At 43.5% G+C, this 72089-nt stretch overlaps 1 protein-coding gene across 1 annotated transcript; it reads right to left on the reverse strand.

The window, feature by feature from the left end:
- Nucleotides 1-857: 857 nt before the first annotated feature.
- Nucleotides 858-28093, reverse strand: LOC120913763. Its single transcript, XM_040323955.1, has 3 exons — nucleotides 27820-28093; nucleotides 3327-3631; nucleotides 858-967 (listed from the first exon to the last, which is right to left on the reverse strand). The coding sequence occupies exons 1-3, from the start codon at nucleotides 28068-28070 to the stop codon at nucleotides 873-875; spliced, it is 651 nt and encodes a 216-aa protein (XP_040179889.1). The 5' UTR covers nucleotides 28071-28093; the 3' UTR covers nucleotides 858-872.
- Nucleotides 28094-72089: the final 43996 nt, after the last annotated feature.

The following is a 72089-nucleotide window of genomic DNA, read 5'->3' on the forward strand; positions in this document are numbered from 1 at the left end:
CAACGTTTTTTTCATGCCGAAAAATGATCGTGTGTACGCGGCATTAGAAATCCCTGCAGCTTAATCTTCAAAATGTACCTCGTCAGGAGGTACAATTAGGAGCATTCTATTGGTCGGCGCTGTCACATGGGTGACACCGACCAATCAGAACCCGTGTAGCGCGTCCTTTCACTGCAGGCGAAGAGGAGAGAAGGACGCGGGTATTTCAAATCCCCAAACCGGTACAGCGGCGTTACGATCTGTGCGGGAGATCACCAGACAGGTTAGTAGGATAGGATGTGATGGGGAAGGGGCCCAGTGTATGTTCACCTTACAGATATTCTGTAAAGGTGAACTTACACTTTAAGCAGTGTATACAAGCTCAGTTTTTTTTTTCGTTCAACAGATCTTCATATTCACACAAGGATTTCCCCCATCGTGCTATTGTATTCTGACAGCAGGGGCTCCCACCAATCAGCATACACAGATCAGCGCTGCAACCATTGGCTGCATGTACTGATAGAATGCTGGTTTTACAGCATGACTGTTCGATAAAAGCCAGTCATTAGAGTGGCTTTTCTTAAACAGACAATAGTACACACAAGCTAAAAGTTGGCTGGTTCCTGCTGAACCAGCCGACTTTTGGTTTGTGTGTACGTAATTTTACTGGGCATATCACCAGGTAAAAGTAGCGGATAGAAAGCCTTAAAAAAAAAAAAACTGATGCAGCCACCACATGCAAGAACTATTAAGCAGCAATATAATAAATGTTTGCTTTTTGGTTTATTACCACTTTAAAAGTCTAGTTTTAATCAAATCTTTAAATTTTGCAATAATAATTTTCTCCTATAGCAACAACACAAATGCGCACAGATGTTCAAACAGTGAAAGTTTTACTCACCCGGGCTGAGCTGAGGTCTTGAAGAATTTTCAGATTGAAGTTTACTTTTTACAAGTATTGTTATCCATTTCTTAATTAAGTCGTTCTCTACAAAAGTCCACAAGGACATACAGTTAGATGTTTGGATATGTGATCTTATTTATGAGGCAATAAAACTGTCAGACCCATGTCTTATTATGTAAAATCTCACTTACTACTTATGTACCTTATTGACTCAGAAACAATACATAACTCCTAGGAGAGTTTGGCCTTCTAATTACAATAATCCACCAACACAGCTGCAGCCACCACAGCCTTAAGAAAATATCTTTAGAGTTGGCCATGTCTTAACCCCCACTTAGGCTTGAGTGGGCCATATGTTGAGAATGAAGATATGTACAGCAGGTAAAATAACAGAGGAGGCTCCAGCTCTGCAACTGAGGTCTGTGGCGGGTAAGGTTTATATTCAAGGTAACTTGTACTTTAAAGGGTTACTAAACCCTTGGTTTTTTTTTTTTTTTTTAAATAACAAACATGTCATACTTACCTCCACTGTGCAGTTCGTTTTGCACAGAGTGGCCCCGATTTGGGAAACCACCTAGGAGAAGCGATCTCCTTAGGGGTACCCGCGTGGGTGCGCTTACGAGTCCAGCTTTTGCGTCCATAGACAAAGAAAGCCAGACTTGGCCGTGCCCCACGGCGCCAGCGTCATTGGATTTGGTTGACAGCAGCGAGAGCCAATGGCTGTGCTGCTATCAATCTATCCAATCAAGAGCAGAGTCCCTGGCCAGAGAGGGTGTGTGCATCTCGGGAACGCATGGGTTTAGGTGAGGAAAACGGGGGGCTGCTCAGTGACAGAAGCTTTTTCATCTTAATGCATTAAGGTGAAAAAACATGAGGGTTTACACCCCCTTTAAGCTATAAAGTCATGCATTCTCACCGATTTGAATTCCAAAAGTAGTTTATCTGTCTTGCCTAAATTTAAACTATTCAGCAGGATTATGAATTTGGAAACCACATAGCTTAACAGCTTGTTTTGTATGTTTATGTTTGTAGATTTGCACTATCACTTATTGGCTTTTTGAGTGGGGAGTACATGGGGCAATTGGTTCAAGGGTGGTTAGGCCTGTTAGTATGTGTCCCATTCGGGTTTCTGTCCTGTGTTCTCCCTTTCCCTATCTGTGTGTTTTGGAAACACTGGCCCGGATTCAGATACATTGGAGTATCTATCGGCGGGGCGAAACGTATCTCAGATACGTTACGCCGCCATAAATTAGGGCGCAAGTTCCGTATTCAGAAAGAACTCGCGCCGTAAGTTACGGCGGCGTAAAATATGTGGCCCGGTGTAAGCCCGCCTAATTCAAATGTGGATGATGTGGGCGTGTTTTATTTAAATTCACTGTGATCCCACGTACTTGACGTATTTTACATCAAGCATGCGCCGTTCGTGAAAGAATCCCAGTGCGCATGCTCGAAATTACGCCGCAAATCGTCAATGCTTTAGACGTGAACGTAACTTACGTACAGCCCTATTCGCGAACGACTTATGCAAAAGACGTAAAATTTTCAAAATTCGAAGCGGGAACGACGTCCATACTTAACATAGGATACCCCTCATATAGCAGGGGTAACTTTACGCTGGAAAAAGCCTACCGTAAACGACGTAAAAAAATGCGCCGGGCGGACGTACGTTTCTGAATCGGCATATCTACCTAATTTGCATATTCGACGCGGAAATCTACGGAAGCGCCACCTAGCGCCCAGTGTAAATATGCAGCCTAAGATACGATGGTATAAAAGCCTTACGCCGGCCGTATCTTAGTAAAATTGTGGCGTATCTTGCTTTCTGAATACAGAAAGAAGATACGCCGGCGCTTCGTAGCACTTACGCCGGCCAACGTAAAGGCTATCTGAATCCGGGCCATAGTGTTTTTTTGGTCAGAACATGTAGGGGGCTATAAATGAGATGATTTATTTTGCTTTATTTTTGTTTAAAAGTTTGTCTATTTCATTTAGCACAGCTATGTCCAGGAAACACGTTGAGTGATACAACTATGTAAAGAATAACATGGTCTATAATGATCCACTGCTATGTTAACTTATGATCAAGATCTTTTCATATACGTTTATGTACATTTTATACAATGTAAAAGATGTAAGGTGGTTTAACTGAAACATGTTGTGTCCCAAAAGTCCCAGTAGAAACTATTTATATATTTCGATATAGTGCTTTTATGAGTCAGGGAGTCAGAAAGCATTGCATTTGGTGGGTTGGCATTACAGCCAGATTAGTATTTTGAGAAGAATGTAAGCAAAAAAAAAATCCATATTGCTCTAAGTACAGGTTTCCTTTAAGTAACTACTTTTAACTACTCAAACTGCCATTAATTGATTCATATAATACCAAGGAAGCAAGGTTGGATTTGTTAATTCTCCAGATTTAGAGCAGCTTAAAGCTTTAAAGTACCTGTATTATTCCTGTCTGGGACCTCCTCATCTGCTTCTGATATGATGCTGGTGGTTTCAGAAAACAAAATGTCATGAGATTTCACGTGTGAATATGATTCAAATGTATCGCTCTCATAGTTCGGAACAGGGTCATTGGTAAGAGATTCAAATGAATCACTTTCATAATTCCAACTAGATTCATCCGAAGTGGATTCAAATAAATCACTTGAGTAGTTTGCAGAGCTACTCCCAGACCTGCTCCGTGCCAGTGTTTCTTCATAATAAGGACTCTCCTGGCCACCAGGAGGCTGATCCATTATTTCTCTGCAAAAAAAGAAAACAAACAAGATATTACTCCAAGCAAAAACATGTTTCCTTCCACCACACACAGGTAGAGATGGGAAGGCCTGGAAAAAAAAATTAATAATTTTGGAGGAAGAAATTTAAATATTTCGTTTTTTTACAATGATAAGTTATATATTAATGACATGGTATTCAAACTATATAACATGAAGACCCTAATGAAAGATTTGAGATTTTTTGTAAAGTCTTCAATTATTGCAAGTTCTCTCAGCTGAAGACAAGCAAATCCTGGAATACAATTCAAGTAACACTGTACTTTTCAATGCAGTTATCAAACAAGAAAATTGTAAATTTCTGCCACTAGGGGGTACTGCGGGGGAAAGGCTCTAGTTTAATTTGCTTGTGGGCTCCATCTTGTACCTTTTACAGATTGTTTTGGAAACAGTAGATGACAGTTTCTGTTCTCTTAAACCTTAATTGATAGGTGAGAGGGTAAATTTGTCTGACAAATTTGTTTATCTTTAAATAATTCCTGAACAAAAATGAGAGTATAGCCTCAGATAAGAAATGAGTAATCATATTAATAATGTACCATCATCCAAGTTAATATGGAAAAGAGGAAGGGTAGGGGCGAAAGAATAGTTGCTGAAGCTAGACTCGAGGACATGCCCACCCAAATGTTTGTGGACTATCTCGGTACTGATAAGGAACAATAAAATTTGTTAAATTAAAAAGATTTATTACGGATAAACAATACAAAACAATAATACATATCAAAGATTTGGCGAAGTCTTGACTAGTTTTGCGGGTGTACCGCTTCTTCATGAGAGCCAATCTATAAAATACATACAGGAAGGTGGGAAGGGGGAGGGGGGAAAGGTGGAAGGGAAGATGGGGACGAGGGGAGGGGGAAAAGGGGGGAGAACTCGACCATAGGGATATAATTAGCGATGAAAACCTACCACAGCAGTGAAATCTGTGGATGGTTTGGGGGCTAAGACAAAATAAGAAATACCAATACTCTTGTCTATCTATTATCTATTTTTTGGCTGAACTGTATTTTATATGTTTTTATACTGTTATGTATTTTATAGATTGGCTCTCCTGAAGAAGCGGTACACCTGCGAAACTAGTCGAGACTTCGCCAAATCTTTGATCTGTATGATTGTTTTGTATTGTTTATCCGTAATAAATCTTTTTAATTTAACAACTTTTATTGTTCCTTATCAGTACCAAGATAGTCCACAAACATTTAGGTGGGCATGTCCTCAAGTCTAGCTTCAGCAACTATTCTTTTGCCCCTACCCTTCCTCTTTTCCTTTAAATAATTCCTACTAATGTTCCCCATCATCACAGCATAATGTTTCCCTATAGACTGGTCAGTAAATTGGTTTTCTTTTCCACCTCTCAGTAAAATGGTGAGACCAACATCTAGAGTTTGGAAACATTTCTACGGTGCAATTTCTACTGAGAGTGAACCTGCAATTTGCAAGTATTGTGAGAAGAAATATTATTTTCCAAATGCTACGAGGATGACAAAACACATTCTGGCATGCTAGAGGTGCCCTAAAGACATTAAAAATACTTTATGGAATGAAATAATGAGGACCATAATGAAAGTGCAAGTAGCGTTTCCCTCCAGAGTTCTCATTCCAGAAACACTTTTTCTTCTGCTTCTGGATCATTACAAAGTGTTTCTTTACCAGCAGCATCTTCAAGTAAGGAAGTAATGCAAACTATTGCACCCCAAAAATACACAATCCCTTCATTTATAGAGAAAATGACATCTGAAAATCAGGAGAAAATTGATCAAGCTCTTTCATGAGCAAAATGCATGAATTCATGAAAATGCATATATGCAGGAGGCGTCTAAATTATAATGAGGGAAATGGGGGTGGTAACTTGTTCTCATGCATAGGTGAAATGTTCTCAACATATACAGTCCTTGTTATTTTTTTTATTACAAATAGAATAACATTTTAAAAAGCAAGTTTAGTTTAATTAATAAATAAGCTGTACTTTTATTTCAAGAATAATACTGTTATATACACTGCATTTATCTTAGACGCTCACCATCCAATCTGACAGAGCTATTTTGCAAAGAAGAATGGGCAAAAATGTCACTCTCTAAATGTGCAAAGCTGGTAGAGACACCCCAAAAAGACTTGCAGCTGTAATTGCAGGGAGAGGTGGTTCTATAAAGTATTGACTCAGGGGGGCTGAATACAAATGCACGTCACACTTTTCACATATTTATTTGTAAAACATTTTGAAAACCATTTATCATTTTCCTTCCACTTCACAATTATGTGCCACTTTGTGTTGGTCTATCGCAAAAATGCCGATAAAATATATTTTACGTTTTTGGTTGTAACATGACAAAATATGGAAAAGTTCAAGGGGTATTAATACTTTTTCAAGGCACTGTATATTTGAATTCTTCACTTTTATAGGAACACATTGTAAAGTGGCACAAGTGATATTCTGTCATACACTTTAGAACACTTTGGAAAGTATCACAAATGCTTGATTTGAACTGGCCTCAAACCAGTTGAAAAATGTTGGTTTAATTAGAAGCTGGCTGTTGAAGGGCACAAAATATAAATGTATGGAAGAAAATTCAGATAGATTAATGAGACCAAGAACATCCTACCCCCTGCATGGGTCTGATCGGTAACTACAGGTAGTGTTTGGTTGAGGTTTTTACTAATAAAGTAGGCCCACTTGTTATAAACTATATGTAAACCCTTATATTATGATTGACCTTGATTGTTAAAATCATATTTTCAATAAAGATATAATAATTTAAAAGATGAAGTGTGTTGCTTGCTAAAACATTTATTATAATGAAGATCAGATCACATATTAGAAGCTATTTGTACCAAATACACAATATGAAAGGGACTTAGGAATTTTCTGTATTTCGGATAATGTTAAAGCAGACATGTTATTTTTAGATGCATTGTTTCAATCCCTACCCTGCTGCTTTTATAATCACCCTACCAAAAAACAAAATGTGATAATGTGAGAGATCTCACCATCCAGGAATAGATAATAATTCTGAAGTCTATATTAAAAACGATTATAAAACAAAACTACTGTGGATTTTACAGGTTTGCTTTTTAATATATGGATTTGGAAAGCAGACAACAGCCCTAAGGAGGACTGCATTTCCTACACACTTGGTCTCTGCTGATATGTTTGATTGGCCTCTGTTCTCAGTATAAAATAAAAAAATCTAATTACAAGAATGATAGAATACTTCAGCTGTGCTATGTATCTTCATTGTGGCATTGACGGGATATAAATTAAAACCTCTGAAATGATTCCCTAAGTGCTTTATATCCTTATTTCACTTGTACAGTACAATATATAGAGTAAATCTCTGCAGGATATTAGGCAGTAAAAAGATGACTGAATGTTTGCAAGTCATTTTATGTATGATGGGCTTTCTTTTTTTTTTTTTACTGTAAATCAGCTGCAGGAATTCTGCAGATTTTCTTCTTTCACATCTGTGCACTCATGAATGTTGGTATCAATTCAGCTGGAGGGTCAAAGGTCATAAAGTCCCCAGGACCTTAAAGAAGTACATGCTAGAGTACCAATTCAAATCCCAAAACAGCATACCAAGTTAACTTTATAGATGTACCTGATTTATCTTTACATTTTTCCTATTCTGCTGCATAATTTTCAAAATAGGAGGTGCATTGATGATTGTTGTGTGCCAAACCACGCCTTTTCCTTTCATTTACCATATTTTCCAGTGTATAAGGAGACCGGGCGTATGAAGACCCCCTAATTCTACTGTATTTCTACAGTTTACTCACTGTATAGGATGCCCACCCTTCTGAGACTTTATATTGCCTATTTTTCCTTCTTCTTAATGGAAGTTGGAGCCATGCCACGCTGAGACAATTACGGCAAGCGATGTATTCTATTAATGACCACAAAGCCTGTTTGAATTGGCAGAGACTGTAACATCATCAGCCTGCGCCTCTCTGACTCTCAAAGCCAATCGGAGCAGGCTACTGTATGTAACCTGCTCGGATTGGCAGAGGTTGTTACTCCAATCGGAGCAGGCTCTGTATTCATTAATAGAATACATCGCTCGCCGGGATTGGCTCAGCGGTGTATACTGTATGTAGCTGAAGCTACATACAGTATTACTGCACATCCGGTGGGCTGACATACAGCCGGCTGGATTTGATACCCGGCTATAAGACAACCCCCGCTTTATTGCCGGGAGTTCTCTTTTGGTCGTCTTATACGCTGGAAAATACGATACATCAATAAACATGTGCATTTAATGGTTCTTGTTGAGGTTATGAGTTAGAGTTAAACTACAACTTTCAGTAGAATCTGAGGGCTGCAATTGCTGACACTGTTTTGACAATGCTAGTGACTTGCCATTCTCTACCTTCAGTTCTGAGTTACTGACTCTAAACAAGCAATTGCTGCTCATGAGTGCTAGTAATATGTGTCTGAATCCGTTAAACATTTTTTACCATAATGCATTCCTTGCATTGGAGTAAAACATGTTTAGGCATCAGCATCCCCCTCACCCCCCTCTTTTACTTACCTGAGCCCTCATTCGATCTAGCACTGTGCACATCTGCAGCTCTTCTCTCCTCTCACGTCCGGGTCTCGCTGGGTTTGCTGGGGCACCAGGAGCCATTGGCTTCCTCCCGGTGCGGTCAATCAAAGCCAGTGATGAGGAAGCGGGGGGCGCTCAGTTTCCTACTGTCTGTGTCAATGGACGCAGCAGTGGGGCTCGGGAGCAAGCATGCACGACTACCCCCATGGGAAGTCGGCTTCCCATGGGGGCACTGGACTTGAGCGCCGGCAGGGGGACCGAGAAGAGGATGTTTGTGGCCATCCTGTGCAATTCCATTGCACAGAGCAGGTAATATAGACATGTTTGTTGTTGTTTTTTTATTAACTTTGCAATCGCTTTAAATCTATATGTATTCTGGGACACTTACAGAGAAATTTCATAACATCAACATCGACTGTAGAGTGCTTTTGTCATTTAGAGCAGTGGTTTTCAACCCTGTCCTCGGGCTATCTAACAGGCCAGTTTTTATGTATTACCTTGGGGAGATGAAGACTAGGATACTGCAATCACCGAGCAACAAATGATATCACCTGTGATGTATTTCAATTATCTTGCAAACCTGGCCTGTTAGTGGGTCCTGAGGACAGAGTTGATGACCACTGATTTAGAGGTTTGTACTCTCTCTGACTTTACTATGGAATTCTTGGTAGAGAAACCTGTATGCTCTGAGTTTGGTATGCAAGAAATTGGCTCCATCCCAGTAAATAATATTCTGAACTCTGTGGCCATGATTCCAATTGCCTCACAATTTTTCTTTCATCTTATCCATTTGTTTTATCAGAGATTGAGGTTGGAAGAAGGATTTTTCATACTCTTCTATTGTTTATGATGCTCAGGAGGAACCTCCTGTTATTTGAGAGTTGTTCATCTAGATTAAGAAAGATTTATAATATAACTTGACTCAGTTCACAGTGCTTTGCCACAGTTTCAAGTCTGAAGGAGCCAGAGCTTACCCTATTCCTAGGAAAGTGGTGGACGCTCTCGCCAATGAGAGCAGTGGCGAGAGATTTATTTGAATCCACTTCAGATGAACTAGCTGTCATAGTGTGGATTGGAGAGGTGCCTTCATAACATGCTACACAGTGAACTTATTCTTTAATATTTAGGTCACATATAGCCATGCAGAAGAATGTCAATAATAGCAGCTCACATTTTCCCCCTATGACCAATGTAGCAAAATGGAACACTGAAATGTATGGGCATTACAGTTTACATTCTTCATGAAAGTTAATGGGGGTGTTGGTGCACTTTATATCAAACATCTTAGCATTAGGTGGGAGTTGATTTAGACGGGAGTGTGAAGATGTACCGGTATATGCTTCCACATGAGCAGGAGCACTTTTTTTGTACCCTTGAATGTGTCTTTAAAAGAATGAATGAAGGAGGGCAAAGAGCAGAATATTTTCCATACTCAGGGATTAGCGCTGTCTGGAAAATGTGTGATTTACCATAATTTATTACAAGTATTTATAGTGCTAACAATTTATAAATCACTTTACATAATATATGTTCACATCAGTCCCTTCCCTCAAGAACAATATAAGGTCCTTGTCTCACATGCATAGCTACACATACTGTAAAAGCCAATTTAGACAGGATCCAATTAAGCTACCAGCATGTCTTTGAATAAACTGCTCGGAAAGCTTTGCATTTCAAAGGCTTTAATGTGTTCTAATAAAAGTCATGCTCTGCCAAAAAAACTGTGCTAAAAGTCATAAGACAAATGGATTCGCATTATTCAACCAATTTACAGACCAAACAGCAAAGGTGAATAATAATAGAACCCAGTATAATGTTTGTCAGCAATGCCATCTGTTTGGAACTATTAGCACGGGCGCTTTACTGTCATTTTAGTGGCGCTTTTCGGCCGCTAGTAGGGTGCTTTAACCCCTGCTAGTAGCCGAAAAAGGGTTAAAAGCACCGGCAAAGCGGCGCTTCGGTGGCCCTGCCTATTAGTTTCAACGGGCAGGGGCGCTTTAGGAGCAATGTATGTACTGCTCCTAAAGTGCCTCAAAGAAGCTGCTTGCAGGACTTTTTTTTACGTCCTGCCAACGTACCGCTCCAGTGTGAAAGCCCTCGGACTTTCACATTGGAGTGACAAGGGGTCTAAAGGATACATTTAACTTTGGAAACATGTTACATGTTCCACCCATTTTTAGGGTGGCACATGTAATATGTTCCCACTGCAGCAGCCGCCGCCGCCCACTGCCCTCTCTCCCTGTGACAGCAGAATGAGGGGGGAGAAGTTCCCCATACTAGCTGTCACTTTTTGAAAACAGGGTGGCCGTGCAGGGCTCCACCGACATGGCCACGTCATTCATTCACACAGTTTTGTGAATGAGTGAACTACAAGTACTGACATCCTTTGCAGATGTCGGCTTGTAGTTCTACCAATGAACTACCATGGTGCTGTTGAGCGCTGTGGTAGTTCATTGAGTCTTCCTATCAGCGTAAAACTGCATGGCCGTACAATGTAAGGGCAAACAGCTTACACTCACAGTCTGCTGGAGTCCTGCATGGTAGCAGCGATCTGCTGATCACTGGTGCAATGCATACCAGGCTCTTAAAAAAATAAATTGTAAATGTACATTATTTACCTGCAAAATTATTGGCTTTTTTTATTTATTTTTAAAAAGTGAACTTATCTTTTAATCTTGTACATATACAGTTAAATCCACATATATTTGGACACAGGCGCAATATATTTTTTTCAGGTATTTACTAAAACATATTCAAGCTATAATTATATAATGGATATGGGCTGTAAGTGCACACCCTCGGGTTTAATTTAAGGGGATGTACATCCAAATCAGATGGGGACCAAAAGTAATTGGACAATTAAATAAACAGCTGTTTCATGGCCAGGTGTGGGCTACTCCTTCGTTATTTCTTCATCAATTAATCAGGTAAAAAGTCTGGAGTTTGCATTTGGAATCTATTGCTGTGAACCTATATCATGCATTTAAAGGAGCTGTCCATGCAAGTGAAACAGGCCATTGTAAGGCTTCAAAAATTAAACAAATCCATCAGAGAGATAGCAGCAACATTAGGAGTGTCCAAATCAACACTTTGGTACATTCTGAGGAAAGAATAATGCACTAGTGAGCTCAGCAACATAAAAAGGCAACATAAAAATGCCTGGACGTCCACAGAAGGCAACAGTGGTGGATGATCGCAGGATCCTGTCTATGGTAAAGAAAAACCCATTCACAATATCCAGACAAGTGAAGGACACACTCCAGGAGGTGGGCGTATCATTGTCAAAGTCTACAATCAAGAGATTTCACGAGTGCAAATACAGAGGGTTTCAACACAAGGTGCAAACCATTCATAAGCCTGAAGAATAGAAAAGCTAGACTTTGCCAAAAAACTTCTAAAAAAGCCAAACCAGTTCTGGAAAAGCATTCTTTGAACGGATGAAACTACGATTAATCTGTACCAGAATGACAGGAAGTAAAAAGTGTGGATAAGGCTTGGAACAGCTCATGATCCAAAGCACACATCATCTGTATAACATGGTGAAGGCAGTGTGATGGCATGGGCATGCATGGCTTTCAGTGGCACTGGGTCATTGGTGTTTATTGATGTGACAGAAGAAGCTGGATGAATTCTGCAATGTTTAGAAATATACTGTCAGCCCAGATTCAGCCAAATTAAGTAAAGTTGAATGGACGGCGCTTCACAGTACAGATGAGCAATGATCCAAAACACACTGCAAAAGCAACCCAGGAGCTTTTGAAGGAAAATAAGTGGAATATTCTGCAATGGCCGAGTCAATCACCTGATCTTGACCCAATTAAGCATGTATTTTACTTGCTGAAGGCAAAACTAAAGGCAAAAAGGCCCACAAACAAAGAACAACTGAAGACAGCTGCAGTTAGGGCCTGGCAAAGCATCAGAAAGGAGGAAACCCAGTCTTTGGTAATGTCGCGTTTCACACTGGGGTTCAGTGCTTAGTCATAGTCTTTAGCTAGGACTAAGCACTGAACCCCAGTGTGAAATGCATCAGCCACATACCCCACTGCTTGCTGTGCTTTGTAGTGCTGTTTTCCCTTTTTTTACCATTAAAGGCTACCTTTTAAAGGTTTTTTTGGTGTGCGGCCGTCCATATTTTCTTTCCGAGTTTTGCTTCGTGCATTGCCGGCACCCACGGTTTCTGAGAGGACACTGATTGCTTAGTGCACAAACCTGGAGCGGCAGTTTCTCCCTTCTCAGTCATTGCCAGTAAAGGATTCTCAACAAAATATAAAAAATTAACATTTTATTTACGATTATATTAATTTGTCCAATTTCATTTGAGCCCCTGAAAATGGGGGGGGGGGGGCTGTGTATAAAAAAAGGTTTCAATTCCTAAAATCTGTACTTGATATTTATGTTCAACCCCTTGAATTAAAGCTGAAAGTCTGCACTTCAAATTCATTTGGATTGTTTTGTTTTAATTTTATACTGGTGGCATACAGAGCCAAAAGTATGAAAATTGTGCCTGCGTCCAAATAGATACCGACTTAACTGTAGCTCTGCAGGTGAAAGTCTATTGCCTTGTACACACAAGGGCAGCACAGTGGTGCAGTGAGTAGCACTTTCGCCTAGCAGCAAAAGGTTCGCTGGTTCGAATCCCGACCACGACACCATCTGCCTGGAGTTTGCATGTTCTCCCTGTGTCTGCGTGGGTTTCCTCCGGGTACTCCGGTTTCCTCCCACACTCCAAAGACATGCTGGTAGGTAAATTGGATCTCGTCCAAATTGGCCCAGTATATATGTATATATGTGTATATGACTGTGTGTCCTTAGCGTGTCATGATCCTACGGGGTAAAAATGACCGCACCAGCCAAGCAGATACTGGCTGGAAAAAGCGCCCAGAGGCGATTCAGTTCGCATGCGTTGCGCTATACAAGTCATTCATTCATTCATTCACACGCGATCGGTCAATCCGATGAGAACGGTCTGATGGATTTTTCCATCAGTTAACCGATGAAGCTGACTGATGGTCAGTCGTGCCTACAAACTATCAGTTAAAAAAACGATCGTGTCAGAACGCAGTGACGTAAAACACAACGACGTGATGAAAAAAACGAAGTTCAATGCGTCGAGCATGCGTCGACTTGATTCTGAGCATGCGTGGATTTTTAACCGATGGACGTGCCTACAAACGATCATTTTTTTTCTATCGGTTAGGTATCCATCGGTTAATTTGAAAACAAGTTTCACATTTTTTAACCGATGGATAAATAACCGATGGATAAATAACCGATGGGGTCCACACACGATCGGTTTGGTCTGATGAAAACAGTCCATCAGACCGTTCTCATCGGATTGACCGATCGTGTGTACGCGGCATATCTCACTCCCTATCTCAAGATAAAGAGTCTGCGAAGGGCAGGCTTCTTATATTCAAACATATACATCAGGTTATAGTTTCGCTAACATCAGCTGATGGGAGATCTGCAGGTATATCTGATGCCAAATGAGAAGGTTTCCTCTTTTTTCTTAATGTAATTAGGACTACAATTCTTATTCAGGGAATTGGAAAAGAAGTATATAGTTCAGCCTGGCTCACTCAGACCATTGCTGAATACTGAAAAAGACATCATTATATAAGAATCTAAAACTTGTTCTTTTTCTCTTTTCAGAACATGCTGATAATCTTCGAAATTCTATTATTTTGTGTTATTTGACTTCTGCTATGAACATGAGATGACAGGATAATACTTTCTAATGTTGCTACCCATTACTACTTACCAATACGGCATCTCGAAGATTCCCTGAAAGATTCTCAGATTTTTCATCTGTAATATTTTATTTATCATATGTATATTCATAAGAATATATATATTTCTCACAATATGTGAGAAAAATGTGGTGACAAGGTGGAAAGTAATACAAATGACTACAGGTTGACATTGAAGTCTGGGACTTGCACAACTGTAAATTTATTTGGATTATTAAATATGTTATTTAAATATGTCATCATGGCATATACAGTAATTAGTTCTCATACTATAATTTATTTAAAGTGGTGTTCCACCCATGATTTTTTCTTTATTTTTTTAAAGTCAGCAGCTACAAACACTGTAGCTGCCGACTTTTAATAAAGACACTTACCTGTACAGGGCGTCCGCAATAATGGCCCCCCAGAGGCTAACAGAGGAAAACAGGCAGTGGAGCCTTGAGGCTTCACTGCCCGTTTCCTACTGCGCATGCGCGGTGCATTGTGACTGGGCAGCTGTCTTCTGGGACATACACACGTCCCAGAAGACAGCGCGTCCCATTTCCACAGGAGGCAACGTGAGGATGAGGAACCACGGACTAGGAAGTGGGCCCACAAGAGGACATTGGGCCCACACGCACCCTCTTGAAGTGTTTCCGATTGGTGTAAATGTCTCTGACCAAACAATGGCCTGCTGGGGGTCATTTTGTAGGGCTCTGGCAGTGCTCATCCTGTTCCTCCTTGCACAAAGGAGCAGATACCTGTCCTGCTGATGGATTAAAGACCTTCTACAGCCCTGCCCAGCTCTCCCAGAGTAACTGCCTGTCTCCTGGAATCCCATCCATGCTCTTGAGACTGTGCTGGGAGACCTAGCAAACCTTCTAGCAATGGCACGTATTGATGTGCCTTTCTGGAGGAATTGGACTGCCTGTACAACCTTTATAGGGGCCAGGTATCACCTTGTGCTACCAGTAGTAACATTAACCCTAGCCAAATGCAAAACTAGTAAAAAACAGTCTTAAAAGATAAGTAGGGGGAAAATGTCAATGGCTTCCACCTGTAAAACCATTCCCGTTTTGGAGGTCATCTCATTGTTGCCCATCTAGTGCATGTGTTGTTAATTTCATTAACACCAAAGTAGCTGAAACTGAATAACAACCCCTTCTGCTACTGAACTGACAAGTTCAATATCCCAGGAGTTTAATTTTTTTTAAACACAAGAGGTTTTATTAGACAAACAAGGCAGTACAGCAGGGTTTGACAAATTTGCTTGGAATCTAGGAGCCAGCTAAAAAAGTTAGGAGCCAGAAAACGCGCCCCGTCCCGACGAGCTTGCGCACAGAAGCAAACACATACGTGAGTAGCGCCCGTATATGTAAACAGTGTTCAAACCACACATGTGAGGTATCACCGCGATTGGTAGAGCGAGAGAAATAATTCTAGCCCTAGACCTCCTCTGTAACTCAAAACATGCAACCTGTAGATTTTTTTTTAAACGTCGCCTATGAAGATTTTAAAGGGTAAAAGTGTGTCGGCATTTCACAAGCGGACGCAATTTTGAAGCGTGACATGTTGGGTATGAATTTACTCGGCGTAACATTATCTTTCATAATATTAAAAAAAATGAGGATAACTTTACTGTTGTCTTCTTTTTTAATTAAAAAAAGTGTAATTTTTTTCCCAAAAAAGTGGGCTTGTAAGACCGCTGCGCAAATACGGCATGACCGAAAGTATTGCAACGATTGCCATTTTATTCTCTAGGGTGTTAGAACCCCCAAACATTATATATATTTTTTATCCTAATTAGAGGGAAGAAGATGGCAGTGAAAATAGTGAAAAATTACATTAGAATTGCTGTTTAACTTGTAATGCTTAACTTGTAATACCAACGGCCACCACCAGATGGCGCCAGCTTACACATCTGGTGGTAATAACTTGTAATACCAACAGCTCACCACCAGATGGCGCCCCCCTTCCAAGCCAAGTCGCCAGGACCCTATTTCTAGTCGCCATGGCGACCTGGCGCCCGGGATTTGTCGAGCCCTGCAGTACAGACAGATGAAAGTCAGCAAAAAATAATTCCGATAACTGACATAGCGTAACAGGTCATAAAAACAATTTAGCTGCAGAGTCACCATTCAAATCAACATTTGGATACAGAATAGCATAAACATACAAAACATGTTATATCTGTGTTTGGAGGGCAGACATTAAGGGATACAGATCTGATAGGATCGATATCTGGTGCAGGATACAGAAGGTGAGAAAGGGGGGGGGGGCAGGTTGACAGGGGGACAGAGCTTAGGGAGCATGGAGAGAAAGTGGTATGAACAGAGATCTCCTCTGCGAGGGGAGGGAGGGGGAACCAGGAAACACATGTCTGAACCTTGGGCCCCAAGGGTGGGGTGACAGTTAAATTACCGAGGATCAGCCACAGGCGTCGATCCAATTCGATCAAACCTTATCGAATTTCCCCAGACATTTTTTGCTCTCATACGTGAGTAGTAACAGGCTATTAATTGTCTTTTGCCACAATTCTTTGGAAGAAGCCTCCTTCAGCTTCCATCTTAGCAAGATTTTCCTTCTGGCATAATATAGGGAGTATATAAGACACAATTTTACATAACGGTCTAATGTCTTCTAAATGGCTCAGTAGTAAGATTAGGGGATCCAAAGGTATGTCTATCCCCCAGACATCCCCCAAAGTGTCTGCCACTGCGTGCCAGTATGGACAGAGCTTGGGACAGGACCAGACCATATGGAAGAATGTACCGGGTTCAAGGCCACATCTAGTACATAGTAGGCTAAGACTGGGATAAATGCTAGATCGTCTCTGCGGAGTGTAATATGCTCTGTGCAAAAATTTCAACTGAATGAACCTGTCCTTGGCCGCTATCATGGAGGGAATAAATTATGTAATGCAGTCCGCCCAATTCCTTGTCTCCCAGCCAGAAGTTTCATTGACTTGATGCTATACTCCGATTATATATCAGTGCCGCTGGAGGTGCTCACAGGGCTGAAGGAGAAGTTCCGGGACCCCTTGGGTATAGGGCGGAAGTGATGTCAGCTTGGGGGCCCACCACTTCTACATCTCCTCCAGCGGCCCCGATTTGCTACCAGATATGTACTATGAGTTCTAACATTTTTTAAACTGCCCACTAGATGGTGCTGTAATCTTTCTACAAAATACACACACACACAGGAGCTATGGGGGGGGGGGATAAAAAAATTTAAAAAAATAAAATAAAAAATCGCACCGCATTCCTGTTCAAATCGCATGCGACTCTTTGCAGTGCGATTTGCACCCATTCATTTTGTATTGATGCAAATCAAACCGCAAAGTATCGGTAGCATTTGGGCGAGTACCAATACTTGCTCAATTGCTTGGTATCGGCACCGATAATGGTATCAGTGCATCCCCACTGTTTACATTGCAGGGAAAGTTTCACTTTGCATGGGATTTCGCCTCAGAGCTTAGTGGATATGGTGCAACTTCACTTTGCAAAGAATATCCAATCACATGCAGGAAAAATAAAGATAACATTTTCTTTCTTGAACATGATTGGATAATAAAAGTCATCAGAGCGTCACCTCATTCACTAAGCTCTGGGGAAAATTGCTAAGCAAAGTAAACAAATTATTTGCCTTAGTAAATCGACCGCTTTGTCTTTATTGTAAAATCAAAAGAATGGTCAGACATTTCTTATTTAGATGATAAATTATAGTTTCAAAATGCGTTGGATGAATGAATAAGGGGGAATTATTGATAAAAACGATCACTTCTGACATTGGTTATTACTTAGAGAGTTCATGTTATAATTATTACAAAAGATACCACCCTGTAGCTTGTAACCCTAATTTTAAACTTGTACATACAGTTGCAATAAAAAGTATGTGAACCCTTTTGGAATGCTATGGATTTCTTCACAAATTGGTCATAAAATGTGATCTGATCTTCATCTAAGTCACAACAGTAGACAATCACAGGCTGCTTAAACTAATAACACACAAAGAATTAAATGTTACCATGTTTTTATTGAACACACCATGTAAACATTTCACAGTGCATGTGGAAAAAGTATGTGAACCCCTAGACTAATGACATCTCCAAGAGCTAACTGGAGTGGGGTGTCAGCCAACTGGAGTCCAATCAATGAGATGAGATTGGATGTGTTGGTTACAGCTGCTCTGCCCTATAAAAAACACAAACCAGTTCTGGGTTTGCTTTTCACAAGAAGCATTGCCTGATGTGAATGATGCCTCGCACAAAAGAGCTCTCAGAAGACCTACGATAAAGAATTGTTGACTTGCATAAAGCTGGAAAGGGTTATAAAAGTATCTCCAAAAGCCTTGCTGTTCATCAGTCCACGGTAAGACAAATTGTCAATAAATAGAGAAGGTTCAGCACTGATGCTACTCTCCCTACGAGTGGCCGTCCTGTAAAGATGACTGCAAGAGCACAGCGCAGACTGCTCAATGAGGTGAAGAAGAATCCTAGAGTGTCAGCTAAAGACTTACAAAAGTCTCTGGCATATGCTAACATCCCTGTTAGCGAATCTACGATACGTAAAACACTAAACAAGAATGGATTTCATGGGAGGATACCAAAGAGGAAGCCACTGCTGTCCAAAAAATACATTGCTTGCACAAGAGCACCTGGATGTTCCACAGCAGTACTGGCAAAATATTCTGTGGACAGATGAAACCAAAGTTGAGTTGTTTGGAAGAAATACACAACACTACGCGTGGAGAAAAAGAGGCACAGCACACCAACATCAAAACCTCATCCCAACTGTGAAGTATGGTGGTGGGGGCATCATGGTTTGGGGCTGCTTTGCTGCAACAGGGCATGGACGGATTGCTATCATTAAAGGAAAAATGAATTCCCAAGTTTATCAAGACATTTTGCAGGAGAACTTAAGGCCATCTGTCCACCAGCTGAAGCTCAACAGAAGATGGGTGTTGCAACATAACAAAGACCCAAAGCATAGAAGTAAATCAACAACAGAATAGCTTAAACAGAAGAAAATACGCCTTATGGAGTGGCCCAGTGAGAGTCCTGACCTCACCCCGATTGAGATGCTGTGGCATGACCTCAAGAAAGCGATTCACACCAGACATCCCAAGAATATTGCTGAACAGTTCTGTAAAGAGGAATGGTCAAGAATTACTCCTGACCGTTGTGCACGTCTGATCTGCAACTACAGGAAACGTTTGGTTGAAGTTATTGCTGCCAAAGGAGGTTCAACCAATTAATAAATCCAAGGGTTCACATACTTTTTCCACCTGCACTGTGAATGTTTACATAGTGTGTTCAATAAAAACATGGTAACATTTAATTTTTTTTGTGTTATTAATTTAAGCAGACTGTGATTGTCTATTGTTGTGACTTAGATGAAGATCAGATCACATTTTATGACCAATTTGTGCAGAAATCCATATCATTCCAAAAGGGTTCACATACTTTGTATTGCAACTGTACATCTCTGTAAGACAAGGCCTTTCTCTCCCATTCTCAATTTTGAAGATCTCTAGATCAGGGATCTTATTTTCAGCCTATATGTTATAGCGTCAGGGAAAAGCAGAGAAGTTCTCAATCATATAAAGAAACTATGAGGCAGTTACCATCAAATATAGATTGCTGATCATTCTCTATTGCCTCGTTTCCACTGAATGGAACGGTTCGGGTCAGTACATTTGGAACGGTTAGAATGGACTGGTCTATTCTCGTGAGCGTTTCCACTGCAAATCGGACCGTCAGGGACCATACAGGATTTAGAAAAAATGCCTAGCGCGTCCACCAATCAGTGGAATGTATTGCATCTCCGCCCTAATGGAACCGTTTCATTTTCTATGGCCCCACATCTGAAGCAGGACCCAGAATGGTCCGGTACGGTTCGGTTTTATGGCACACTTTCATAATGGAAACACCCAAAATAGCGTACCGTACCGAACCGTACCGAACCGATCTGCTCAGTGGAAACAAGGTATATGTGACATTTTGTATATTGTATAGTCTAAGATCCATTGAACAGCAAGCAATTAACAGCTGAAGCTTCTCACATTCTGAAGAATAAATCAAGCCGACTCATGTCATATTGGCTGAGCTAATTAACAAAGTTCAAAGTCAACTTTGGTTGAAGCCAACACCATCTACATCTAAGCTACACCTACGAACAAGTGCAACATAAATATCGTATTTGCCGGCGTATAAGGCGACTGGGCGTATAAGACGACCCCCTAATTTTCCAGCTAAAAATTTGGTTTTGGGATATACTCGCCATATAAGACGACCTCCTTCCGACACACCTCACTGTGCCCATTGCCTACCTCACTGTGCCCATTGCCTACCTCCAGATCTCCATGCCTTACCCCTGTATGCAGAGTCAGACTTCGGGCGTCCATTGTTCAAAAGCCGCGCCACCTCCTCGTCCTGTTCGTTCGGTCCTCTCGTCGTCCGAGGCCGAGGATGAGAGGACCTCCGTGATAGGCGGAACACTGAACACAGGCTCTGCTGAGAAACTGAGTGTTCCACCTATCACGGAACAGGACGAGAAGGCGGCACGGCTTTTGAACAATGGACGCCCGCAATCTGACTGACTATGCATTACAGGTACCGGAGTATAAGACGACCCCCGACTTTTGGGGGATCATTTTTAAGTACAAAAGGTGTGTGAAAGTGAGCATCACACAGCTATTTGGTGTTTCTGCTGCCTGTCTTTTCAACACCGCCATGTAGTTATTCAAGCGATATGGGCAATGTATTTTTGTTCCTCGGGCAGCTAGTGGGCATTACAGGTTTTCGAAGTAAGCTTCCTTTCTATCTGTAGTAATGCCCAAATTAAATGAATGACATCTCCTGTAGCTCGTAGTGTGATGGGTGCAGTAAGGGGCATAAAACCAGCTTATTATCTACCCCTTGATACTCCCTAAACAAAATACTTCACATTCCCCTAACTGCTGCAAACACAAGGCGTTGATGTGGTTTTAAAGACAGAAGGTGTTTCACCTTAAAGTGGAGTTCCACCCATAAATATAACATTACATCAGTAGTTTTAAAAAAATGTCATTAGTCCTTTACGAATTTTTTTTTTTTTTTAGATGCCTTCAAAGTGTTGTTGCTAGGCAGAATAGTTAATCTTCCCACTTCCTGCACCTAGGTGCTTAATGCTTCCTAACCTACACCGCACAGACTCCTGGGAATGTAGTGGGTGTAACTTTCCAGGAGTCTGTGCACTCCCCAGTCTCAAAGAATCATGTGACTTGGACAGCACAGGTGCTGAAACCTGATCTGACACTGCTTGTGCAGCACTGAGCATGTGCGAGATTTGCAAGGCTGAAATCCAGGAAGTCATACAGTCTGGCTTCATGATGCACACACTTAAGATGGCCCCAGTCAATTTCTATTTTATAAAGTGTCTAAATGCTGTAACAACCTAACAAAACGGACCTTAGTTTACAGGCCAACTTTACTAGAATACATTAAGCTTGTGTATTACAGGGGTATTTATATTTAAAAAGTGAAATTGTGGCCGGAACTCCGCTTTAATGCATTCTATGGGATGGCTGTTAGGAGTCCCTTTGGATATTTTTGGAGACTTTGAATAAAAATAATAGGAGGTATTCAGTCAATCTACTATCCTTTTTTTTTTATTTAAGAATCCCCATAGAGGACGATCAAATTATCACCTCTACTTATTTCAAACCAACGAATAGTAATTCTTTAATTCCCACAGACAGTTGTCACCATCAGGCCTGTTTAAAGTCAGTACTGCACAGTCAATGTATGCACATTCAGGCCTGGCTGGGTCCATCCATAGACACACAAAGCATGGCTTGCCCACACCTCCCACTTTCTCCTCAGAGTTTGACTGACAGCTACCTGGTGGAGAAGAGAAAGAGAAGAGAAGAGCTGCAGATGAGCACAGCACTGGCCCAAGAGAGGACCCAGACAAGTAATTAGAGGTGGCTGGGGGGAGAACTTGAAAATGTACGTTTTTTTTTACCTTAAAGCCGAGTTCTAGTCTGTAAAAAAAAAAAAAAAAACAAATACTGTAGCTTCTGACTTTTAATATAAGGACATTTCCCTGTCCAGGGATCCTGTGATGGCACCCCTAGCCAATTCGTTAATCAGCTTCGGGTGCAGGCGCCAGCATCTGTAGTAAGGGAAACAGGAAGCAAAGCTTTGCAGCTTAAGAGCCGTTTCCCTACTGCGCATGGGAAAGTCGCGCTGTGCTTTCTGAATGGCCCCGTCAATCTTCTGGGATCTCTGTGTGTCCCAAAAGGCAGCGGGGGAAGGAGGAGGGGCCGGAAATGACGTAGATCACATGCAGCGATCTTAGGCCCTGTACACACGATCAGTCCAAACTGATGAAAATGGACTGAAGGTCTGTTTCATCGGTCCAAACCGACCGTGTGTGGGCGCCATCGGTCAGTTATCCTTCGGTCAAAAAAATAGAACTTGCTTTAAAATTAGACCGATGGACGCCTGACCGATCGGTCAAAACCGACGGTTAGTACGCAAAAGCATCGGTTATAAGCCCCCGCATGCTCAGAATCAAGTTGACGCATGCTTGGAAGCATTGAACTTAATTTATCTCAGCACGTCGTTGTGTTTTACGTCACCGCGTTGGACTTGATCGTTTTTTTAACTGATGGTGTGTAGGCACATCAGACCATCAGTCAGCTTCATCGGTTAACCGATGAAACAGACCTTCAGTCCGTTTTCATCAGTTTGGGCTGATCGTGTGTACAGGGCCTGACAGGAAGTAGGAGCGGGTACCTGTCAAAACCAGGGAGGGTTGTGAACAAGCGGAGCTTCTCCTTTTGGGTGGAGCTCCACTTTATTGCAGAAAATCCATTAACTACTTCTGGAACAGCCACTGCACATATACTGCGGCCGGGGCGGCCCAGCTGCGCGAAACAACATACCTGTACGTTGTTTTCACTCCCTGGTCTGGGGTGTGCTGGCAGTAACCTGCCAAACAGCGGGGCTGCTGGCCATCCACGATCGTTCAGGGGGATGACAGAATGGCGGTCTGCCTATGTAAACAAAGCAGACCTTTGTTCGATCACAGAGGAAGAGAGAGATCTGTGATTCCTACTATTCAAGAACACAGATCTCTCTCTTTGTCCAGTGTCAGCATCCCCCACACAGGAAGAAAGCACACATAGGGAACACTTTTAACCCTTTGATTGCCCCTGATGTTAACCCCTTCCCTGCCAGTGTAATTTATACTGTGACAGTGCATTTTTTTTAGCACTGATCACTGTATTGGTGTCACTGGTCCTCAAAAAATGTCCAATTTGTCCGCCGCAATGTTGCAGTCCCGCTAAAAAACGCTGTTTGCCGCCATTACTAGTAAAAAATAAAAAAAGTCCCCAAAGTTCTAGATTGTAAGCTTTTACGAGCAGGGCCCTCTGATCCCTCCTGTACTCATTCATTTGTATTGTAACTGTATTGTCTGACATCATGTTGTAAAGCACTGCGCAAACTGTTGGCACTATATAAATCCTGTATTATATTAATAATAATAATAATAATAATAATAATAATAATAATAATAATAATAATTATTATAAATCTGTCCCACAGTTTGTAGACACAATAACTTTTGCGCAAACCAAAATATATACGCTAATTGGGATTTTTTTTAACAAATAATTTAGCAGAATACAAATTGGCCTAAACTGATGAAGAAATTATATTTTTTACATATTTTTAATGGATGTGTCTTATAGCAGAAAGTAAAAAATATTTTTATTTTTTTTTTCAAAATGGTCGCTCTTTTTTTGTTTATAGCGTAATAAAATAAAACCGCAGAGGTGAACAAAAACCACCAAAAGAAAGTTATATTTGTGGGGAAAAAAAAGGAAATCAACTTTGTTTGGGTACAGCTTCGTAATGACAGCACAATTGTCGGTTAAAGTAACGCAGTGCCATATCACAAAAAAAAAAAAGGCCTGGTCATTAAGTTAAAAAGTAAATCCTTCCAGGGCTGCAGTGGTTAAGGTTAAAAATACCTTTTGCCTTAGGAACTAAGGATGAGCTCCGGCGTGTTCGCATAGAACACGTGCAGAGCCCGCCAGGAAGTCGGCACCCGCGCTGCGCTAATCACAGCCAGGCAGACATTGTCCGATGCTCGGCTGCAGAGATCGGGAAATGTCTGCCTGGCTGTGATTAGCGCAGCGCGGGTGCCGACTTCCTGGTGGGCTCTGCACATGTTCTATGCGAACACGCCGGAGCTCATCCTTATTAGGAACCACTTTTTAGTGCTCAGTGTGTGGTGCCAGGATCACCAGTACGGATGATCACAGGTTAGACCTGAACTTAGATTTGGAAATGTCAGGGCTGCAGCTGATTGGATGAGAGTGATGGCTTGCTTCAGGGACTGTTGACTAAGGATGAGCTCCAGCGTGTTCGCATGGTACACGTGCAGAGCCCGCCAGGAAGTCTGCACGGCGCTGCGCTAATCACAGCCAGGGAGACATTGTCCCGATGTTCGGCTGCAGAGATCGGGACAATGTCTCCCTGGCTGCGATTAGCGCAGCGCCGTGCAGACTAGGGTGACCACGTGTCCCGGATTGCCCGGGACTGTCCCTTAATTAATGCTTGTGTCCCGTGTCCCGGACACACTCATTACGGGACAATACAGAGTCCCGGAATTGGCCTGGGCAGATCTAATGCCCCCTAAAATAGCCTTTGTATACATCCTCTCTGTCTCAGCCTGTGGTGGACCCCTAGCTGACAGAGAGTGAGACCCCTTTTTCTTTATTCACCGCCCCTGGCTCAGTGCCCAAACTGGTTGCTACCTGGCTGCCTCCCGCTTGGCGTGTAGCAACCAGTGACGTCAGAGCAGGAGAGATGCAGAGACCTATCACAGCGGAGGAGAGTTTAACTTCCTCCTCCGCGCCTTCTGTTAAGCTCCACCCACCTCCTCGTGTATGTTCTGGAGTCCAGCCGGCAGTCAGAAGAAACATCGGACTCTGAGACAGACTGCAGGGTACAGATGAGAGATGGTACAAACTAAGGCAAGTAACATTGCAAAGCACTGACCAGCAGATCCATCGGTGTAATAATCCTGTCGGCTCTCCCCCAGCAGTCAGAGTTCAGTAAGAAAGTGGAGTGTGTGTCTGCACAGGACACGCAGAGGCTTGCTCCAGGCTGAGTAAGATAAGGCAGATAAGGGTCGGCAGGAGAGGACACTGACACATGACACCCTGGATGGAAGGAGGAAACATCCTTAGATATCAGGGCAGGGTTCATGCTGGGACTTGTAATCCTTCACTTTTGGGGATGTGACTCCCCCCCAAAAGTGAAGAACTACAGGTCCCAGCATGAACTCCTCAGAGCTGAAGATGTTTCCTGCACACATGATAACTCCTCACACCCAGTCCTGTCCAGCTGCTCAATGTCTCTTCTCTCCCACTACTTGTTTGCCTCTCACTGCCCCCCCCCCTCCCTCCTCCTTCACTCTCAGCCTTTCATGTTCTGCCACCTTTTCACCTTCTAGTCTTGTTACCCCCTCTGTATACCAAGCAATCCTCTCAGGAGTGGCTCATCAGCGACTATCACAACCTCAGAGTCCTGCCAGCATTCCATTCATTGCTCCTTCAAACTGCCAGAAATGTTTTAGTTACTCCGCTGCAGCGGTGTAACTACAGGGGGCGCCATTGCAACCCAGCCTCATACTCCAGGATGGTCCATGCAGCTTCCCTCTAAACCTGGATAAGAGGGGCGGCATATAGAGGAACCGATGCCCCCCATGTTCTTCTTGCAGCCACTGAATGCCTGCAGGAGGTAAAGGAGGAAAAGCGGGCATTCAGTGGCTGCAAGAAGAACATGGGGGGCATCAGTTTCTCTATATGCCGCCCCTCTTATCCAGTTTCCTTCTGCTGCCCACAGGTCCCTCAACACTCTCCTGGCTGATCTTCCCCAGTAACTTCTCTGCTCTCTCCCACCTCACCCCCCATTCACCAACCCCCTGCTGTCCTCTGGTCCCACCTGTGCTGTTCTCCAGTCCCCCATCATGTGCTGTTCTTCAGTCCCCCCTCCTGTGCTGTTCTTCAGTCCCCCCTCCTGTGCTGTCCTCTGGTCCCACCTGTGCTGTTCTTCAGCCCCCCCCCCTCCTGTGCTGTTCTTCAGTCCCCCACCTGTGCTGTTCTCCAGTCCCCCACCTGTGCTGTTCTCCAGTCCCCCACCCGTGCTGTTCTCCAGTCCCCCACCTGTGCTGTTCTCCAGTCCCCCACCTGTGCTGTTCTCCAGTCCCCCACCTGTGCTGTTCTCCAGTCCCCCACCTGTGCTGTTCTCCAGTCCCCCACCTGTGCTGTTCTCCAGTCCCCCACCCGTGCTGTTCTCCAGTCCCCCACCTGTGCTGTTCTCCAGTCCCCCACCTGTGCTGTTCTCCAGTCCCCCACCTGTGCTGTTCTCCAGTCCCCCACCTGTGCTGTTCTCCAGTCCCCCACCTGTGCTGTTCTCCAGTCCCCCACCCCGTGCAGTTCATCAGCCCCCCCCTCCTGTGCTGTCCTCTGGTCCCACCTGTGCTGTTCTTCAGTCCCCCACCTGTGCTGTTCTTCAGTCCCCCACCTGTGCTGTTCTCCAGTCCCCCACCTGTGCTGTTCTCCAGTCCCCCACATGTGCTGTTCTCCAGTCCCCCACCTGTGCTGTTCTTCAGTCCCCCACCTGTGCTGTTCTTCAGTCCCCCACCCGTGCTGTTCTCCAGTCCCCCACCTGTGCTGTTCTCCAGTCCCCCACCTGTGCTGTTCTCCAGTCCCCCACCTGTGCTGTTCTCCAGTCCCCCACCTGTGCTGTTCTCCAGTCCCCCACCCGTGCTGTTCTCCAGTCCCCCACCTGTGCTGTTCTCCAGTCCCCCACCTGTGCTGTTCTCCAGTCCCCCACCCGTGCTGTTCTCCAGTCCCCCACCTGTGCTGTTCTCCAGTCCCCCACCTGTGCTGTTCTTCAGTCCCCCACCTGTGCTGTTCATCAGTGCCCCCCTCCTGTGCTGTCCTCTGGTCCCACCCTGTGCTGTTCTTCATCCCCCCCCCCTCCTGTGCTGTTCCTGATTTGGAGGAACTGTCCCTCATTTAGAGCATTGTCCCTCTGCCCCTCTGTTCCTCTTTCCTCCTTGTGTGTCCCTCAAGGAGCCAATATAAAAGAATAGTAGTGGTAAAAAAGCACCTGTGGGTTTAACCAGTTTTTCTTTGTTTATAATTCTCCTACATATTTTTGCTAATAGGTGTCCTTAATTCCCATCTCAGAAAGTTGGGAGGTGTGCCTCTATCCATCCCACTGCCCCTCTGACTACTCTGTGCCCCGACCACTCAGTTGTTTTTCTTGATGCCTAGGGCCCACTTTTGATCTCGCACATGGGCCCGCTGATTTCATACGCCCCTGCCCCAAAAATCTGCAAAAAATGGGGGGGGGGGGGTGTCCCTGAATGGCAGTTTGGAAATGTGGTCACCCTAGTGCAGACTTCCTGGCGGGCTCTGCACGTGTACCATGCGAACACGCTGGAGCTCATCCTTACTGTTGACACCTAAATCCAGACCAAACGCCATGATCACTAATCAGCAGATATTTCTAATAAAAGGAAGCAAAACAAGGTGTACAGGGCACAGCTGCACACATCAGCATGGAAGCACAACCATGTGTAACACATAATACATTTAGGGCTGACATATACTTTAGATGAAATATAGTGACTGGGTTTGGTTCCACTTTAACTAGTAACCATATATAAGAATGGAGATCCAGTCACTCAGCACTGCTTACTACACTGACCTAAAGGCTGAGGATACACACTGTACACAGAGCTACGCCAGGCTGGTGTTTTCCTTATAGAAACTACACCGACACAAATGTGACTTGTAAAATCATGACTACTTACAATGAAGTGTGGTCTCCCGGCTCACAGAGACATCTCCTACACACCAATACACAAATACTAAGTCTCCTCCCCCGTCTGCAACAATCCACCGTCTCCCTAGTTACAGTGTGCACCCGTGAAAAGGGCCCGTGCTGCAAAGAGACAGGGAATTTGGTTCCTAGTGAGAAGCGTTCTGCAGGATCTGTTGGGGCTGATTCTGCTGACTTCCTTGCAATGCTGACCACTCTTACAAATGAAAGCACATTTGCCATAGATTTATTATTTTACTATGAACGTTTACAACAATCCCGCCTTCTCCAGGAATTAAAGAGACCCTGTCACCCACCTAAAGTGGTTCTAAAGGTGACTCACCTCCTCAGGAAATACACAGAGATGAAACAAATGAATCCTCCTACATAAGTTGTACTATACTAGCCAACAGTCTTTCCCAAATTTTCCCAAATTACCCTGTCCCTGGAAAATGCCTTTATCCCAGTGTTCCGTGATAAATCGCCAGAGCGGCCGCTAGACATCCGGGGTCGCCACCATTTTTGCGAATTTTAGCTCTCATTGAGGCTGATGGGAAGAAACAAGAGGTGGCATTTTTACATGCCTACAATTATAATAAGACTCCGCCTACAGACAAAAAAGTGTCCCTGTACATATTTTGATAATGTTGGCAACTGTGGTTGTACCTGTCAATCGAAAAACATTTTTTTACCTGCGCTACGGTGTTTCGCTAGACATGGGTAATGTAGTCCAATTTTTAGTATTAAGGCAAGGTCTATAGTCTTGCAGCCCTCCTCAGAGCAATGGGTGTTCATATGGCTAAAAAGAAAGAAAGGAGGGCGCACCAACCTAGTGCATTACCACATATAAAAGTTTTATTAAAAATAGAGAATAAAAGCAATAGTCCTACTCACAAACAAGCTTAGGTAAAAATAATTTCTGACAATCAAGCTGGATCTCTTGGCACCTGGAAGCAGGACTTGATGACAAGAGGATCGGACAGTGCCTCAAACGGCTGACGCGTTTCTGGGGTGCACCCCTTTCTTCAGAAAATAAGCAGTCCATGGTACCTCTCTCCTGTGTGCCCCCATATATATGTGTACACATGTGCATCTATAGGTCCAAGCTCAGGTGACCCTCAATCAACTGAACACCGTCCCTCAATCACGGCTTACCCCGCCTACAGTGATGGAACTCCCACGTTCTCATCCCAATAGGGGGTAGCCAGCTAACAATCTATTGTGGCCAGAAATGGGCACTGGGGCACCTTCCCTCTCTTTAGCACTGCCAAAGGATACAGTGGTGCACACTGACATGTGGACATCTTGGACCACAACCCGATTTCCCCCGATGCAAAGTATGGGGTGGGGGGGCAAAAAAGCGGAGGCAAGTGCAGGTCATGTTAGAGGCTCTTACCCTCATATCTCTCACCGCGGGGCGCCATGGGCGGTGGTCGGGCAGTGGTTGCTATCCAGTCCCAGTGGGTCTAGTGTCCTTGGCTCTCCCGATGCGTCCGTTAAAACACCCGTGATCCCGCGATACAGAAGTGTGGGTACCTTCTGCGTTCCAACCCGCAACAATAGATTGTTAGCTGGCTACCTCCTATTGGGATGAGAACGTGGGAGTTCCATCCCCGTAGGTGGGGTAAGCCGTGATTGAGGGGCAGGGTTCAGTTGATTGAGTGTCACCTGAGCTTGGACCTATAGATGCACATGTGTACACATATATATGGGGGCACACGAGAGAGGTACCACGGACTGCTTAGGCTCTGAAGAGAGGGGGTGCCCCAGAAAGGCGTCAGCCATTCAGCCGTTTGACCGTCCGATCCTCTTTTCATCAAGTCCTGCTTGCAGGTGCCAAGAGATCCAGCTTGATTGTCAGAAAAGCTTTTTACCTAAGCTCGTTTGTGAGTAAGGCTGCATTCACACCTAGGCGACAAAACATCTGAAGCGCGATGCTCGATACGCTGGAGGGGCGAATTTCCATTTCTGTCTATGAGATGGTTCACATCTCACGCCGAATGCCGAAACGCCGTACGCCTGCTGCCTGAAAACAAGTCCCGGACCCTTTTTTTCAGGCGGCATTGGCGTTCGGGCATAGACAGCAATGGAAATTCTGTTGTAACTCAAGGTGAGCATGCATGCAATGTCTCTTCTGCAATAAACCACACCTACCTACCTGCTCACAGTGATCCCTGGAATGTAAGATGAGCTGCACATGGCCCAATCCTGTGTGCTGGGATGACTAGCTCTTGCGCATTAACAGAAGTAAAGACACCCAAAAACCACCACACAGGAGGGACCATTGGAAAGGTTAATATTTCTGCCTTTAGTTCTACTTGAAGAGGAACTGCAGTCTGCTCACATAATTTGTAATAAAAAAAATTCTGCCATTCTGAAGCTTCCCTCCAACCATTTTGCATATTATTTTATATATACTGTGATTCTGTACTTGCCAAATATGCTTCAGAAATCTCCCTACACTGAGTCTGGATGCAATTATTTTAACTGTGGGCAGCTGAAGCTGCTGCCTGTTCACTTACTGCATTTACACAGACACACAGAGGTACACCTGGCGCTCTGCAGCTCTCATTGGCCCACTTATGACTCATCCTCCCTCCCTTCCTGGTAAACTCTCAGGAGAGTGAGAGAAAGAGCTGTGCATGATGTCATAAGCCTAGGACTTTCACAAGACAAGAAACAGGAAGTGGGCTGTATAAGGAATTTATTGGCAGGAAAAAAATGTTTTACTATCCAAAGTTAAAACAACAAGGGCAGGAGATTTAATAGATGGAAAGATGAAAAATGACTGAAGTTCCGCTTTAAAGTGGATGTAAGGTAAAAAAAAATTCTAAAATAAAAGAGGTTTATACTTACCTGGTCTGTGCAATGGTATTGGACAAAGCTCCCCCCTTGCCCTTACTTTCTTAGGTCCCCCACCGACGCTCTCCACTCCTCCTCTCCTGCTTGTGCCCCCATAACAAGTTGCAGCACATGTGTGGGTATGCTTCCGAGCCAGGCTTTATGCATCCATAGACATACACTGGGGGTTATTTACAAAAGGCAAATCCACTTTGCACTACAAGTGCACTGCAAGTGCACTTGGAAGTGCAATTGCTGTAGATCTGAGGGGGACATGCAAGGAAAATAAAAACAGCATTCTAGCTTGCACATGATTGGATGATAAAATTGGCAGTGCTTCCCCTAATTTCAGATCTTCCGCTCAGATCTACAGCGATCTACAGCGACTGCACTTCCAAGTGCACTTTCAAGGGCACTTGTAGTGCAAAGTGGATTTGCCTTTTGTAAATAACCCCCACTGTGTGGCTTGGCCCTGTCCGCCATTCCCTCTCACAGGATTTGACTGACAGCAGCAGGAGCCAATTCTTTGTTCGACCGAGGCGTGTTCTGAGTGGAACCTGTCCTGTTAAACCACTGTATGTTCTAGGCCAGGGGGTGGCTAACCAGTGGCCCGGGGGCCATATGTGGCCCGCGGAGTCCTCTGATGTGGCCCACGACCTCCTGCTCTGGAATGGTGGGTTAGCAAGCCCAGATCGCAGGTTGCCAACCCGCCATACTGCAGCATCAGTGTTGTCAATGGTGGTGGTAGAGGAAGAAAGCGACTGCGGAACAGAGCCCCATAAGCCGATGCTTTCTCTACAGCACCGGCTTTTGCCACAGGCGGAGTCTATGGCTAAGTTAAGCTAACCCGCAGGCTAGACACAGGTGCACTATGCTGCACCCGCGTTGTGCGTAAACCGCAGCACATCAGTGTGAAAGCAGTCTTAGGCCCTTTTCACACGATCAGCTCGACCAAATGGGACCCTCAATTCACCTCTACAGAGTGACAGATGTCCGTTTACGCCCGCCTACCTCCAATCCGAAAAACAAAAGGGAATTCGTCCCCTTCCATCTGAGTGGATCGGAGGACCTATAGAGTAGCCGTGACCTGTCATCCGCCCGCATCGCTCATTGTGCCCCGCGACTGGTTACCAAGTTGCTTAAGTGGCCCTCACTCTTCAAAAAGTTGGGCACCCCTGGTCTAGGCCACTGTGCTGCAGCTCAGTTTCAGGGTCTTGGCAATCTTCTTATAGCCTAGGCCATCTTTATGTTGAGCAACAATTCTTTTTTTCAGATCCTCAGAGAGTTTTTTGCCATGAGGTGCCATGTTGAACTTCCAGTGACCAGTATAAATGAGTGAGAGCGATAAAACTAAATTTAACACACCTGCTTTACATTTACACCTGAGACCTTGTAACACTAACGAGTCACATGACACCGGGGAGGGAAAATGGCTAATTAGGCCTAATTTGAAAATTTTCACTTAGGGGTGTAATCACTTTTGTTGCCAGCAGTTTAGACATCAATACTGTGTGGTGAGTTATTTTAAGGGGACAGCAAATTTACACTGTTATACAAGCTGTACACTCACTACTTTACATTGTAGTAAAGTGTAATTTCTTGTGTTGATGCACGAAAAAATATAATAAAATATTTACAAAAATGTGAGGGGTGTGTAGCTGGCCAGCTAGAACCTGTCCTAGGTAGCTAATATAACCTACATGTATATACAGCTAAACCTGCTAAGAACTTAAATGTAATGCACATGTTTATATGTGAGAGACAAAAGCAAAGTTATTCACTGTGATTTTATGCTTGAATGTCATATAACAGTTGTATGTTGTGTTCACAGAGGCAAAAGAAAAAATATGCCTTTAAGAGTCATTTATTTATATGACAGTGAAGGTAAGCTCAAATTACACAGTAGAATCCATACCAGAAAGCATAGAGTTAAGCTTTTGTGACTCATCAGTATTCTTGGCCAATCACAGCTAATCTCACATTGAGCAGAGTCTTGACCTATCACAGCTACCTTTGCATCCATTCTGTCTGGGAGGTTCCTAATACTATACATGTGCTGCAAATTCCTTCCACATGAAGACAGAGAGCAGAGCAGACATACAGAGTTCAGTTTTATGGAAGCAAGGGCCTAAATAGGTACGTTACACAAGTTATATATATGTTCTTATTGTAAACAGTGTGATCAGAACCGTATACTGATCTAGTTGTGTGTTCACTTGTAGTTCCACCGAACTAAGCCATCGAACCAAGTCCATCCATCCATTCAGTCATTCGTTCCACAAAGTCATTTATTACCGCTAACTGCACCAAAGCTAACCGAACTAAAGCAACCCTGCAAACCAAGTTGCAAACCACAGTTATACCTTTCTGAGAAATCCGAGAATGCTTTGATAACTTACAGAGAGAGAGAGTATATATACTGAAGAAAGAAATATATCCACCATTTTATGTTGAATGACAAGATTGAATATTTGAACCACCATTTTCTGTTATACTTTATTCAACACGTGTTTTGTACATGGACTGTCTGCTGCAAAGCAGCAGTGTTATCTATGAAGAAAAGTGAAGTTAATAAAGAAGTTATTTAAGCATTTGGTGTGCTCTTTAAACCTTACTGCTTCCATAGAACGACAATAGAGGAATTTCAGAGTAATAGACAGTCTTGTTGGACTGAAAAGTCAGAGATATCACAATTCTTCTAATGCCACAGCGCATGAGGTACTTTATAGTGTTGCGCCTGCCACAGGGTGTACTCACTTTTGTGACAAGCACTTTAAGTATAGCTTGTTTGATGATTGCCTACTAATTTTTTGCTTTCAATGATTTAGTCATGATCGTGACATTGAAGCCATGCATAACTTCTTTTACATCTTTTGTAACTTTATGAGTGTTTGTTTAATGCTTTAATTAATAAATAAAGAATGCATAAAAAACATACAAATATTTTCCAATTATTTTTACATAATATGTGTTGCCTCTCTCCCCCCAGGTTTTGGCATCATCCTGTAGCCTTCCCTTCACTGAAGTAACATCGCCATTGCCATAGCAACCAACTGATAGTAATAGAATGCTTCATTATTTCAGATAAAACTGAGTTTGATGCAAGTTTCAAGCTTATTATATAACCAATAGGAATAGAGTACAGAGGTCAGTAACCCATAGAAACCAGATTTAAGATTACTAGAGTCAGATAATGTGGGATTTCTGGTTGTTGTGGGTTACTCCCATATCACATGATATCATTATTGCTCTATACTTCTACACTTCCATTCTTCGTGCTTTCTATACCATAATTGATGCTTCTGGTAATTGATGATATTCAGATCATCACAGTAAGTAACCTTCACATTTTCTAATACAATAAAAGTCTTCGAGTCGGTAACAGGAGAGGATAGCATGTATCTTCTTATTACATTAATCCTACTCAAGAGAGCATTAAATGAACTTGTCTTTAACCTTCAAAATGTGTTCGTCAAGAGAGAAAATACAAAAGGGATCCTTTTTATCTGTCCTCACTAACTACAGTACCTACTGGAGAAGTGTTCATGATCAGAATGGAATTGGTGTTGAAGTATATCTTCTAGCCCTAATTCGTTGAACATGAATTAGAGTAATTGAGGCTTCAGGCTGTCTGTGCTGGAAGTGCTCACATTTTATGCTCTGGAGGAAAAGAGCAGAAGCAGAAAGATCCAATAACAAAAAAATGAGATTAGAAAACGGCATTTTGTTACATCTGTTAGTTTTTGAAAAGGGAAACAGAAAATGATCCTGCTGGCCACTTAAATTAGCTAAGAGGCCTGTAGTATAGTACCATAATCCCAATACAACATATATTGCTAAATTAAAATTGTGAATTTAATTATGCTTGACGGATTAAAGTATTAAGAGCTCCAGGCCAGCAGAATCTTTATGTTTTTAGGAGAGTGTCTGGTCACATTTTTATCATCCTATGCTTTAATAAAATACATAATCCATGAGAAAAAATGTTTAAAGCGGAGGTTCGGCCGTTTTTTTTTGCCAGCAGCTACAAATACGGCAGCTGCTGACTTTAAAAAAATGGACACTTACCTGTCCAGCACGCCCGCGATGTCAGCAGCCGAAGCAGAGCAATCGCTCGGTCCTCGGCTGCTTCCGCCGACATCCTCAGTCCCCGCTCTCTCCTGGGAACAGTGTTTCCCAGAAGACAGTGGGGGGGGGGGGGGTCGACGTCACAGGCTGGATTCCCCGCGGGGATCGGAACCCGGAAGTGGTGCAAATACTTAGACAGGTATCTGCACCCCCCTGAAAGGTGCCGAATGTGACACCGGAGGGGGGAGCGATCCAAAAAGCGGAGGTTCACTTTTTGTGTGAACCTCCCCTTTAAAGCGGTATTAACACGCCCCCCCACCCCCCTGAACAAAAAAAAATGTTAAATTACAGCTTACAATTCCTGGATGTGGGAGCTACATTTGTTTTCTTTTTTAGGCTTTTTATTTTCACCTGGTGATCTAGCCAGTAAGTCTAATATTTTTCCTTACTTTACCAGACCCAGTTGTCCATAAAAAGTAGCAGCTAGAGGGGGTATTTACAATGGTCAGCTTTTAATCTTTTATGCAATACAATTATTCCTAAAGAAAGAAAAAAACAGTTTACTGTAAATGCTTATAAAATGTTAGCTGGGGTTCAGCTTTAGTTTGTTAGTCAAATTCATCTAAATCTTAAAGTCTAAAGCCTGGTACATACAAAGGCCCAGATTCACAGAGAGGTGGGCGCACATTACGCCACCGTAACGCAAACGCTGTACGCCACGCCGACGCAGCGCAGAGAGGCAAGCATGGAATTCAGCAAGCCAGTGCTCCCAACGTTGCACCAGCGTGGCGTAGGTTTCGAAACCGCAGGCCGGCGTAGGTGGAAGTGGGCGTGACCCATGCAAATGAGGTGTGACCCCATGCAAATGATGGACCGAGCGCCAGACAAGTACGTTCAGCGAACTGCGCATGCGCCGTGACGTGGACGCATCCCCCTGCGCATGCTCACAACCACGTCGGAACAACTGCCTAAGGTACGCCGGATCACTGCGTATGCCATGAACGTAAACCTACGCCCAGCCAGACACACGTCCAACGTAAAATACGCCGGCTTGTGTTCCCTGGTGCAGACCTTTGCATGTCTGCTGCTGGGTTGCACCTCCTTTGTGGGGCATAACTTTACACCGGACGTACAACTTACGCACACCTCTCGTAGCCTGCGTCGGGTGCACGCAGGTTCGTGAATCGCCGTATTTCCCTCATTTGCATGTTTAAATGGCTAATCAATGGGAGCGGCACCATGCTCCCAGCCTAAATGTGCGCCCACTCTACGCCGGCGTAAGCAAGATACGTCGGAGGAGTGTAGCCTGGTTTTAGGCGTATATCTGTTTGTGGGTCTTGCGCACAGATACGACGGCGCACATTTGCACTTACGTCGGCGTAACTTGCTATACGTCGGCGTAAGTGCTTTGTGAATCTGGGCCTATGAGTTTTTTTATCAAATGATTCCACAGTAGCGCCTTAAATTAATCTACAAAACTCCTAAATATTAACATAGTGAAATGATCAACATAAAACACCCATACAAAATAAAAAGTGTCCATATGGCATATCCAAAAAATATATATGCTCCAACATATGCAAATCATCATGGTAATAGAGTCCAAGTTAAAGTGATGAGAAAATAGTGAAACAAAATCTCGTTGATCCACCAAAATCCTTGTGTGCCAATTCCATACTCTTAAGAATAAAGCTCACCAGATGCTGTTGCCATTCACTCTCGTGTCTGACAAATATCGCCTTAGATGTTATTGAAGAACCACTTTTACATTCCAATCTCCATCCAGATTAACCTGCCTGGCGGTGTTCCCGAGTCTGACTCGGGGTTAGATTTTCCTGCTGCGAGCGGTAACCCCGAGTCAGACTCGGGCTTGCCTCGCTAGATCCACAGGCAAAGTTACTTACCTTGTCCCTGGATCCAGCGATGCCACCGCGCTGTGTGAGCGAGCGGGACCTCGCTCGATTCACACAGTGCCTCCGTGTGACGCCGATCTCCGTTCCCTGCGACGTTACGACGCACGGGGACGGAGAACGGCGCCAAATTCAAAAAAGTAAACAAACACATTACATACAGTATACTGTAATCTTATAGATTACAGTACTGTATGTAAAAAAAAACACACCCCCCTTGTCCCTAGTGGTCTGTCCTGTGTCATGCATGTCATTTTATATAATAAAAACGTTTCTTTCTCCCTGCAAACTGTAGATTATAATTATATTATTATTTGTTATAATTATTTATAATTATTTATTATATTATAATTTATCATTTTGTTTTTAAAAAAATGTCATACCCGGGATGCCTATTAGAAGCTTGTTTGGTCAGATTTAAGTGAGTTATTTCTAAAAATTACAGACCTACAATATAAAACGCCAAATTTCCTTGCAAATAATGGTACCGCTTTCAGCATGTTTTTTCTGAAAGAATCATACCGCCAGGGAGGTTAATAAAGATACTCTCCACATGTGGGTATAGAAAGTGAGACAGAGCCGCCAATAGTGTAAAAACACTTTAAGGTAATCGGTTTATTAAAAGTAATGCACTTACATCATAAAAGATTCAAAGATTCAAAATCGTCTTGTTAAAATTCCAAACATGCCAGGTGACTCAGTGTTGCGATCTCCTCATAGCTTCCTTCATGTCACCATCTCAGCGTTACCGTGTAGCCACGTCCCAACGCGTTTTGTCACTTCGGACTTTGTCACAGGGGATGGCGACTCGGCACTGCAACAAAGCTTAGGTATCTCCCTTCCTCATCACTTGAACTCATAGTGAGCAAATTTGGTGGACTTTTAGGTCAATAGACTTGGACCACCACAATATTGTCCATCTGTTCAATTAACCCGCCTCCTGCCACTTAAAATTGTAATTATAAACTATAAATGATAAAATGTTTACAACCGGCTAGATGGTTAACAGTGGCATGCACATTACTGTGTCTCACCATACTCCACCAATGTAACACACTACTCATTTGGGAATTAAAATAGACTGACCCAATCGTCCAACTGTTCCATTAACCCCACATTGACTAAGAGAGTTTGAAATAACCATTAAATGCTGCAGGAGGAGACAAATAGTCTCTCCAATTCTAAAATCCGCAGCACACAATAAAACCTACCAATTTAAGGTTTTGAAGGAGTGATACTATTGCTTTTACAGACGCGTCGGAACGTGGCTACATGGCAACGCTGAGATGGTGACTCCATGTGTACGAAGGAAGCTATGAGGAGATCGCAACACTAAGTCACCTGGCTTGTTTGGAATTTTATCAAGACAATTTTTAATCTTTTATGATGTAAGTGCATTACTTTTAATAAACCAATTACCTTAAGGTGTTTTTACACTATTGGACTCATTTTCTATCCCCACCTGTGGAGAGTGTCTTTATGTATTTAATCTGGATGGAGATTGGCGTGTAAAAGTTGCTTTTCAATAACATCTAATACAACGATATTTGTCAGACATGAGAGTTGATGGCAACAGCATCTGGTGAGCTTTATATTTAAAGCAGTGGAATTGGCACACATCACTTTTGGTGAAGGATTTTGGTGGATCAACAAGATTTTGTTTCACTATTTTTTCATCACTTTAAGTTGGACTGTATTACCATATTGATTTGAATATGTTGGAGCATATACAGGTGAAACTCAAATTTTTTTAATATCGTGCAAAATGTACTCAGTACTTGGTTTGGGCCCCTTTTCCAACTATTACTGCCTTATGGAGGAGATCAGCCTGTGGCACTGCTGAGGTGTTATAGAAGACCAGGATGCTTCAATACTGGCCTTCAGCTCTTCTGCATTGTTCGGTCTTATGTCTCGCATCTTTCTCTTAACAATGCCCCATAGATTCTCTATTGGGTTCAGGTCAGGCAAGTTTTCTGGCCATTTAAGCACAGTAATCCCACGGTCATTGGACCAGGTTTTGGTGCTTTTGGCAATGTGGGCAGGTGCCAAGTCCTGCTGCAAAATGAAGTCGGCATCCCCATAGAGCTCCTCTGTGGAAGGAAGCATGAAGTGCTCTAAAATCTCCTTGTGGACGGCTGCGTTGACCCTGGACTTAATGAAGCACAGTGGACCAACATCAGCAGATGACATGGCTCCCCAAATCAACAGACTGTGGAAACTTCACACTGGACTTCAAGCATCTTGCAGTGTGTGCCTCTCCATTCTTCCTCCATGCTCTGGGTCCTTGGTATCCAGAAGAGATGCACAATTTGCTCTCATCAGAAAAGAGGACTTTGGACCACTGAGCAACAGACCAGGTGTGTTTTTCTTTAGCCCAGGTAAGACGCTTCTAACGTTGTTTGTTGTTCAGGAGTGGCTTGACAAGAGAAATACGATATTTAAAGCTGATGTCCAGCATCTGTCTGTGTGTGGTGGTTCTTGATGCACTGACTCCAGCCTCAGTCCACTCCTTGTGAAAGTCCCCAACACTTTTTAATTGGCCTTTTCCTGACAATCCTCTCCAGGCTGCGGTCATCCCTGCTGCTTGTGCACCTTTTTTCCCCATACTTTTCCCTTCCACATAACTTTGTAATAATGTGCTTTGATACAGCACTTTGGGAACATCCAACTTCTTTTGTAATTACCTTTTGAGGCTTTCCCTCCTTATGGAGGGTGTCAATGATGGTTTTCTGCATAACTGGCAGGTCAGCAGCCTAGATATGCCTGAAATATGGCTTCAGCCGACCGACATAAGTTGCCGTACGCCGTCGTATCTTGGGTGCATATTTACGCTGGCCGCAAGAGGGGCGCTTCCGTAGATTTACGCGTTAAATATGCAAATGACCTAGATACGCCGATTCACGAACGTACTTGCGGCCGCTACGCCGTTTACGTAAGGCTTACGTCCGGCGTAAAGTTACCCCTGCTATATGAGGCGCAGCCAATGCAAAGTATGGACGTCGGAACAAGCGTATATTTTTATGTCTTTTACGTAAGTCGTACGTGAATGGGGCTGTGCGTAGGTTACGTTCACATCACAGGCATTGAGCCGGCGTATCTTAGGGCGTAGATTCGACGTGATACTGAGCATGCGCGCACATGCGCCGTTTGTTCTGCGCTTCATTTACATTGGGTCACGATTAATTTCCATACAACACGTCCACTACCAGCCTACTTTGAATAACGCGGGCTTACGCCGGCCCATTTACGCTACGCCGCCGTAACTTAGGGAGCAAGTGCTTTGTGAATACAGTACTTGCCTCACTATGTTACGGCGGCGTAGTGCATATGAGATTGGATTGGATTGGAATAAATACTTATAGAGCGCCGAATGCGAGTTGTGAAACTCGCGTCTAAGCGCTTACCAACAAGCTGGGGGTATCCAGTTCCCAGGAGCAAAAAGAAGAAACTAGGACATCTAAGTAAAAGAGGGGAACAGACAAGAAACAAACAGAAATATAAAAAGAAGGGGGGGAGGGTGTCAGGGCACAAAAAGCCTATCCCTACTTCCTGACCATGGACCGCAGCCTGGGATTAAGGCAGCGTCCTGCTAAGGGCTTGGAAGGCCAAGTGTCTATCTGTAGGCTTGTGAAAAAATAAGTGTTTTCAAGCCCTTACGGAAGGCCATCAAGGAGGAGAATGCTCGGAGCTGATGAGGGAGCTGGTTCCAAAGAGAATTCCCCAGTGTTTGGAGCCGGCGGCCACCTTTTGAAGCTGATCGACTAGATTGAATAATTGCTAACAGGGCGTCAGTCGAACGAAGCTCTCTGGGTGGACAGTAGTGTTGTGTCATATTCGATAAGTACATCGGACCTAGTTGCCAATAGGCCCGAAACACCAGACAGAGTGCCTTGAACTCAACCCGTTTTGCTATCGGGAGCCAGTGTAGATTCTTAAGCACCGGGGAGATGTGATTCGGTCTTGGGCAGTTTGTGACTAGTCTTGCGGCATGATTCTGTGTAATCTGCAATCGTTTTATCCAATTCTGTGGGAGACCTAGAAAGAAAACGTTAGAACAATCTAACCTAGAGTGGATAAGTCCATGAACTAAGATCATACGGTTGCGCTACGCCCGACTAAAGATACGCCGCTGTACGTGAAATTAGTTTCGCCTTTTAAGTTGCATTAGTGAAATAAATACATTTTTGCACGATATTCAATTTTTTTGAGTTTCACCTGTAGATTTTTTGGATATGCCATATAGACACTTTTTATTATGTATGGGTGTTTTATGTTGATCATTTCACTATGTTAATATTTAGGAGTTTTGTACATTAATTGAGTGTGCTACTGTGGAATTATTTGTCTCTCTCTCTCTTTCACATTGATATTTGTTTCACCTCATTTGCATGTTTATTGAATATTAAGTGGCAGCAAAGATAGGTGTTTTTCATTAGCACAGTGCAAACACATATATGAGTTTTTATCATCCAACCTAGCAGGTTAAACCGAAAAAACTGTCAGCTCTGGTCAGAGCCGCTGTACTAACTAACGATCCGATGTTAGCATAGCGATCCCCCACCCCCCCGTCAGGACACTCCGATGCTCCTCAGGCTGGGTTCACACTTGTCCGACAAACGGTCCTACATTGGGAGCCTCATGTAGCATGACGTGTGAAAATCAATGTTTCCCTATGAGAGCCGTCTTAACTGGTCCTACACAAGTCGGTCCGACTTTGAAAATGCTCCCTGTACTATTTTGGTCCTACATTGATCCTACTTCAGCCCATTGAATATCATTGAAGTCGGACCAAAGTAGGAGCCTTGTCCTAACGATCCGACTTTTGACATCAGACATGTGATTACAGCAGCAGTAAAAGGAATTTATCTCACTCTGGGATTGTTTTGATTGGGCAAAGAACAAGTCAGACTATCACAAAGTCGGATCAGGCTGGGTTCACACTACTACACTACTTTCATCCTACTTTGCTCTGTGTTCAATGTTTCCCTATGAGAGCGTCTTGTAGCGTCCTACACAAGTCGGTCCGACTTTGAAAATGCTCCCTGTACTACTTTTGGTCCTACATTGATCCTACTTCAGGCCCATTGAATATCATTGAAGTCGGACCAAAGTAGTATCCTGTTCATGAAAGTAGGATGGATGTAGGACCAATGTAGGATAAATGTAGGACCAATGTAGCAGAGCAAAGTAGGATGAAAGTAGTGTAGTAGTGTGAACCCAGCCTCAAAGTAGTATCCTGTTCATGAAAGTAGGATGGATGTAGGACCAACCAATGTAGGATAAATGTAGGACCAATGTAGGATCAATGTAGGACCAATGTAGCAGAGCAAAGTAGGATGAAAGTAGTGTAGTAGTGTGAACCCAGCCTGCTGGAGAGCTGATACATGCCTATTGCATGTTGCATTCTCAGAACTAAGGCTGGGTTCACACTACTACACTACTTTCATCCTACTTTGCTCTGCTACATTGGTCCTACATTTATCCTACATTGGTCCTACATCCATCCTACTTTCATGAACAGGATACTACTTTGGTCCGACTTCAATGATATTCAATGGGCCTGAAGTAGGATCAATGTAGGACCAAAAGTAGTACAGGGAGCATTTTCAAAGTCGGACCGACTTGTGTAGGACGCTACAAGACGCTCTCATAGGGAAACATTGAACACAGAGCAAAGTAGGATGAAAGTAGTGTAGTAGTGTGAACCCAGCCTGAGGCTGGGTTCACACTACTACACTACTTTGATCCTACTTTGCTCTGCTACATTGGTCCTACATTTATCCTACATTGGTCCTACATCCATCCTACTTTCATGAACAGGATACTACTTTGGTCCGACTTCAATGATATTCAATGGGCCTGAAGTAGGATCAATGTAGGACCAAAAGTAGTACAGGGAGCATTTTCAAAGTCGGACCGACTTGTGTAGGACACTACAAGACGCTCTCATAGGGAAACATTGAACACAGAGCAAAGTAGGATGAAAGTAGTGTAGTAGTGTGAACCCAGCCTTAAAGTTGTTCTAATGGTAGAAGTTTTTTTTTATCTTAATGACTAACAAGAATGAGTAACAAATGGCCTAGAATGGCTGTGTTACCTTTTCCACCTGCTATATCACCACTTAACAAGCTGACCCAATAGACAGTAAAAGACATTCACTGAGTCTGGTGCTGCTCCCCAGAAGTGCCATGTATCTGGCTAACAGTGCATAGTCTGGGAAGAATAACATACTTTTGTTAAAGATAGTCAACATTTGTGTTACTTTTCAGCACTACATTACCTATTTCACCTTACCTAGGGCCAGATTTGTCATATGTAATATATGGAGTAGGGTGACCAGACATCGCCAAGTTTCCGGGGACAGTCCCCAGATTGAGGACACTGTCCCCGGACCAAGTCTGTCCCCGGTTTTGTCCCCGGATTGGATTTGGACAGGGGCTGGGGCAATTTTAAAGACAGCCAGTGCAGAATAGAATAAAAAAAAAATCTGAATTACACCCCCCGCTCCGCCAATCCAACTAGCTTAGGGGGGTGTATTTTTTTCCATTATCTGTGCCCCTTTCTGATGATCATGTGCTGGTCAGAAGGAATATTTATTTCGTTTCGGGTGTATGTCCATTCAGCTCCACTCGCATGTTCTTCTGCTTTGGCTCAAGTCCTGGACAGCCTCCTGCCTGTTTATCTCCTTGCCTTCCCTGGCGGAGTGATCTTCCTCTGCTCCCCACCCAGTAGTAGCCAGGGCCCAGAGAGTGAGACTTGACAGGCTGTGAGGTGGGTGGCAGCGGCGACGGGCAGAGAGTCGCTAATTGCCGCCATTACTAGTAATGTCCCCGGATTTAATTTTAAAAATCTGATCATCTTAATATGGAGGGTTGTTCTGCATTTATACATGGCCACATTTTTAAAACAATTACATACTAATCATTCACATTGTATGAGAATTCAAGCCTAAATGAGGGTGCATTAGTTATTAATATCAGAATTTTCAGTGCTGCATGACTGGTCTGCTTTAATATATATATAAAAAAAAACAATAAACAAGGAATTCATTGCACAATAAATACAGTAATAAGTAATCCTTAATGCAAGCATTTTAAATCGAGCAATTGCTTCTCCTTTGGTAGTCATTACTATACTTTGCGGTTTACTCTGAGTTTCATAAATAATGGGGGAGTTTGCTTGGCACCAAATGTCTCTGTCCATATGCTTTCTCAAGCTAAATGTTTCTGGTGCTCCTGGATTGTCACCATAAGCAACAGATGCTCAAATATAGACTTCCATCTGTCAGCAGAACTTCAAAACCCACTTGCGAGCATACACAAAATGCATACACAGTGTAGCTTATATTTAGACTTTTCATTAAATGTAATGAGAAAATATGAATTTGGACTTTAAATGTGACCATTGTGATTATTGTTTATATATGATAGAGGGACTGACCCTTCACCAATCTACAGTAAGGCTCCTTCGGTACAGAAAAATTAGTCTATGCCTTGACCTGTACCTGCAGAACCTTCTACATTGGGAAAACAATTAGACCTATTAGGAGAGATTTATATGATCATAATTATATTACCAAATTTAAAGTGGTATTAAACGCAAAAGCAAACATTTATTATATTGCAGCTTAAAAATTCTTATGATGCGTACACACGACCGTTTTTCCTGTCATGCAAAAAAACAACGTTTTTCTCGATGTGATTCCTCTTGATTCCTCTCAAGCCTGTCTTGCATACACACGTTCATGAAAAAAACGATTCCTTGAGTGCTGTTTCTATTGTAAGGCGGTGTGATGGGTGAGATAACATTTTATCATTGATGGTCCAGAAGAGTCCTTTGTGGAGGGGATTAGGGGGGCTAAGATGGTAAAAACAGCGCTATTATCTGACCTGGGGATCGGAAGAATAGTTGAGGAGAGAAGTAGGGGTATGTTACCAGTGGTGAGGAAGATATGATCGATTCACGAAAATGTATTGAGGGTGAAAGTACAATGTGTATTGACATTGTGCTGGGTTTTGTTCACACCATGAGTCAACTAAAGAGGAATATCGGTGTAGGAGATGTTGGAAGCTAAGTTTTGCAACAGGGAGGGGAGATTGAGGAAATTTGACTAGAAGGAGGTATAGGGACTGAGAGGAGTCCCCGCAGAGGAGGAGTGTGCCCCTTTTGTGAGAGTCAATAACACCTAGCAAATGGGGAATAAATGGTAGAGGTTTGGTGTGTAATAAGATTCTATTGTTGTTTCGGTTTCAAGCAGCAGGTGGCGAGGTAGCCGAAGGTAGGGTCAGGGTGGACGATACTGAAATAAAATCGGGGTCCCGGACTTCTGGTTCCACAATTATCACCGACGCGGAGGGTTCCGGCCACACTACTTCCTCCTCTGCGGTAAGAGTGGCGGTGATAAAGTTCACCCGATACTCCTTCGGAGCCTGCGTGGGCGAGATGGCCACAAACAAGTAGGCCCGACATCGCTGACATCGGGCAAAGGGCTGGATCTTCACAGACAGATCCCCGCAGCGGGGACAGGTTAGGCCCAACATCTCCGTTCCTCCAGTAGACAGGAGGGCGAACTGTCCCTGGGTAGACAGGCGGACGCCTGTATCAGTCACAGGCACCCCAGACAGCATAAATACGCTGGAGACCCCCGTTGAAGTGGTGGGGGGCCTCAATCTCTGGGCGCCATGCCCGGTTGTCGGAAGGCGGACATCACCATGCGGTTCTCCTTCTCTCTTTGGCGCGAAATCACACTAAATGTTGATGTTGGTCGTGTTTGGCCTGGAATAAAGCATTGGAAAACTCTTTATTCACTGTCTGGACTTTCGCTCACTGCTTTGTTCTCCAACTGCACCCATACGCCACATTAAGGTAACTCAATATGCCGATCCCAAAAACAAATCAGAGGCTCCTGCGGGGGTAGCGCTACACGTTTTATTTTGTTTAGCACAAAACATTTTGGACCAAGTCATCATTTTCTTTTCTGACAATAAGTGGTGGGAAATCTCCCCAATAGAGGAAGAAAATCTAAATTAATTCCTAAATTCATCATAGAAATGAAAAATGAACATGTTCTCCTTGTATTTAACCATTTATCTACACACATTTTTGCATAAATTTGCCTGAACACTTCAATAACAATGCTTTTTCTGTTTTTTTGTTTTTACTTAAAATGGCCCCTTTTTACGCAGCTAACATATCCTTTATTGTAGTGGAGGATGTCTTCTTATGTTAAGGGTTTGTGCCACATTAAACATATTTCTAAGAGACTAGCTTCTTTGTACCACACTAAACATATTTCTAAGAGACTAGCTTCTTTTCCACCATTTCCGACATTCTTCAGCTTGTGCTTCTACAATGTATACTATTTTGTTGGCCTCAAAAGGGTTAAGCACCCAGCTTCATTACTGAACCATCTTTTTCTCCGATACATCTGTTCCCTGCTGTCAGCATTCACATTTTAATTTCAGCAAGATAAATTAAGAGAATGATGAGGGTGGCATCAATTAGAGGGAATCTGGGGGCTCAAATTGTAGCGACATTGTTAAACAGCGTGAGAATGAGTCACCATTCTACATGTATATCATGATCATTTATATATCATACAGGAAGGGGTTCAGTAAGCACATCTATTGGGTGGAATCTAGGTTAGAGGTGAGTAAGCTAATTGTATTAGGTATAATTGGAACAACATATAAAAGGTTTATTCAGCAAATACTACTTATCCTATGCATTTAAACAGGATTTTTTTTTTAAATAGACTGATTCACAGTATAGTTTTTTTTTTGTTTGTTCTTTCTTAAAGTGACAGTAAGGCCTTATGCACATAGAACATTTATTAAGCCCCTCTTAACGCCAGAACTCCTGGCAGTAGAAAAGCTGCTTAAAACCTTGGTAAAAGTTGCATGTTGCACGTGTTTTGACACATTTAGGCGCATCAAGTCTATGAGCGTTAATGGGTTCCATTGGCTAAAATACTATTTTTTTCTGGCCATTGGAATGCATTAATGCTCAAACACTAGACACGTCTAGCGTTTATGTGCGTTGAAACGCATTTACATGCATTTTTTTGTTTTTTTATCCTAGGCCTATGAAAATGCAGGCCTAGTTCCTTAGTTACAAGCACTACAAGTTACAAGCACTACATTAGCACACAAGGAGGTTTCCAAGCAGAAAATCATATGGCAAGAGACTGCAGTTCTATCAAAAGCACCAAAGCAAGTCTAATTAATTTGGTTGAAAGTGGATATAGAATGTCTAACACAAGCAAATATATCATTCTTTGGCCCCCATTATGCGAAAATATGGCAAGACTGCATTGCAATGTCTCCATATGTTATTGCAGTATAGTAAATGAGATGGCTTACATGTTATTTTGGGAAAGGCAGGCAGCCTATGGACATACGATTCTATGTTTAATTTTTGCTGGTGACTGTTTTCCCTGGCCGCAGAGTTCCCTCCTTCATTTGCTGCTGCCTGCCCTTGTGGAAAAGTTTAGCACTAACAGTGAATAAATTGTAATAAAACAATCTAAAATATATTGAGTGAGTGAGTGAGTAGCTTGTATAGCGCAACAAATGCGAACTTAATCGCCTCAAGGCGTATTGTGCAACACCACAGGTGAACTCATGGTATTGGTGTTAATTAAAGTCCATAAATCCTTGACTGAATGAATGAATTGAAATTAAACCAATATCAGAAATAATGTGTTCAATGACTAAATAAGTGAACAAAATCCAACGGTGAGAAGTAAAGAATCCACCACCACTTATGGCAAAGGGCTAACCGGATGGATTGGACCCAGAAGGGCATATACCCACTAGGCCAATCAAGCTTTGTTAAAGATGATACACTGGAGAGGGTACACCATAAACGTTTCACGATTTGGTATTATTGATAAAGACCTCAGGCAGACAATTCAGGAATGGTTCACACCAAGCAGCGATATACAGCAAATCCCAAAGAGGGCATGTCAGTTATTCAACCGATGAGTATGAAAAAGAAGAAAGTGGGGCGCACATAGCATAATTCCGTAAAAAAGACGAGATTTATTTTAAAAGAGAGTAACTCACATTTTGCTACCATAATTTTATGAGCTCGTTTTATCATTGCAAAATGTGAGTATGCATTGTGATGCATTCAAAGTTTTCTATTTAAATCCTTTTAGATCCTCACACAACCTAGCTATGACTAAGCATCTATGCATGATGGGAAACATGTTAGCTTTTTTGTCCCCTATGTCCACTTTCTACCATTGATTGCAGTGTTGCACAAATTTTGGGATGTTATACAGCTTTGGATTTTATCCTTTGCTCATTTTGTTTCAATAAATCGCCTATCAGAGTGGGGCAGTCCAGGAACATTTACTTTTTCCACAGACCACGGTGGTAGTTTACAAGCCTCTGTCATCCGCAGCTCTCCTCTCTGATCTCTGTCTCTCCCTCTCCCCCTCCCTCCCTGCCTGTCAGTTCAGATGTCTGTGTTCTTATGCCTCCTCCCCTCCTCTCCTACTGCTCTTCCCTGTGGCTTGCAAATAATATTAAAAGTATAGCATAGAATGCATTAAAACAAAAAAAAAACGTTCTGCCTTAACAACGCCTTTAAAGTTTGTAGGAGGAGTTTTCATTCCTATGAGGCTGCAGGGCCTCTGACCCTCTGTCTGGAGAGTGATGACTGTCCCTGTGCTGATCACATTCAGCTTCCCCCCCCAAAAAAAAAACTCTCTAGCAATACACACCAAACTGAGCATGTTCAGAGTGACTCCAAAGGCCCTGTCTTAACAGGAGATAGTTTGGGGATAGTGAAAGAAGAGAAGGATCAGAGGAGACAGGATCAATCAGCCTTTTTACATAATGCAGAGGGTTAACCCCCTAGGTTTCACAGTGAGTATAACAAGCATGCTTTACTGCATATACAGACTGATTTTACTGTTGTGGGTTTAGTAACACTTTTATAAAATAATTACAGTGCCATCATCCATATACAGAAATAAAAGGGACAATGTAAATTAAAGAGGAAGTAAACCCAGGAAAAAAATAAAATAAAAACACCACCTACAAGACAAAGGCATAATGAGCTAGTATGCATGGCATACCAGCTCATTATGTACTCACCTCCGATCGAAGCCCCCTCAGCCGTCCTATTCCAATGCCCGGGCAGCCGACATCTTGCCCTGGGGTTACTTCCGCGTATGGCAGCTCTGGCGCTCTGATTGACTGGTTTACTTTGATTACATCATTCCCGCACATGCGCGCATGGCCTCAATGAGGATGGCATGGCCTCAATGAGGAACGGCACACTACAGTGCACCTGCGCCGCTTGTCTATGATGCGTGTGCCGTAAACAGCAGCGCCTTTGATTATAGTAAATGTAGCGCCCCCTTACTTTCAGTATGGGCACTACGCTAAAGTTAGTGGGGAATGGGAGAGTTATTTTGCTCCCATTCACAATTTGTTAAATTTCAGGGCTGCTGTCCTTTCAGAACTGTCTTGTAGGTCAGTCTGTGTTTCAGAGGTGCGTTCCCACCTCTGGGCGGCAGTTGGCGCTAGAGGGGTTCTGGCGGAGTCACTTTTGCCCAGCAGCCAATTAGAGGAGTTTTCCCTCGCTGGGCATGCTGGGGAAGGGTATATCTGGGGCAGACGCCATTGATTCTAGGTCCTTTTTGCGGGGTCCGAGTTCCAGGTGCGGCATTCCACCTTCAGGGTGCGCGCATCCATGGACCCTGCCACCATGGCCTACCTGGCCGGAGTTGCGCACCATGCGGAGCTCCATCCTGATGCGGAAAAGGGGCCCCAGCCACTTGCTGGGTCCCAACCTTTGCTAAGAGGATCCTAAGCTGAGAGCTGTGCGGTGGGGAATCGGCTCAGGGGGAACCCGGAAAGAGGTTATCCAGGAGGCCTGAACGAACCATCGGGGATTTGGTCACCACGATACTGACAGGTATATTGCAGCTGTCAACTGGTGGCTTTAACTGAATTTACTGGGAGGATTCGCTCAATCCAATTATTGCACCCTAAATCGCTAGGCCTGTGGCAGAGTTCCAGAGTCAGGCCTGTGACAGAGGTCTGTCCGGGGGCACTTTACCCACTCTGGCTAGAGTGGCGACGAACTGATCTCATTATTACAAAGAGCTGGACTGCTCTTTTTCATATCCAAGGCCTGATACTAAAGTTGTTCTCATGCTTCATCAACCTTTCCTGTCTTGCCTTATGTTGAGGTTGGCCATGTTGGGCCTTGGAATAAAGCATTGAAGAAAATCCAATTGATGACTGGACCTTCGCTCATTGCCTCAACTCACTAGTATCAGACACCCTGCAAGGTAACTCAATACGCCGATCCCACAAACAACCAGCGGCTCCTGCGGGGGTAGCGCTACAAAAATATCTCCTAAACCGTGGAGGTTTAGGAGATATTTCAAGCACCTACAGGTAAGCCCTAATCTAAGCTTACCTATAGGTTAAAGTGATTGTAAAGGGTTTACAACCACTTTAAACAGTGTTAGGTAGATTCAAAAAGCGTTAGGCCGACTTATCAGTAGATAAGCCGACCTAACTCAGAATCTACGCCGACCTATGTTTAAGCGTATGCTCAAACAGAGATACACTTAAACATATCTAAGATAGGACGGCTTGCGCCGTCCTATCTTAGATTGCAATATTTCGGATGGCCGCTAGGTGGCGCTTCCATTGCGGTCGGCGTAGAATATGTAAATGAGTTGATACGCCGATTCACGAACGTACGCCCGGCCGCCGCAGTACATTTACGCCGTTTCCGTAAGGCATTATCAGGCCTAAAGTTATTCCATCTATTAGGTGGAATAGCAATGTTAAAGTATGGCCGCCGTTCCCGCCGCGAGATTCGAAATGTTTACGTGGTTTGCGTAAGTCGTCCGCGAATAGCGATTTACGTCGTTTACGTCCACGTTGAAATCAATAGGCCCGTACGGCGTACTTAGCCGCAATGCACACTGGGAAATGTAGGCGCCCGGCGCATGCGCAGCAACATAAAAACCTCAAAAACGTAAGGTCAAGCCTGATTTACATTAAACACGCCCCCCTTCCACACATTTGAATTCGGCGCCCTTACGCCCGCCCGCTTTAGGCTACACCGCCGTATATTAGCAGGCAAGTACATTGAGAATCATGTACTTGCCTAGCTAACTTACGGCGGGTTAGTCTAAACAGGCTAAGCTACGCCGCCGCAAGTTTGCACCAATGTACCTGAATCTACCTATGTGTGTTTAGTATCACTATAATTGTACAAGCTGAAGTTAGAAGCTTATTGGCTACCATGCAGAGCTGCACCAGTTTTGCACTCTCCAGTTTTAGTAAATCAATCCCACAGTTTCTTAAGAAAGTGGAGCAAATGAAGACCAACTCTCTTTTGACGTATAGAGAGAGACAGACAGATTTTGCAAAAGTCTCTCACGTGCGTCCTATAAGTAGTGGAGTGTGCACCAAATTCAAATACAAGTCTGTATTTGGCGTACGCTGCACCACTTTTACAGCACACAGGAGACACTTTCACAAAATCTGTCTGCACCAGTCTTTATGAATTCCAGGGAATGATTTTTTTTTCTTTTTGTTTGTGTTGGAAGGGAAATTTTCTATTAGCTCCTGTTTTAAGAAGTCCACCTCATCAAAACCTGATTAAACTTTTTACTTCCTGTATGGTTATGTTAGAACGTACAGTAAAACCTTGGTTTGAGAGTAACTTGGTTTGAGAGCGTTTTGCAAGACAAGCAAAATGTCTTAATAAATTTTGCCTTGATATACAAGCGATGTCTTGATATAAGAGTAGCGTCATGCCACAACTGAGTATAAAAGAGAAGAGAGGAGCCTCTAAGTGTAGCAATATGGTTACATTTAATGAAGGTACAACATTTAGCAACTTATTGCTACACTTAGAGGTGCCTCTCTTCTCTTTTATACCCAGTAAAAAAAATGCTTTGATATACAAGTGCTTTGGATTACAAGCATGTTTCTGGAACAAATTATGCTCGCAATCCAAGGTTTTACTGACGCTATAAATATATTAAAGTACTCCAAGAAGGTGTAATCTACAGCGCCTACAGGGGCAAGTATTTTACACTTCTCTCTGTGCCATCCTTTGCCAGATATCCCACTGTGACTGCCCAGCTGTCTGCACTGCTAGTTTTCATGCAGCTTTCAAGCCAGGGAATAGTTGGAATTGCTGTCATCAGCCCCATATGGTCCCACACTGCAAGTCAAACAATACACCGGGGCTGTCAGCTGTGTTCTATGGTAGGAGTACTGCTAACTGTGTTTTTTTTTTTTTTTTTACAGCAATATATCCTGTGAAGTATATCACAGAGATGAAATGAACTTCCAATATGCTGTAAATTATTCTTTTTCCATTTTAAGAGCATTTAATAAATATTATTTTTATTTCCTCTCAGCCTTTTTCATTAAGAAGCATCACGTAAACCTACATGTGAATGGGTCATAGCGCTTATTATCAGAAGGCCTGAGCTGTACTTTTCAGTAAAGGTAAAGGTAAAATAACAGGTTCTTTATATTAAAGAATTTTCCAGATCTGTCAGTCTACCCAGCAGAATATCACAAGGGAATTGCAAGGGAAAAGAAAACTTGACCTTCCTTCACCTCTAAGAATGAAGGAACAGAATGTAAAAATAAATCTCAGCTCTGCCTGAGCGTGTCCGGCTCCATCTTTATAGAGGAAACCTTGTTGCTGTAATCCCTAGAGGTAGCCAGAATCACACAGCACTGGCGGCGCAGACAGACAGACAGAACCTCAAGACCTTCAGAAGGTAAAGTTTCTTTCTATGTGATGGAAGAAATCTGACCAGATGAGGTGTGTAACGAGACACTGCTCTTATCAAAACTTACTTTGACCCTTGTCTTTCATCCCTGCTTAGTAGGGTTAAAAGGCCAGCTAATGCTCTCCTTGATTATTAAATTGAGTTGATTTTGACAGCAACTTAGATGTTTCAAGATACAAAGCACATATTTAGGAAACTCTAGAGTTTTTTTTCCTTGGTAAACCATAATCATACCATATATTTCCTAAACCCTTAGACCATATCTTCCAACTTTTTGAGATGGGAAAGAGGGACACCTAAAGTATGCAGGCCTAGGACAATACAAAAAAAATATTAGTTAAAGGGGTTGTAAAGACAAAAATATTTTCCTCTTAAATTAAAGTCTGACAGTAGCTGATAAAGTAAAAAGTAATGTTTTGCATTATAACTAGTTTGATACCTGTTGAAATCGAGCTGTTTTATTCACCTCCATCACTCCTGAATCATTATTCTCACTGACTTCCTGGTTTGCGGTGCGCATTCATTCTTGCTACATAACGGCCTAATGGGAACTACAGTTCCCATTAGGCTTAGCCTCCATGCCTGTGAGGGAAAGGAGAGCATCTTCACGCAGGGCTGTAGTCATAGGGAGGGGGTGAGCACATTCTGCTTTCCACCATGCAAAACAGCTCAGATGCTGGTGGAAAGCAAGAAGAGGAGAGACAGGAAATGGCATTTTCAAACCTGGATTACTGTATTTTGGAGGTCAAAAGGAAAAACGAGGTAAGTGATATTTAAATGCTCTAGCTTACAGCAATCAATTGATCTAATAAAAAATGAACCTTTAGTGTTCCTTTAAAGAGGTTGTAAAGGTTTGACTATTCAAAAAAAGAAATAAAATAACAAACATATCATACTTACCTCCACAGTGTGCAGTTCATTTTGCACAGTGGCCCCCGAACACTGTCTTCTGGGGTCCCATGGCAGCTCTCGCTGCTCCTCCCCCTAGGAGAATCGCTCTCCCTGGGGGTTACCTTGCGAGCGCGCTCCCGAGTCCAGCATTTGCGTCCATAGACACGAGTGCCTGACTCGGCCCCACCCCCCGGCGGGCGCGTCATTGGTTTTGATTGACAGCAGCGGGAGCCAATGGCTGCGCTGCTATCAATCTATACAATCAAGAGCCAAGGCAGAGGAACGGCGTGTCCCTGGCATTAGAAATTCCATACGTCGGCTCTCGCACAGGCCACTAGGGGCGCGTGAGCGCCTCCGGAGGTTCGCGCGCATGCCCCCCGCTCGCCCCCAACTCCCGTCTGAGTGCCCGGCGGCCGCGATCGCCACCGGGCACACGCGATCACTCGTTACCGAGCGAGGACCGGGAGCTGTGTGTGTAAACACACAGCTCCCGGTCCTGTCAGGGAGAGAAATGCTGATCTTCTGTTCATACAATGTATGAACAGAAGATCAGTCCTTTCCCCATGTCAGTCCACCCCTCCCTACAGTTAGAACACACACAGGGAACATACTTAACCCCTTCCCCGCCCCCTAGTGTTAACCCCTTCACTGCCAGTGGCATTTTTATAGCACTGATCGCTATAAAAATGCCAATGGTCCCAAAAATGTGTCAAAAGTGTCCGAAGTGTCCGCCATAATGTCGCAGTACCGAAAAAAATCGCTGATCGCCGCCATTACTAGTAAAAAAAAAATATTAATAAAAATACCCCCTATTTTGTAAACGCCATAACTTTTGCGCAAACCAATCAATAAATGCTTTTTGCGATTTTTTTTTAATGAAAAATATGTAGAAGAATACGTATCGGCCTAAACTGAGGAAAAATTATTTTTTTTATATATTTTTGGAGGATATTTTTATAGCAAAAAGTAAAAAATATTTTTTTTTTTCAAAATTGTCGCTCTATTTTTGTTTAAAGCGCAAAAACTAAAGACCGCAGAGGTGATAAAATACCACCAAAAGAAAGCTCTATTTGTGGGGATTATGATTAAAAAACCGAAAGAAAAAAACGATCGTCTGTGGGGAAATCCATCGGTCAAAAATGCACGCATGCTCAGAATCAAGTCGACGCATGCTCGGAAGCATTGAACTTCATTTTTCTCTGCACGTCGTTGTGTTTTACGTCACCGCGTTGGACACGATCGGATTTTTTATCAAAGTTGTGTAGGCAAGACTGATGAAAGTCAGCTTCATCGGATATCCAATGAAAAAATCCATCGGTTTGTTTTCATCAGACGTACCGAACGTGTGTACAGGGCATAAGCATCTATAAAAGACACAATTAATGCAGTTCAGTAAATGTTATCTTAAAGGTATTGTTTAAATGTGAGCAATGTAAATACCTAAATCTGAACAGGAAAGGTACTGAAAAAACGCCCTACTAAGCAGCACCACCCAGCGCTAAGAATATTGCGAAAAAAAATATCTAAGAGATTAAGAATGTGATGTAAAATAATCAAATGTATAGCAGCTGCTTAAAAAGTACAAAACATGCATAAACAGTAATATTAAAACTCAAAGTGAAAGAGTCTACAACAATACTGCAGCAGAGCTGCAATCAAACATTAGTTTGAAAGACTTCTATATACAGTTCATATAGATGACAGTTAGTGAAGCAGGAAAGAATTGCTGTGATTGGTCAATAGTCCTAGTAGAAAGTGTTCCTTTCACCAAGAGATGTTCACCTTGTGGGGGGATTTGATTCCCCTTATGGGGATACACTCACCAAATGTAAGATCATAAATGAGCATTCAATCATTATCCACATTCAATGTTAATACTCTCCACCATTAACTTGATGTAAGGTCCCGCAAGCACCATTCCATTTGAAAGTACCTAAATCTGATCTGGTATCAGCCGCTTGCAATCCCTATACAGCAGAGCTGGAGTGTGAAAAGAAGAAGCAACACAAGCAGCCAATTAGTTCAAGTGCTGACAAGCTGCATGAAGATAAAAATAGAAAGCAGAATGACAGAGATAAGCTCATCACTGTGCTACTTCTTTCACTGTCTACTCACGGGCTGGGGCAAGTCCAGGACAACCTGGGCTCAGAGGAAGTGGGTTGAATGATTCTGGTCATAAGGCTGAGGACATCCAGTGGTAAAAAAACTAAGGGGGAAATATCTAGACTTATATCTATATTAAACTTGTTTATATTTTTAACTTGTTTTTTTGGCTTGAGTTTTGCTTTCATGTGTATCACTTCATTTTGTGTTTATGTATTAAGTAGGGAAAAATGAATACCACTGCCAATTCTTAATGGCACCCCCACACATCTGAAAATGCATGTGCATCTAAGTTTACATGCCGCAGAAGGCGAGAAGTTGTATTGTATTGCAGAAGGGACATTGCATGCCTCTTCTGTGATAAATAGCATGCCTGCTCACAACTTTTTGTTCTGCTTTGAATATGGTTTAGGAACAGTTTTTGGCTTAAAGCGAAGTTCCGCCGAAAAAATAAAGTAGATAAAAGTCAGCAGCTACAAATACTGCAGCTGTTGACTTTTAAATTAAGGACACTTACCTGTCCAGGGAGCCCACAACGTCCTCACCAGAAGGTGACCTATCCCTTGGCTCTTAGGTGGAGGCGCCGGTATCTTCCGTAAGAGAATCAGGAAGTGAAGCCTTGTGGCAGGTGTGACACCGGAGGGCGGGCCAGATCGGTGGAAGTTCCATTTTTGGGTGGAATTCAGCTTTAAAGTATAGCTAAAGGCAAAACTTTTTTTCAGTTTTGAATAGAGTTGGGAGGGATTAGACCCCCTGTCAGTTTTTATTGCTGTCTGTGTGCCCGTCAGAGAGATTCACCCTCTCTATTTGTCTTGTTTACCTTACCATTATCATTGAAATTTAAAGTAAAAGAAAATCCAAAATTTTGAGTTGTGCCCAGAAAAGAAATAGAAAGGAAATTTTCCAATAGGGACACTAGTTCTGGTGGCCTGGTGGTCCCCAAGGGATTCCCTTAATTTGCTGGGATTTCTTCTAACTTGCTGTTTGTCTATGGAACAGGAACTGAAGGGAAATCTCTGCAATGGGACACAGATGGCAAAAAAAATAATTTACAGGGGTTATAACCCTCCCTTACTCCATCCCTTACTTAAAAAGTTTTGCCTATATTCCAATTTTACGAGTACGTTCACACTAGATGCGTGTTTGAAATCGTGTAAGTTCGGCATTTCAGTGAGAGTTCGGGGGTGATTTGAAAGACATGTTTTCGGGTTCATGCACAGATGTCTATTGAAATCATCACAGAAGTCGCCAAAAGTAGTGCAGGAGTTTCATCACATATGGCTACCCATCACAGTTTGCTCCGGAAGTGACGTTCCTCTGAAAAAAATTCGCACTACACATGCGCAACGCCGCCAAAACTGCTCTCCAACACTTTTACGTCAAAACAGCACACTAAAACCGTGATGGGTAGCGAATGTGACGAAACACCGCCATCTTGCTACACTCCGCACTCCTCCACACTAAGAATACAGTGAGAAGGGGACAAGCGGACATCTTTGTACACCCCCTGGAGTTGTACATTTTACACTTATTTATAACAGTTTTTGAGGTTCTATAGAAATACAGTACTTAGAACTCCGTCTGAGTGTTTACATGTTGAATTTTAACCACCAGGCACGTAAACCCACTTAATAACCAGACCAATTTTCAGCTTTCGGTGCTCTCACAATTTGAATGACAATTACTTAGTCATACAACATTGTACCCAAATGAAATTTTCGTCTTTTTTTTCACACAAATAGAGCTTTCTTTTGGTGGTATTTAATCACTGTTGGATTTTTTATTTTTTGCGCTATAAGAGAAAAAAGACTGAAAATTCTGTAAAAAAAAAAAAAAAATTCTTTGTTTCTGTTATAAAATTTTGAAAATGTCTTCATTCTTTTGCATAATGTGAAAGATGAAGTTACGCCGAGTAAATAGATACCCAACATGTCACCCTTCAAAATTGCACACGCTCGTGGAATGGCGCCAAACTTCGCTACTTAAAAATACCCATAGGCGATGTTGCAGGGTATTGTGGGGTATTGCAGAGTATTGTGGGGTATTGCAGAGTATTGCACAGGGTATTGTGTATTGCACAGTATGGGCAGGGATAGCTGAGCATGTAGGGATGGATGGCTGGATCTGTGACTGCATTTGTCACAGATCCAGCCCACAGAACTCGTACTGCATCCGCTCTCTCCCCTCTCCTCTCACACTGTACCGTTCGGTACAGAGAGGGGAGGGAGGAACCGGCGTCATGCCGGTTTGTTTACAAGTGATCGCTCCGTCATTGGATGGAGCGATCACGTGGTAAACCGCGGCGATTTACCATGATCCGTGATGCGCCGGGTCACGGACATTCCCGTGTGCGCGCCCCATGGGAGCGCGATTCTGGGAGGATGTCCATGGACGTCCTCCCAGAGTTAGGGAACCGCCTTGTAGACGTATATCGTCTATAGGGCGGTGATTAAGCGGTTAAACTTCAACATATAAAAAATCTGACTGAGTTCTAAATACTGTATTTCACTATAGAACCTCAGTTTACTGTTATAAATAGGTATAAAATGTACAACTCCAGGGGGTGTACAAAGATGTCTGCTTGTCCCCTTCTCACTGTATTCTTGTACCAAGAGAGAAAAAAACAAAAAAAGAAAAATGACTGCTGCACACCCTTAAGAGTTATTACTACGTTTTATTAAATATCAGAAAATAGAGCATAAAAGGCATTAAAAACACACAGGTAACCAATTATGAAATCTTGTTGAACTGCTAGTGGCAATTAGGCTTACATGAATATTGGATGTGTTGATATATACACTGTTGGTGAGCAGATAATTGATCAGCATTCCACAGAAAATAAACGGTTGAAGTTGTACTCACTGTTGGGCTGTTATGTGTAGCTCAGAGTCGTAGCTACAACTGATCAAAATTTTTAAGCAGGACGTCACTTCCGAAGCAAACTGTGATGGGTAGCCATATGTGACGAAACACAGGAACTACTTTTGGAAATCGGTGCAAGGCCGCAAACTCTGCGTCACACCGACTGGGACAATGCTGTTGCCAGCAATAGGGTGCAAATTGGCATGCAATTTGACATGTCAAATCGCATGCCAAATTGTGCCGGTGTGAACGGGGGCTAATACAGAAACAGGAACATGAAAGACTAGAAGAGGGTACAAAAGCAGGCAACCAAATCAAAGGGATTTCGAGGTCTCAGTGTAGAAAAAGGGTTAAAAAATACGCGGATTTCGTTTTTAGATATTGATGAAAACATTGGGGCAGATTCACGTACAGCTGCGTAAAATTGTGCGGGCGTAACATATCTGATTTACGTTACGCCTCCGCAACTTAGACAGGCAAGTGCTGTATTCTCAAAGCACTTACTCTGTAAGTTGCGGTGGCGTATCGTAAATCGGCCAGCGTAAGCCCGCCTAATTCAAATTTCGATCAGGGGGGCGTGTTTCATGTAAAACTACTGTGACCCGACGTGATTGGCATTTTTGCGGAATCAGGCGCATAGATACGACTGCTCAGATTAGGATTTACGACGGCGTACATGGCGCTGCGCCGTCGTAAGTCCTTTCTGAATCTGGGCCATTGGTGGCAAAGGCTGCAAGAGAGTTGAATACATTTTTATTTTTTGTGGTGAAAACCATAGTACATTTTTGAACCCAGTTGTGCAGGGCCCAGTCATTTCTGCAGGGATGGATTATGTCACACATATGATAGGTTTCCGTGTGGTCACCTGCTAAGGTTTTATCATTGTAGAAACAAGGAAATTTAAAGCCGTTGGGCAGCTTTTACCAACAGACTAGATTTACTATTTGTACTTCATTTTGAGCTTAGTCTAATTGTAAACACGTGGGCTAAAGACAGTCCGGAGTAGTTAAATTACTTCTCGATTAAGCAAAGGGATTACCATTATTCAAACAACTGTAAATAAATGAACACAATGGAAGGAAAACAGACAATTCATCCCTGCTAACTACTTGCTGTTTGCTTTGCATTAAAAGGGATATTTGGTGGTATAGACATTAGCATGAAAATAAGAAGGATTTAATGGCTTGTTAATCACAGTTCTTTAGATTTCGATGAATGTAGGTCCGTAGCTGTGCGGATTTTAGAAAAGATTTATCCGCTTCTGTGAATAATAACACCTAAAATTTGTCTTTGACTTGACAGAAAGTAAATAAAAATCTGCACTCTCTGCTGAAGCTGGCCACAGATTTTGTAGAACCCTCAGATATGCATGTACAATCTGGCCTTTTCACAATTGCAGAAAATGTTATGTGGGTTGTATGCTGACAAATGCATACATGATAGATCATCATGACTTACAACTTTTGTTGCAGATTCCTATATGTTGTCAGTCTGGAAAAATACTGTAGCTGTTTGTCTGTGTCCGTGTAGAAAATGAATTTAATGGTAGTGATTTTATAATTATTAATCAGCTTCTGCACTTGCGGTGTTCTAATGAGGAAAGTGGCAGGGTCTGCACCCCTTTAGATGTGACTCCTTTGGGAGTAGCTCCCTAAATTTTTTGTTGTAGGGGATGCTGGTGCTGGTAAGGGGTCTTGCAGACTTTAGTTATGTTTAATAACGCAGACCTTCCAGTGTGAAGCAAGGTTCACATATAGTACTGTCCTGTTCCCTCCCCCTGCATAAATCGCCTGCTTATATAAGGTCCATAACTTACCTGTAAAGAAAAAAGTGATATTTAATACATACCTTAGCCTTGTCTTTTACAGCACTGGGGATTGCAAAGTAGCCCCTGTACAAATCATTAGTAAGACCTCATCTGGAATATGCAGTTCAGTTTTGGGCACCAGTTCTCAAAAAGGATATCGGAGAACTGGAGAAAGTGCAGAGAAGAGCAACCAAACTGATAAGAGGCATGGAGGAGCTCAGCTATGAGGAAAGATTAGAAGAACTAAATCTATTCACTCTTGAGAAGAGGAGAATTAGGGGGGATATGATCAACATGTACAAATATATAAGAGGTCCATACAGTGGACTTGGTGTTGAGTTATTCACTTTACGGTCAACACTGAGGACAAGGGGGCACTCTTTACGTCTAGAGGAAAGGAGATTTCACCACCAAATACGGAAAGGTTTTTTCACAGTAAGAGCTGTGAACATGTGGAACAGACTCCCTCCAGAGGTGGTTCTGGCCAGCTCAGTAGATTGCTTTAAGAAAGGCCTGGATTCTTTCCTAAATGTACATAAACTAACTGAGTACTAAGATTTGTAGGTAAAGTTGATCCAGGGTAAATCCGATTGCCTCTCGGGGGATCAGGAAGGAATTTTTTCCCCTGCTGTAGCAAATTGGATCATGCTCTGCTGGGGTTTTTTGCCTTCCTCTGGATCAACTGTGGGTATGGAGTTGGGTGTATGGGATTGTATTGTGTTTTTTATTTTGTTTGTTTATTTTTTTGTGGTTGAACTGGATGGACTTGTGTCTTTTTTCAACCTGACTAACTATGTAGCCCAAATATCATGAGAAGACACCCCAGTCCATTGCAAGAGCATCCTCTTGCAACACACGGGCTGTTCTGTATACCCCAGGATCTTGCTGGAAGGACCATTACATCATTTTAAAAGCAAAAACAGAAAAACTGCGCTATCCGAACTTAAAGCGGAGGTTCACCCTCAAAATTAACTTTTTACCTAACCTATCTCCAGCCTTAATAAAGGCTTGTAGCGTTGTCATTTTTTTTTAAATGTGTAAACTTACCTGTCTTCAGCCTCACTTCAGGGTCTTCTTCCTTGCGGGGAGTGGGCGTGTCTCTCCTTTTCCCCGACGGGGAGCTCTGCGCAATGTCTCCTGGGAGTGAGTGTTGATCCTTCCAGGAGACGATTGACGTGCGGGTAAAGCACGTCATCGCCTTCCGAAAATATCCGACGGGGACTCTGCTCTTTACGGCGCTATACGGCGCCTGCTGTGTAGAGCTGACTGCGCAGGCGCCGTAAAGTGCAGAGTCCCCCTCGGATATTTTCGGAAGGCGATGACGCGCTTTACCCGCACGTCAATCATCTATGCCTCGTCTTAGGAACGCCTACTCCCCGGGGAGCGAGAACCCGGAAGCCGGGTGAATAGAACGTAAAAAAAACGTAAGTACAGCTGAAAAAAAAAACCAGCATACTGTTGATGTCAGCAGTATGCTGGATGTAACTGTATATAGATGTTTTAGAGTGAACCCCCCGCTTTAATAAACTAAACAAAATAGCAGCAACTCAAAGTGGTATACAGTACAAATAAACAGTGGGGTCAGAAAGCAATTACGCCTGCGTATCCATAGATACGCAGCGTAATTGCTAAGTAGCGCCGGCGTATCTACTTTCTGTATTCAGAAAGCTAGATACGCCGACTGTAGCCTAAGATAGTCTCTTATGCCGTCGTATCTTAGGGTGAATTCTGCCGCTGGCCGCTAGGTGGCGCACCCGTAGTTGTCAGCGTAGAGTATGCAAATTGCATACTAACGCCGATTCACAAACGTACGCACGGCCGGCGCTCGTTTTTTACGTCGTTTGCGTACGTCGTTTTCGCCGTAAGGCTGCTCCTGCTATTAGGAGGCGCAGCCAATGGTAAGTATGGACGTCGTTCCCGCGTCGCGATTTTCAAATTTTTCGCCGTTTGCGTAACTCGTTCGTGAATGGCGCTGGACGCCATTTACGTTCACGTCGAAGCCAATGACGTCCTTGCGACATTTACCTCAATGCACGTCGGGAAATTTTCCCGACGGAGCATGCGCAGTACGTTCGGCGCGGGAACGCGCCTAATTTAAATGATCCACGCCCCCTACGGGATCATTTAAATTACGCGCGCTTACGCCGGCCCCTTTTACGAGACGCCGCCGCAAATTACAGAGCAAATGCTTCGTGAATGCAGCGTCGCTCCAGTAATTTACGGAGGCGTAGCGTAAAAACGATACGCTGCGCCGCCGTATCAGTGCGCGCCCCTACCTGAATCTGGGCCAATGAAAACAAAAGGAGCTGTGCTAATGACGGAAGTGAGTAACAGTGTGATACACACTAAATAAGTAAAATAACAAAATACTCATAGAAACAAGTGCAAAAACAAGGGGTGTCAAAACTTATGTAAACCTGTTGATATTGAATACTGTGAAAAGAACACATTAAATGCAAAAAGAACCAGCAACTCTAATGGTTGCTGCAAACATATGCACCAAACAGTCACTAGTAGTGACCTTCAACACGCTGCACACTGCATCAAATTGGTCTGCATGACTGTCGTCCCAGAAGGAAGCCTCTTCTAAAGATGTAGCACAAGAAAGACCGTAAACAGTTTGCTGAAGACAAGCAGACTAAGGACATGGATTACTAGAACTATTTCTTGTGGTCTGATGAGACCAAGATAAACTTTTTGGGTTCAGATGGTGTCAAGCATGTGTGGCGGCAACCAGGTGAGGAGTACAAAGACAAGTGTGTCTTGCCTACAGTCAAACATGGTGGTAAGAGTGTCATGGTCTGGGGGTTTATGTGTGCTGCCGGCACTGGAGATCTACAGTTCATTGAGGGAACCATGAATGCCAACATGTATTGTGACATACTGAAGCAGAGTATGATCCCCTCCCTTCAGAGACTGGGCCACAGGGAAGTATTCCAACACGATAACGGCCCCAAACACACCTCCAAGACTACCACCGCCTTTCTAAATTTGCTGAGGGTAAAGGTGAAGCACTGGCCAAGCATGTCTCCAGACTTAAACTCTATTGAGCATCTGTGGGGCATCCTCTAACGCAGGGATCTCCAAACAATGGCCCTCCAGCTGTTGGGGAACTACACGTCCCATTAGCCATTGTAAAACTCTGACATTCACAGACATGACTAAGCATGATGGGAATTGTAGTTCCTGAACAACTGGATGGACATAGTTAGGAGACCTCTGCGTCTAACGTATGGTGTTGAAGCATTGTAGCAAAGTGTAATTTCTTCAGTGTTGTCACATGAAAAATAGAATAAATAAATAAATAAAATAGACTGGATAAAATTATTGGCACCTTCCTCTTAATATTTGGTAGCACAACACTTGGAAAAAATAACTGAAATCAATTGCTTCCTGTAACCATCACTGAGTTTCTTACACCTCTCTACTGGAATTTTGGACCACTCTTCTTCTGCAAATGCTCCAGGTCTCTCAGATTGGAAGGGTTCCTTTTCCCAACTGCTGTTTTGAGATCTCCCCACAGGTTCTCTATGAGATTTAAACCTGGATTCATTGTTGGCCAGTTCAGTACTCTTTATGGACCTTGCTTTGTGCACTGGTCCAAATCATTTGGTGGGAGGGGATATTATGGTGGGCTTGGCCCAGGGAAGTCCTAAGGTGTCAGCATACCAAAACATTTTGGACAGTTTCATGCTCCAAACTTTGTAGGAACAGTTTGGGGTTGGCCTCTAAAGATATAGATGAGCGAGTTTGGGGTGGAGAAACTTGACTGGCCTGCACAAAGTCCTGACCTCAACCTGATAGAACATCAGTGCCTGACCTCACAAATGCGCTTCTGGAAGAATGGGCAAACATTCCCATAGACACACTCCTAAATCTTGTGAACAGCCTTCCCCTCAATATTTAACATTGAACTCTACAGACTAAATCCTCATACACACGATCAGACTTTCATCTGACTTTTCCGTGGATTTTGCTTCAAAGGTCGTTGTCCGTGAACTTGGTATGCATACACACGGCAGGACTTTTTCAGCTAACTTTCACCAAATCGTGTGCTTTTTCAGCTCTTTACCGCCACCCTGTGGGCAACTTCTTCTATTGTTGTCTGATCTTTAGCATTGGTTCTGAGCATGCGTGTTTGTACTTTGAACTTGTGTACACACAATCGGATTATCCGACGTAGGACATTTGTTGACGGAAAGTTTGTTTGCACAGCGAACATTTGTCCGATGAAAAACACAAAAAGTTTTTCCGATGGAGCGTATACACCAGTGATGGCGAACCTTTTTGAGCCCGAGTGCCCAAACCGCGACACAAGAGCAATTTATTTCTTGCAAAGTGCCAACACAGAATTAAACCTGCCAGCGTCTCTGTACAGAGGATGGGACTTATCTAAATGAGCCCTAAGGGACTAGAAATGTACGATTCTGCCAGATTCGCTCAGACTGCAGGGATTAGGAATGCATTGTGCTTAGAATGCACTGTGCAACATACACTGACCATTACACTCACCTACCTGACCATTACACTCACCTACCTGACCATTACACTCACCTACCTGACCATTACACTCACCTACCTGACCATTACACTCACTTACCTGACCATTACATTCACTTACCTGACCATTGCACTCACTTACCTGACCATTGCACTCACCTACCTGACCATTACACTCACCTACCTGACCATTGCACTCACCTACCTGACCATTACATTCACTTACCTGACCATTACACTCACCTACCTGACCATTACACTCACCTACCTGACCATTACACTCACCTACCTGACCATTACACTCACTTACCTGACCATTACACTCACTTACCTGACCATTGCACTCACTTACCTGACCATTAAACTCACTTACCTGGCCATTGCACTCACCTACCTGACCATTACACTCACCTACCTGACCATTACACTCACCTACCAGACCATTGCACTCACCTACCTGACCATTACACTCACCTACCTGACCATTACACTCACCTACCTGACCATTACACTCACTTACCTGACCATTACACTCATTTACCTGACCATTACACTCATTTACCTGACCATTACATTCACTTACCTGACCATTACACTCATTTACCTGACCATTACACTCATTTACCTGACCATTACACTCATTTACCTGACCATTACATTCACTTACCTGACCATTACATTCACTTACCTGACCATTACACTCATTTACCTGACCATTACACTCATTTACCTGACCATTACATTCACTTACCTGACCATTGCACTCACTTACCTGACCATTAAACTCACTTACCTGACCATTGCACTCACCTACCTGACCATTACACTCACCTACCTGACCATTACACTCACCTACCAGACCATTACACTCACCTACCTGACCATTACACTCACCTACCTGACCATTACACTCACCTACCTGACCATTGCACTCACCTACCTGACCATTACATTCACTTACCTGACCATTACACTCACCTGACCATTATACACTCACCTACCTGACCATTACATTCACTTACCTGACCATTACACTCACCTACCTGACCATTACACTCACCTACCTGACCATTACACTCACCTACCTGACCATTACACTCACCTACCAGACCATTACACTCACCTACCTGACCATTACACTCACCTACCTGACCATTAAACTCACTTACCTGACCATTGCACTCACCTACCTGACCATTACACTCACCTACCAGACCATTACACTCACCTACCTGACCATTACACTCACTTACCTGACCATTACATTCACTTACCTGACCATTGCACTCACTTACCTGACCATTAAACTCACTTACCTGGCCATTGCACTCACCTACCTGACCATTACACTCACCTACCTGACCATTACACTCACCTACCAGACCATTGCACTCACCTACCTGACCATTACACTCACCTACCTGACCATTACACTCACCTACCTGACCATTACACTCATTTACCTGACCATTACACTCATTTACCTGACCATTACATTCACTTACCTGACCATTGCACTCACTTACCTGACCATTAAACTCACTTACCTGACCATTACACTCACCTACCTGACCATTACACTCACCTACCAGACCATTACACTCACCTACCTGACCATTACACTCACCTACCTGACCATTAAACTCACTTACCTGACCATTGCACTCACCTACCTGACCATTACACTCACCTACCAGACCATTACACTCACCTACCTGACCATTACACTCACCTACCTGACCATTACACTCACCTACCTGACCATTGCACTCACCTACCTGACACATGCAATGACACCAATAATGAGGCACAATGACACCAATAATGAGGCACAATGTTCCCTAATGACACCAATAATGAGGCACAATGACACCAATAATGAGGAACAATGACACCAATAATGAGGCACAATGTTCCCTAATGACACCAATAATGAGGCACAATGACACCAAAAATGAGGCACAATGACACCAATGATGACAAAAAATAGGGGAGCACAATGTTTCCCAATGACACCAATAATGAGGCACAATGTTTTCCAATGACACCAATAATGAGGCAATGGCACCAATAATGAGGCACAATGTTCCCTAAGGACACCAATAATGAGGCACAATGTTTTCCAATGACACCAATAATGAGGCAATGGCACCAATAATGAGGCACAATGTTTCCCAATGACACCAATAATGAGGCACAATGTTTTCCAATGACACCAATAATGAGGCAATGGCACCAATAATGAGGCACAATGTTCCCTAAGGACACCAATAATGAGGCACAATGACACCAATAATGAGGCAATGGCACCAATAATGAGGCACAGTGTTCCCTAAGGACACCAATAATGAGGCACAATGACACCAATAATGACAAAAAATAGGGGAGCACAATGTTTCCCAATGACACCAATAATGAGGCTGAATAACACTAATGATGAGGCACAATGTTTCCCAATGACAGTAATGAGGCTGTTCTTTTTGCACAATTGATTATTTGCTGAGCTAGCACCTGATATCTGAGAGTGGGGCAGGCTTAGGACTAACAAGATAACTGTACCGTACACTGCACATTAACACCTGTCTCCCAGTGTCTGACCTTGCTCCAGCAGCTTATTATTCCCGCCGAAAGGCTCCTCTGATTCCAGCCGTGTGTGCTCTCAGTCACGTCACCGCTGATTTGTGCGGTGTGGATGAGACAGCTTCTTTGATTGGATCAGCGTGCGTACGCACACACGCACGCACGTCACCCCCGGGAGTTTCTTCTTTGTCACTCCCACTCAGACACGTCATCAATAGCCCTAGAGAACTGTGGGAGTTGTAGTTTGGGGTGCGGTGGGGACAAGTGGATTTTAGTGTGTTCTTTGAAATTTTTCATGGCGTGTGGCGTGCCCACCGAAACAGCTTGCCGTGCCGGGAGCGGCACGCGTGCCACGCGTTCGCCATCACTGGTATACACGGTCGGATTGTCCGATCAAACAGGTCCGTCGTACATTTGTTGTCAAAAAGTCCTATCGTGTGTATGGGCCTTTAGACTGGGATGCCATTAAAGTTCATGTGTGTGTAAAGGCAGGCATCCCAATACTTTTGACAATATAGTGTATGTCTAGATAGATACATTTTGTTGAATACATTTATTCCCACATAAATATGTATTGTTTTATATTACAGATTTACAAAAAAAAACAGTCTACATTATGATGTACATATTCAGATTTTCTGGCACTCAGGCACAGGGCATTACTGCATGAAAATGGATGTAAACCCAGCTTGAGCTCATAAAAAGATTACAGAGTCATTAGAGTGCCTGAAATCAAAATTGCAACACAGACAGTTTAGAGCTCCCTGCTGGTCTAGCAGTTTAGAATTAACCCTCTCCTGTCTCAAGCTTTAACAAGATGTAAGAGTTTATTTAATAAGGAGGTGCAGAGAACAAATATGACCTGCAAAATGTAGTTGACCACATCAAGCACACGCCATCAACATGGGCGTCCACTCCATAGGGCAAGGGGGGTCGTTGCCCCCCCCCTGGAATCGCCAGGGAGAGCCAGGAGCAGGGCTGAACTGGCCAGAAGAAAGAGGGAGGGGAGCGCCGTTTTATATCGTTTACCAGGCCTGTGCTTTGTTTGTTCCAACATCTGTTGCCACAGGTAACACTAGACTACACTATTTTCTGATGTGTTTTTAGCAAGTCTGGAAACACAGAGCAAACACAACACAGAGTTTTAGCCTACGGCATAGTTTCTAGTTGTCCCTTATTTAGAGTGCCTGTCCCTCTTCTGGAACCAAATCTATTTGTCCCTCATTCCAAAAGGTTCCTCTTTTAGACCTGAAATATATATACTGTCAATATAGTGTAGGGTTTCAGTCAAGAGAAAGGGGTGCTGTGTAATGTAAAGGGGGCCAGTGATGCAGGGTGCTGTGTAATGTAAAGGGGGCCAGTGGTGCAGGGTGCTGTGTAATGTAAAGGGGGCCAGTGATGCAGGGTGCTGTGTAATGTAAAGGGGGCCAGTGATGCAGGGTGCTGTGTAATATAAAGGGGGCCAGTGATGCATGGTGCATATGTAAAGGGGTCCAGTGATGCAGGGTGCTGTGTAATGTAAAGGGGGCCAGTGATGCAGGGTGCTGTGTAATATAAAGGGGGCCAGTGATGCATGGTGCATATGTAAAGGGGTCCAGTGATGCAGGGTGCTGTGTAATGTAAAGGGGGCCAGTGATGCAGGGTGCTGTGTAATGTAAAGGGGGGCAGTGATGTAGGGTTCTGTGTAATTTAAAGGGGGCCAGTGATGCAGGGTGCTGTGTAATGTAAAGAGGTCCAGAGCTGTGGGGTGCTGTGTAATGTAAAGGGGGCCAGTGATGCAGGGTGCTGTGTAATGTAAAGGGGTCCAGAGCTGTGGGGTGCTGTGTAATGTAAAGGGGTCCAGAGCTGTGAGGTGCTGTGTAATGTAAAGGGGTCCAGAGCTGTGAGGTGCTGTGTAATGTAAAGGGGTCCAGAGGTGCCATTGTGGAGAGGGGGTACACAGTAGTGACAAAAAGATATTAAAAGATGCAGGGGGCACAGTGTTTTTTTTTTTACATTTTAACCTGGAGGGGGGTCAAAGAAAGGGTAAAATGCGACTGTGTATCGCCGCTGCCGAAGCGCGCCCCCCCCCCCCCTGAAAAAATTTCAGCGGACGCCCATGTCCATCAATTAGCCTATACAATGTTTTAAAGTGGTTCTAAACCCTTTACAACCACTTTAACCTACAGGTAAGCCTAGATTAAGGCTTACCTGTAGGTGCTTGAAATATCTCCTAAACCTCCACGGTTTAGGAGATATTTACTATAATCACGGGGGCATAGACAAGCGGCGCAGGAGCACTGTAGTGTGCTGTTCCTCATTGAGGCCGTGCCGTCACTGCCGGCTCCCACGCGCATTCGTGGGAGTGACGTCATCCCTGCTCTGGTGCTCTGATTGTAACAACAAAAACCTGGGGAATGCCCAGGGAAAAACCAAGCCTACTTACCGACCAGCTTGCAGAAAACCAATTAACCTGTCTACAGTATGCGTTAAAAACAGGGGTTCAGTCCGCACACATTTGCAAACGCATGCGTGAGCCACAGAGCCGCGCCAAGGCACCCTGTAATATCTGTGGTCCTAACACTAAACAATGAGCGTCCCCACAGTGGAGGCACATGCATTTTAATGGATAGACAGGGGCAGGTGAACTGAAGGGAAGCCACCCCTCCTTTAAAAGGTACAAGAGCACACCATTCCCCAGGTTTTTGTTGTTATCTGCTTTAGCCTTCCAATGCTACTTACTGTTATGGCCAGCTATAGACGGGGGCAGTGGACATGTTTATGCTTCACCTGTGGTGTTTATATTGGTCCATCAGTGCACCAACACCTTTGCAGCCATTGTGCTATATGCTGGGTGCTTGGTGTGCTCTTGTACCTTTAAAGGAGGGGTGGCTTCCCTTCAGTTCACCTGCCCCTGTCTATCCATTAAAATGCATGTGCCTCCACTGTGGGGACGCTCATTGTTTAGTGTTAGGACCACAGATATTACAGGGTGCCTTGGCGCGGCTCTGTGGCTCACGCATGCGTTTGCAAATGCGTGCGGACTGCTCTGATTGTAAGTCTAGGTTTACATCTATGCGGTTGATGCGGTATTCAGGTGCGTTTTGCGGTTGTGTTTTGAATTTCTAAACCCGCGTTTTGTGATGTATTTGTGCATGCAGTTTTTATGCGTTTTTTCTCTTTAATCACACTATGGGGGTTATTTACGAAAGGCAAAGCAAATGCACTTGTAAGTGCGGTCGCTGTAGATCTGAGGGGAAGATCTGAAATGAGGGGAAGCTCTGCTGATTTTATCATCAATCATGTGCCAGCTAAAATTATGTTTTTTATTTTGCTTGCATGTCTCCCTCGGATTTACAGCGACTGCACTTCCAAGTGCACTTTCAAGTGAAATTTTATAGCTGTGCAGGTGTGTGTCCCTTTATGCACACTACTGTCTATATTCAGAGACATGAACTTGCACAGCTGTCAAAAGAGTGTGCGTTCAGGGACACGCACCCACACGGCCGTCGGATTGGGACCAGCAGCTGTGCCTGCATGCAAATGTATGGAACACCTGTGCATCCTTTGTGGGCATTGCACCCTGCTGATTGTGGGTGCCATGATTTACAGGCTAAGGTGAACTTATCTTGTAAACTACCTTACAGTTTATTAAATCTCTTATTAATGAGATCTCTGCACTTGAGTTCCAGGATATTCACAACTACTGTGGCCATCGTGAGAGGTAAGTGCTATTTGGGCTGGTTTTCCATATTTTTGGGGGAAATGCAACAGGCAATGCTGGAACATGTCAAGGTGGGTGGGAACAACCAAAACTTTAGGGCTCTTTCACACGGAAGGTCCGCCTCGACGGACTGGGGGATCGATCCGCTCGATCGGAGGGATCAAACCGCTGATTCCCACTGAGCAGGCAGATGACATGTCCATCTCCGCTCACTGTGCTGAGACGGACCTGTCAGTCTTGCTCTCCTCTATGAGGAGATCGGATATGTTATACACAAGGCAATAAACGCCTGTCAGTTTTCATCCGATCCCATCCTCTTCGTACGCCTTCGGATCTAAGATGCGATTCTTCGGCGTCCGCTGGGTGGCGTTCCCGTCGTAATCCGCGTCGAGTATGCAAATTAGCTATTTTCGACAATCCACGAACGTACGAGCGGCCGTCGCATTGTTTTACGTCGTCTCTAGTCGGCTTTTTCCGGCGTATAGTTAAAGCTGCTGTTTGGTGGCGTACTCAATGTCCTTGCGACGTCATTTAGCGCAATGCACGGCGGGAAATTTAGGGACGGCGCATGCGCAGTCCGTTCGGCGCGGGGACGCGCTTCATTTAAATAAAACACGCCCCCCCACTCGCTGATTTTAATTAGGCGCCGTTACGCAGCGAGAGATACACTACGCTGCCGTAACTTACGGCGCAAATTCTTTCAGGATTCAAGCCAAAAAAAGTAAGTTACGGCTTGCGTAGCGTATCTCAGATATGCTGCGCCGGAGCAGATCTTTGTGGATCTGCCCCAAAGTCTTTGAAATTGCCCCAGCCCCTGTTCAAATCCAATCCAGGGACAAAACCGGGGACAGACTTGATCCGGGGACAGTGTCCTCAATCCAGGGACTGTCCCCGGAAACCGGGGATGCCTGGTCACCCTACTCTATGCAGGACCGTTCATGTTCATCATCTATGTCTTCTTTATCATTGTGGTACATATGTTTTTAACATGGATGTTAATACATTTTTCATATTTTTATATCTACTGTCTCTTTAAAGTCCCGTGGGCAAATTTTTTTTTTTTCTGTGTTATACATACCAATTTGGGATTGAGACACTACCTCAACCCTTCTCACATTAGCTCTCATTGTCCGTCAATAATATATCACGCTCATCAATATTATCAGCCATGGCTCTGTGAATTTGAGGCGAGTCAATCAGC

This window comes from Rana temporaria, chromosome 9 (assembly GCF_905171775.1).
Source record: "Rana temporaria chromosome 9, aRanTem1.1, whole genome shotgun sequence".
Lineage (NCBI taxonomy): Eukaryota > Metazoa > Chordata > Amphibia > Anura > Ranidae > Rana > Rana temporaria.

What these genes read in the sequence shown, in the direction of transcription:
- LOC120913763 (XM_040323955.1), bottom strand. Translation starts at nt 28,070, where the DNA reads ATGGCAAATGTGCTTTCATTTGTAAGAGTGGTCAGCATTGCAAGGAAG. An exon ending in CCGGGAGACCACACTTCATT is followed by an intron (nt 3,632 to 27,819) that starts GTAAGTAGTCAT and finishes CTTTTTTTGCAG; the next exon opens with AGAAATAATGGATCAGCCTC. An exon ending in CCCAGACAGGAATAATACAG is followed by an intron (nt 968 to 3,326) that starts GTACTTTAAAGC and finishes GGACTTTTGTAG; the next exon opens with AGAACGACTTAATTAAGAAA.